The sequence below is a fragment of the Nannobrachium achirus genome, assembly GCF_963921795.1.
Source record: "Nannobrachium achirus genome assembly, chromosome: 20".
NCBI lineage: Eukaryota > Metazoa > Chordata > Actinopteri > Myctophiformes > Myctophidae > Nannobrachium > Nannobrachium achirus.
Genome location: NC_137827.1, coordinates 45,618,588 through 45,690,676, shown reverse-complemented (window position 1 = coordinate 45,690,676; position 72,089 = coordinate 45,618,588). Strand labels below are relative to the sequence as shown.

Sequence of the window (72,089 nt, the reverse complement as noted above, 5' to 3'; positions counted from 1 at the left end):
CTCCCCTGCAACACACAGTCCTGTGCACCAGACTCACGATCCAAACATCATTCAGCTGCTGCAGGTGGTTGGGCCGCAGGCCCGCGGTAGTACTGCAAAAATAAATAATAAAATAAAACAATAATTGTCAGGGTGCGTCATTCTGATCAACTACCCCTTTTAGAGGGCTGATCAAATTGGGCTGTTGAGGCACTTTGTTTGAGGTGAATTAAACACTTCTCCCCAGATAGTCAGAATTTGATATCCTATTTTATCATTTTCTATGTAACCAAAATACAACACAATTATTACCAGGAATAAACATTTATATAAAGAATTAACCAGAAGACAAAATACTCACTAAACTAACTAAAACATATTCAAGGAACTAAAACGGATATTAACAAAAATGTATTAAAGCAGTTACAATCTAGAACAAAGGTGTTGGAAACAATTGCCATGAATTAACCCACTCAATTTGAACCATGTTGAATCCATTTAAAACACACATCCTTGGTTCTTGTGACTGATATTGTTCTTCTAATGTGTGTGAGGGGCCGCGTTTTCTCAATTACTTTTTTCATTTTCGAGTTCCGGGCCCGGCCTGCATTAAACCCTCAAAGACCTGGGACGCGCCCCAGTCGGTTTAGATTTTAACTACTTTAACCATTATTTTATGCTTTAACTATTGAAAAATAGCAGATATACAAGCACACAGCGTGGCACTGTGTGCCGCTCTGCGAGCTTGTAGATCTGCTATTTTTGAAAAATCATGACATTTGTGTCTTTGAATTTCTTTGACCCGACTTCTAAATCCTTCCTCTAAATCCTCTTTGGATCAAATCATAACCTCAAAAAAGTCGATAACTTCACAATCAAAGTGGGTGACAAGGTCATAACACGAAAAAACGAAATCTCTTACTTAGGATCCTTGAAGCTAATCTTTCCAGTGAAAAGATGACTTCTAAAGTAATAAATAAAATCAATCAACGAACTTGTTTCCTACAGAGGATCGCCCCGATGGTCAATTTCAACACACTGAAGACCATAGCTGGTGCAATAATCCAGCCCCTCTTTGACTACGGAGTCCACGTATGGTATCGTGACGCCCCACAAGCCCTGAAAACAAAACTCCAAACAGCCCAAAATAAACGAATTAGGGTTCTGCTTAATCTTCCCTATCAGACTCACCTCACCGCTACTCACCAGTTAAGAGTGGGGTGGCTCAGAGTAGATGACAGAGTACAGCAACTTGCAATGGGCCTGGTGTACAAGATACACTACACCACTATGATACCCAAGTACCTGTCAAAATACTTTATAAACATTAAGGATGTCCATAATTATAACACCAGAGGCAGCGCCACAGATCACTTCCAACCCAGAGTAAAAACCAACAAAGGGTCAAACTCGTTTTTCTGCTATACCACCAAAATGTGGAAAGCCTTACCGAAGGCCATAAAGGAGTGTGGATCACTAGCATCCTTTAAAATTGCCCTGAAAAACCACTTACAGGCAGCAGCCGTTCGCAACTGGTAAAAAAAATGAACCTAGCCCAACCCTACCCTCCCCTGCCCCTTCTTTGTATATACTGTTTGTTTAGACTTACTGTTTTTTTTTTTTTTTTTTTCTTTACATATTTACTGCATAGTACTGTGTTCTATTTGTCTGTCATTCAATGTTATATGAGATACTTCAATGGTTTCCAGTGGAAATAAGCTTAGTCTTTTCATGGATCTCCTTTTAGTAGACCTTGTACCAGTGAACTGTACCGTCATGAAACTGTACCTTTTCCTATGCAAACTTCTAATAAAGTCTTCAATCAATCAATCAATCAATCAGCTGTTCTCAAACATTTTCATGTCAAGGACCCCCAAAATTACAGGTATTTGGCCGCGGACCCCCCATCTCAAAACATGTTATTCCTGGGACCACCCAGAAGCAAATATTTGAGTTAAAAATGTTCGCTTTTAAATATATTCAAATACTTGCAAAAACAAAAACAAAAAATAGCAGATCTACGCATTGATCAGTCTGCTCACATTCTCAATCTCACCCCCAGTCTGTCCGGCTACAGTTATTATCAATACCATTATGGCTGTTGACAGCAACAGCGGAGAAGGAGGATTCATCTACATTCATAAATGAAATGCAACATGCACCCAAGTGGAATAGTGCAGTCTATATGCAAAGGAGACAACTGGGCAATTTCAATCTGGACAAATGGGATGTTTTGGTCATGAACTAGTTGAATCTGAAGTGTAGGACAGCAGACGTCGACACAGGACAGATAGAAGGTCCACCACACTGATTCTAACCCTTTGATATGCAATGGAACACTAGGCCACTGATCCCCTTGATACACATGTTTTCTCTGGTGCCCCAATCTACAATGTGTTTATTTATCATAGAGACAGAGTAAACAAATGGACCCTTATGGTATGGATACAGTAGTTTACCACACACCTGTACAAGGAACATCACCAGATCTGACAGGACTTTGTTGGGCTTGACTGGTAGTAACTTGAAGATTTGAACATTGGGCTGGTAACGTTGTAGAAACTGTAAGACACAGATTTGGACAAACCTATGATACATTGACAAAAGTAAAACTTGTACAAATATCACTTAAGTTCAGATCGAAGTCACTTACATCTTTTTAGCTTGTGACCCCCCACCCCAAAAAATATGTTTGCTTGGTACCCAATTAGTGAAAACAGCAGATCTACAAGCTCACAACGTGTCACTTTGCACTGCGTTGGGAGCTTGCAGATCTTCAGTAGTTCTTAAAGGGACCGTACCTATATTCCCCAGGTTCAGTTCCCCACTTACCCCCACAAAAAAGGTTCTATGACTATGATCCCTGCTCAACAAAAAGAAAATCTATGTTCCCCACTCATCCAAAAATGCAGGAAACATTAATTTCAAATTATCAATAACAACTCTAAACATACACAACGGAGAAATTACAAATACTAGGGACAGCTGGGCACCATATTTTTGTTATGACTGGGCATCTGGGCGAGTGGGCATCTGGACACTAGGGACATCTGGGCATTTGGACGAGTGGGCACCTAGACGAGTGGGCACCTAAATTAGGATTGCCCACATATTCTTAGTGCTCAGATGTCCTAACATTTACTGCATTTGAGTTGGGAACATATAACTTTTTTTTGGAGCGGGGAACATAGAACCTTTTTGGGGGGGAATGGGGTGGGGAACATAGAACCCGGGGAACATAGAACTTTTTTGGGAGGGAGGTAGGGAACATAGAACCTGGGGAACATAGGGAGGACCCCCTCTGAATAAGGTTCTTCAGCTGGGACCTGGGGTAAATTATTTGGCAGTTTGTTGTCGTTTTGTTGGCCAGAGATGGATTTAAGAAGGGAGGCTGACATATTTGTTTTGGAGTGCTGCTTAAATAAGTACAGAAATTGCACAGGTACAAACAAAACAATGAGGTTGCAGGAATAACAAAATGAATGTAAAAGAGAAATCCTACACTGTCGTCATGAAAATAATCATTATTAGTGTCACATTACAAATCACATTTAACTGTGATTTGTATACATTCACATTTTGGCACAAGCCAGGCCAAACTGACGAGTTGTTTATATTTACATGCATTGGGAAATATTCCGCAGTTTTCAAAAATAAAATTGACATTTTGGCTTTTAATATCGTTTGTTTGTGTTTTAGATTTAAACAGTGGTGTAAAGGTAACTATAAGTAGGCCTATACATTTATTACAATTTTGATGTAGGCCATTTGTACTTTACTTGAGTAGTTCCAATATATTAATACTTTTGCAAGACTCCAGTCTCCAGTGTATGTCTCAGAGGCAAATATTGTTCCCTACTTTTACTCCACTACAACTTATTATTTGAAAACGTCTTACCTTTGAAAATAGCAGATCTATAAGCTCACAAATGTCTGCTCCGCTGCCTGTCGTTGATGCTAATGCTAGCGTTAGCAACAAGTAACAACTACACAACAAAATGTTCATCACTCGGTCCTGGTAAGAGATCGGCGTGCACAGAGTGAAGATCCAGCCACTTCTTCTGACACAGTGTTATGATTTACATCAATAACTGGACGACACACGCTTCAGCTTAGTTGTAGCAGCAGCTTCAGTTTGTCTTACTAGTCTTCAGCCAGGAATCCCAGCCCAGGATGAATGATCAGCCATGAGTAGTCGATGATCACAACACTGTGCAGTACGCTTAATCGAACACACTTGTACAATATTATGATATAGTACCAGTATAACACACAGGCAATAAATCACGATAAAAATTATTATTATTTGTCCAATGTGTCATTTGTATTACCAGAAAGAGTGTTTTTTTTATAATTCAAAACGAAACAAACAAACAAATAAATAAATAATACAATATATATAATATAATAACTCTTCAAAAGTCTGGACTGTTAACATTTCTGCGAGTCGTTTACGAAAAAAGCCAATCTACAAGCTCACAATGCGTCGCGATGTAACGCATTGTGAGCTTGTAGATCGGCTAATGTCAAGTTGTTTACGTCCGAAAATCGAAGCAGTTCCCAGTTGACCAATGAGCGGCTAGGAAGGCGGGAGCGCAGACCAGCGGACCAATGAGCGGGCAGGGAGAGCTCGCGAGACTGCTCTTTAAACTTCCGCAGCTGCGGACAAACTGTCAGATGCTTTGTGACACTTGATTGAAACAGACGCATTTTCGCTTCTCGCTCATTGAGCTGCTCATCATCACATTAGCACCTACAAACCACCAACCTTCGACGCAAACCAGAGGAAAACATCAGCCAACGACCAGAGGAACAGGATTCTTCGGTTTCCCGTTCTTTTTTTGTCCGACATATTTGACGTTTCAACCGTCTTTGTGATAACTATTTGTTGATTTCTTTCTCAGCGTTTGACCGTTTGTCTTCTCCCATCTCTCTCTCAGTTCTCTCTCTCTCTCACTCATTCTCGTTCTCTCTTCTTTCCCCTTACTACAGGATGGAGCAGTTCCAGTTCCTCTTCCAGCTGGCCACCGAGGCTGATCCATCTTCCTTGGGACGTGCCAGGCGTTACAGGAAGATGGTCAGCGTCGATGTGTCAAACCTGAGGAACAGGCCCCTCTCAGACGAGGACCAGATGGTCATCAAGGAGAGCCTGCCTGAGCTGTACCGTCGCATCGATCAGGTAAGCATGCTTTCCTCACTCACACTGGTCGACGAGCAGCTGCTCAGACCTCCAACCGACTTCACAGTGGTCGAACCTGTTGTCATTATCCCCGAGATAATGAAACTTGGACGATTGGAAAGTTGGCTTGTGCCACAGACACCTGCTGTGAAGCCGCCGGCGGTGATGTCCTCCATGGACTCGGTTCTCCACCAGGTCTTCCCTGGCTCCCTGGTGACTCCACGCCACCCTGACACCCTCACACCGCGGGCACCGCTGGCATCCTTCTACAGGCGAAACTCCAGCTGCCAGTATGACCTCGTAGAGCGGAACGGAGAGTGGCTGCACCGAGTCATCTCCCATGTGGGGACCACTTCTGGCCAGGTGCTCCGGCGCCAGTGGCGGGTCACTTTCTACAGGACAGATGGACAGATGATGCTGTCAGTGTTCTGTAGAATCCCCGAAGTGCAGGTTAGAAGGCGTCTTGTCTTCAAAGAGAAGAGGAAGTCAAAGAGGAAGACTGCTGCTGCTCATGGTAGCACCAGCAGCACCAGCAGCCTTTCTCAAACGCTCCCTTCTCGAAACCTCCAGACACGTCTAAGGCTGTAGTAGCGCAGACAGACGTGGGGCGTTGAAACGTCCATTCAGAGATGGAGGGAAAACCACTAGGGGCACCTGGAAAGGAGTTGGTACCCGAGGAAATACTGGCACTGGAACCACCTGAAAGGAAAGGGGGACGGGAGGCGCCAGGACTGGAGTAGATGCTGGCACTGGGGAGGCATCACTTGAGGCGGAGACGCAGTTGGCGAGTTGATTTGGTATAGATACTGTTTGGAAAAACAAATTTTTGCCCTATTTGTGGAGATAAGCCACCTACGGTCGCTTATCTCCCGATTAGGGAGTCTTACTAGTTATTCTTTATCTGTGTCAGTCTACATGGTGCACAATGGCACCTTTTATATTCAAATTCTAAATTCTTATACACTACAGGTTGGTTGGACGCCTGTTCAGCATAAAGTGTTCTTTGATGTTCCTCCATGCATTAGCCCTCCTAGAGAAACTGCTTACTGTCTCTGTTTGCATGCTTTTTTCTTACTTACTTTACAGGGGTTTGACTAGGGCTGTCACAATTATTACATAATCGTCTAATCGCCATTATTTAACATAATCACAATCATTTTGTCATAATCGTTTAGGCCTACATGTTGACAAATTTTCATATTTTCAAATAGATGCGACACGTTGTGAGCTTGTAGATCTGCTATTTCCACTAACAATGTTCTTTGTCAAGTATAAAGTTGTCAAATATGTAAGTAATGTATTTGTATATTTAGGCTGTGTCACTGTCATATCTGCCATGTGCAACTTCAAAGCCTACAAGCCAAAAAGGAATGTAATAGTCAACGACAGAAACATAATTAGATTGTTAATAACAATTATTTGAGTGACAATTAATCGTCATGTAAAATGTCATAATCGTGACAGCCCTAGTTTTGACTTTTACAATTAAGCAATTAGAAATAGTTGTTTAAGAAAAACTAAAAACAACTAAAAAACTACAAAAAAATATATACCTGTATATGTATTACTCATTGTATTGTCTTACTTATTGTATTACCCATTTCTACCCCCCAGGCTCCAGGTAGCGTCTTGCACCTGAGTGTTTTCAGTGTCTGTCTGTCCATCTGTCTATGGGGTGTGGTAGAGGTAAACCCCTCTTTCTCACACTGTAGCAGAAAGCTGGGTTCAATACCAGCACAGTGGTGCCCCCAGCTGGGCAAACACAATTCAATAAAATTTTCAATTAGAATTTTCAATTATAAATTTCAGTTCAAAATTTAAATTCAATTTCAATTGGCTACGGGTGGGAACTTAAGCTGGCGATGGATCAAGCGACCGTCCTTTTTGCTGCACGGCAGAAGCTACTTGCAAGTGTGTATGGGAGGATGCATACAGTAGTTTTACGTCCCCACCTGCGGGGCGTGGTGCCAGGCAGCAACAGGGACTGAAGGTCACTTGGGGACAATAATTGGGAATTGGCAATGAAGGACTAAATCGGTCCCCTCCCACGGATTGCCGCCTTGCCGTCGGCGGAGGGGCTTGCGTCATCCCACCTGGAGAGCTCTCCTGGCAGGTCCAACCATGCCAGGACAGCTCAAAGGGTAAAGGGGTCAGACTAAGGGCAATCCATAGTTAAAACAAACATACAGTATTACAGAAATCATCTCAAGAAACCAAAGCACTCCAGCAGATGTCCAAGGAGAAACCAGCCACAACAACACCTGATGTGCAAGTTGGAAGCCACTCCTGGGGAGGCTTTGAGCATGAACTGGAATCTCCTAGAGCCATAGGAAGCCAGCAGAGCCTGGTACAGTATGTAAGAACTATTATATAAAATGTTATGTGACTCGAGTCATTATCACAATGCTCCCTTAGTATTGTTGATGATGTGTTCAGAACACAGCTCTACTGTGAAGGAAACAGGTTTGTGAGCTATGGGGTCATGTCCCACCTTTTATAGATCAGCTCTCTCTTGTTTTTTTCTGACTGCATGTCTGCTGTTCTCTGTACATTTGACATGTCATACTGTATTGTATATCGTTGCTCATGGGCAGAAACCTCATATCTTAAAACTTTCGTAAAAGAATGCCCTACTTTGTCATTCTACAGTATCACACAAAAGTAAGAAAAATAGCTGATCTACAATCTCACAACTCGTTGCGGTGCGTTGTGAGCTTGGGACACCCTGGTACCCCTCACAAGGAACCCTGGGGGTCCCTGGACTACACTTTGAGAACCAGCGACCTATCAGTTTGTACTCTGCCCAAGAGCTTATAGGCAGTGATTCTCAAACTATTTCATGTCAAGGAAGGACCCACAAATTGATTGGATTTGTCCACAGAACCCCATCTAAAAATATGTACAAGATTTGTGGTGTTAAAGTGTTTCAAAAATATTCAACTTTTGACCTTATGTGTCATGTTTCCCCATGCACAGCCCATGCTGAAGCAATGCTGTCAGTCCTCAGCTCAGAGCAGCAGTGGACCTGGAGACTCCACTCCAAGCCAAGATGACAGCAGCCACCATTCTGATACCTGCACTGTGACTGAGTATCGTTTTGTATTCTTTGTTTTACATTAACTTCTTATTTTATATTCACTTAACTCTTTAAAGTTGTATTCAAATGCCCTTTTTTATAATGTTTTAATGTGTGTCTTAATGCTCCAATGTGTAATGCTCTAAGGCAGTGATTCTCAAATCTTTTCTTGTCAAGGACCCAAAGTAAATGTAATTATTTTATTATTAATGTTTAAAGTGGTTATAGTGATTTTGATGCTATATTATCAAACTTAGAGGGGAGACGGGGACACACTTTCATATTTTTGTGTAAATGTTTGTGTGCCTTTCCCCACAGCCCATCTGAAGCAGTGCTGTACCAGGGTTCAGAGGAGTGGAGGAACTGGTTCCATTTGTATGCTGTCAGAGATACAGACTCTCACTGAACTGAGAAGAGAAACAACCAATTGCCCACCCATTCTCCTCTATGGGGTGAATGGAGAATCCACGGTCCAGATCATGATCCAACTGCCTTCAGCTCCCCCTTCACCTGGGCTCCATACTTCATGGTAGCTATGCGGGACTTTTCTGTTCGATTTAACATCTGCTCTACCAACGCACCTGTCCCTGAGCTTAAAAGCAGGTGTGCAAAGGACTTTGGTTTAGCTATGTGGGACTGAAATGGACCTAAGAATGTAGGTATACGTGTACTGTAAATCTAACTCACAAATGGATCAAACAACATTGAGAATTACATATACTTTTTATTGTATTTTACAGATTTACATAGATTTGTAGCTGCCAAAAAATGACTGAGTGTGTGAAATAAATGAGTCACGTCGTTCTGCGTGCTCAAATAGAAGTTGAAATTCATTAATTCTTGCAATTCCTACAACTGCATGTTTATTTTTTTCCCACAATTGCCCTTATTTATTTTCTTCTTGAAACCAATTTGGGATTTTAATATGTTCATGTATTTATGTCATTTGTAAAGTAAAGTATGCAGTATAAATTGTAAGAAATGGAAAATGATACATCAATAACTCATCTTTCAATTATCCCATCACTTCACCTGGTGGGTGAAGTTTGCTTATTGTTGTATTATTCACACAAAATAGTTAAAACATACAGAATCCATTCAGAATTGCGATTTGACTTGAAATGGGATCAGCAGGGGTTGACACTAAGGTCTCAGAGGCACTTGCCCGTCGGGCAAGTACATGTCATGTTCTACTTGCCCAAAGGTCATGCCCACTTGCCCGAAAGTAAATCGATCTTTATAAAATGACACGTAAGATTTTAATTACCGCTCAATGTAACACTTATTTCTTTACTTTCTGGGCCTGTGCAATACAAAATGTCATACCTAAATACCTCCAAATACCAAATATCTACATAGCTATGATTGAATATGTCTATGGTTTCACACTTATTATTTTATATTTTCAAGTGTAGCAACAGAAAAAACAGCACAGTGAACGCTCTTATTTTAAATTCCACAGACCATAAAACAGAGCATGATGGCCACATTCAGGTGTTTAGACAGTCACAGAAATATCATGTTGTGTTTATAGACGGTTGCGTCCCCTCCCAAATGAGCACTTGCCCGGTCGGGCAACCTGAAAGCAAACTTCACCTGCCCGAAAGGTTTATTTACCTGCCGGGGGCAGGTGGGCAAGCCTTAGTGTCAATGCCTGGGATGCATTAGCCATCAAATACTTGGTGATTCGGATTCCAAAAGATCTAAAATATATGAAAAGAACTATGGTCCTGTTACTAAGTCAATTAAAGCTGATCTTGACAGATGGTCCCTACTGCCACTTGATATGTCAAACAGAATTGAAACCATAAAAGTGAATGTTCTACCCCGCTATTTGTATCTGTTCCAGTCGCTCCCTGTTACAATTCCCCTCAAAGATTTTAATGGATGGAACAAGATGATTTCTCGTTTATTTGGAATGGAAAGAGACCCCGTGTTAAATATAAGACCCTACAATTACCCAAAGACAAAGGTGGATTCTCCCTGCCATGCTTGGAGGATTATTTCATTGTGGCCCAATTAAGACCATTGATATCCTGGTGTAACCCAGAATATTCAGCAAAATGGAAGGAACTGGAATTCAGTCAATTTGAGATGCCCGCTCAATCCATAGTGGGTGATAAACCAAAATGGGCCCTTTACCAGAACAAAGTAAATTGGTGGACAAAGGTGGCACTGGGAACATGGTTTAAGGTCTGTAAAAAGTTACATGTTGATAAACATATACGCATACTGAAATGGGTATCATTTGACTTGGCGTAAAAGCCTATTGTACCTTACTCACCAGAGGTAACCTTGCCTCCTTTAGCCAAATGTCAGATGCCTAATACCTTGAAATACATTACTTTTTCAGATATCTCCAGTTCAGGAACTATTTCGATAAACGGAGAGACTAAAGATCTGGTCAATTTATTCATGAATGCATACAAAAATAGGGACAAACGAACACCTCATATCACAAACGTATGACATATTTGACAACCGTCTTTGTGATAACTATTTGTTGATTTCTCTCTCAGCGTTTGACCGTTTGTCTTTTTCTCCCATCTCTCTCTGTTCTCTCTCTCTCTCTCTCACTCATTCTCGTTCTCTCTTCTTTCCCCTTACTGCAGGATGGAGCAGTTCCAGTTCCTCTTCCAGCTGGCCACCGACTCAACAGCAGGGCAGTGAGTGAAGCTGTAGAAGAGGCCATTGTCTAATCTAAGATTAATTCAGGTGCTGCAGAAGGATACCTACAGTATGATGTTCATAATGCTCTGTACTTCTGTTCAGTGGAACTCTAAAGCCTTCTATATAAGGAAGCCTCACTGACCAAAACCCCCCACCCATCTTCTATAAGACCCAATCTACAACCAGTCATCCCTTCACTCTCTTCCTTCCTGTCATTTGCATGTAGTCAACAGATGGATTCTGAAACCCAAAGGGATTTTTAGTTGTTAGTTTTTACATGTCTGTCAACATGCTCACTGTTATTGGGTTGATAAATCAGTGACCATCTGTACAGTAACTCATCTCATACAACCAGCATGCTTTTAGAGCCCATTTCGTTTCCCTTTTCAGGTATTTGTGTGAGTGCAGATGTTGTCTTGGTTTCTGTCCTGAAGCTCTCTCTACCTCTTTCTGAAACCAAATGCACCTCAGAAGACAGAACCTCTAATCAGGATCACTGTAGCAGATATCAAACTACTCTACAGTTTACAGTTTAGGCATTTAGCAGACGCTTTTAATCCAAAGCGACTTACAATAAGCAGATAAAACATCACAATAATAAGCAAGATGATATGTCAGTACAGCAACAGTAACTCTATAATGCAGAGTAAATAAATAATTTCCTCTGAGGACTTTTAGGAATTAAAAGTGAAGCATTGCTAAGGTGCATAATACTGCAATAGGGCCGGTAGCACTTGTTTGAAAGACACAGGAAATGTGATATAATATGCATGGATCTTGTTGGGCACCGAAAAGTGCCAGGACAGACAGAGAGACTCACTGGTGTCACAAATAAATCAAGGTCAAAATCGAGAAGTGAGGAAGATTTTCACCAAACATGTCATTTGTGTGTTTGCGATTGTATGTGCATCTGTGATGTTTTTCATTGTTTGCAATGTGATGTACATAGACCCTCAGTGTCTGTGGTTGTCTTCTCCCCATTTTGCACATACAGTATACACAGATTGTAACAATGACTAATAGATCAAATGAAAACAGTGTCAACCTAAATATCACTGGCATTACTTCTGTTAACAAACACTGATACTGATCGTATAACTGTCTGTTCCCAGTGGCCTCTAGATGTCATGTTCTCAGAATACCATTTGTGTACTGTGATGCCCTCTTTAATATAACATACTGTGCCCTTTACTCAGATTACAATTGTAGTAAGTTACACAATGTAATGACACTAAAAGATTTGTTGGCGATCGATGATGATTTAATTATCTTATTCAAGACACAGAGAAGCAATGAGCAAAACATTGAAATTCACCTGTAATTCTCTCCCTCAGGGTTTCAATCAGTGGATATAAAATAGACTAACACATATAGACTATAAAGCAGTTTAACATAGCAGACTATTATAATTGCATGTGTATGTTTTCATGCTTCATCTACTCTCTACTCATCAGTGGATCTTCTCCATGTGTTCCTCTTGTCTCAGAGGGAACACTGTTGCTTGGTGACACTCTTGCTCAGCGGGCTGCTGAGAGCTGAGTGACTCAGGTGACAGCTGAAGCTGTGTCCTGAGTGCCAGCGTGTGGAGGGCAGGGTGAGATGGCTGCTGAGGGTGTAGGTGCCATCGGGCTGGCGCTGGGACGGGCCCGTCTGGACCTGGGTGCCCGTCACAGAGGCTCCGTCCTCGGACCAGGACAGGGTGGCACCGTCAGGGTGGTAGCCCTTGGCCAGGCACAGCAGGGTGGCACTAATGTCCCCAGAGAGAGGAGGCTGGACTGGAGCCATCAGGACCAGACTGGGGGGAGACGGAGGACGAGCTGAGAGGAGAGGACACATGACAACAACATGTTACTGAGAGGAGAGGACACATGACAACAACATGTCACTGAAAGGTTTACTGTAAAAACACAGTTTCTGACTGACAGACTGAAAACTACTGCAATCTTTAAAAGGAAATATCGAATTGTTGTATTGCATTTGAAATTACGTCCAATTTTACTTAGATTAGATTTTTCTATCTAATAGATTCATCAACATACGTCATAGGATTATAAAATCCACAAACTTTATTTTCATTTCATTCAGAGCTTCATGTTCTTTGATACACAGGCATTTTGAGCATGTATGGGTTCATTCATGCCTATGTTTTCCTCAGGTTATGGTTAGGCTTGGTGTTAGGAGTTAGGATTAGTTTTTATGCAACAAAGGGCAGGGGGAACACAATCCCTATACAGTATGTTAAAGCAAGACTAGAGTATTATTAACAAAACACCATTAACATAAGTGGATCAGAAAATAAAAGCTAAATCAATTTAAACTACTAAAAAGCAGCAAGAAATATTTTCTTTCCTGTTGTAGTTATTTCTCTGAAATGTTGTCTTTGTTGCAAGCTATATTTCCATTTAATATTAGTTTTTCTGCCTACCATTTATAATGATAAATGACTTAAATAAAGTGCTGTTAAGTGCTGACTTCACGTTGAGTTTAGAATCGTATTGACAAAACTATTGCAATTTTGTAAGAAAAAAAATGTATGTTGAATTTTTTTATTAATTCCAATAAAAACGTTTCCATATAGCGTAATACATTCATCAAAGGATTGTAAAATCCATATTTATATTTATGTGCATATTGTAAATTGTAAATAAAAAATAGTAACATAAAACTCTCAATCAAAATCGCCATAGAACCATTTTATCTTTGTACTTATCTGAAATATAAAATAAAAAGTTAAAAAAGCTGTATTTAATTGCTAACCCTAACCCTAACCTTTGTATGGTACATATTATTTGCAATAAAAGTAATAAAAGCTAAACTTACCAATAATGACTTCAGTCCCTCCACCAAAGCCAGTGTCTACACAGTGATTTGTCTCCGTACAAAAACCTCTGTGTAGTAATCTGCTGCTCAGGGTTTCTCTTCATGCTTCACTCACTACAAGTGACAACTTTATATCCATGAAAAGGTTGATAAAAATAGTACATATAGACTCTGAACCCATGTCTAATGTATGATCACTTTACCAGACATAACTCTTAACCATATTCTGCTCTTCCATTGCTTTTAGTTCATTCTAAACATGTTTGTAGGGTTTTTGTATGGGCTCCTCACTGAACTGTGACACTGTGGTCTGAGCGACAGCCTCCACAAGTAGCACAGTAGTACGTTGCCATATCTTCAGCCTGGACTCCATTGATGAGCAGATACTGTGTTTGGGCTGAAGAAGATCCAGAGGTAGAGAACCTACTGGGTACTCCACTTGCTCTGCTCCCAGTTGTATAAAGTAAAAACTGTGGAACACTAGCAGGTTTCTGTTGGTACCAGTACAAAGTATAGCCGTTGGCACGACTTTCAGTACAGGAGATCTTCACATTGTCTCCCAGGTTCACAGAGACAGTCTTGGACTGGGTCAAGACAATAACCGCTCCCAAACTTATGGGAAAGAAATACACTTTAATTTACTGTCTTTGAAAACCACCAGAAACCCTTGAACTTACTGTGTCACAAAAAAGATTTTTTTTAAAAAGAAAAGAAAATACAAGGTTGTAATTAAATTGAATTTCTATATGCCATTAATTCTTACCACTCAGGGTCAACAGCAGGGCAGTGAGTGGAGCTGTAGAAAAGGCCATTGTCTGGTCTAAAATCAGTTCATGTGCTGCAAAAAATTACCTACAGTATGATGTCTCTGTTCGCAATACTCTACACTTCAGTGGAACTCTAGCCCTCTATATAGCCTACTGTATAAGGAAGCCTTACAGACTGACCCCCCCCCCCCCACACACACACACACACACACACACACACACACACACACACACACACACACACACACACACACACACACTTCAACCAGTCATCCATTGTCTTCAAACAAGCAGCCAACCAGAAACACTCTCTTCCTCTGTCATTTGCATGCAGTCAACAGATGAATACTGACATCCCAAATGGTTTGTGAACAGCAGGTGAAATCACTTGTCTTAGAGCAGATTTTTGAGACCGATGAGATTTGGCTTTCTCTGTTGATACTGTATGCTCAATATTATTGGGCTGCTAAATCACTGATTGTCTTATGCTAATGATTTTAAGTGTGTGGAGTGTATAGGCATAGGCTGTATACAAATCCTCATCTTATACAACCAGCATGCTGTTAGAACCCATTTCACTTCCTGTTTCATGTCTTTTCTTTTTTACATGAAGTGCATGTGAGTGCAGATGTTGTCTTGGTTTCTGTCTTGTAGCTTTCTGCCTCTCCCTAAAACTAAACGTGCTTCAGAATCTCTCATCAGGATCACTGTAGCAGACAAAACATCAATTCGGAATGCAGTAAATACATTATTTATTAAATATGAAGCTATTACAGAAGTTCCGCTTTTTACAATCAGTATTTCGTGAAAATACTGTTGCTGCTCTACCTTGTATATGCTCATAATGGGGCTGGTACCGCTTAAATTAAGGAAATTAAGGAAATACAATATTCATAGATAAAGATATAGCTGTATAACATCCATTTAGTTCCTGTCTCTACTATGGATCTTTTGGGGCCCACCAAATCAGTCAGGGTATTGATATAAAAATACCTTTAAAATAAAAAGGAAATATATAATCTGTTCAAATCGTGGTTCAACGGATGTGTTAATATTGCTGGTTCTATTACCTTTGTTAATAAACCATTAATATTTAAATGACATGTAGCCTATACTGTCTATTCCCAGTTGCCTCTATGTCACATGTTCTCTGAATAACATGTGTGTGACATTTGTGTACGAAGTAAGATTTTGAAAGATTATTTAAAAGTATTTAATTGCCATTGTATTACAATATACTGTAACCTGACCAGCCAGATGGTAGCAGTAGTGCGTAGGCTACCGCCCTAGTAGCAGAGCGGTATGCAGCCAGGCAAACGCACTGCTGCTATCATCTGGCGCAGTCAGGTTTAATATACTGTGCTCTTTACCATGACATCATATAATCGGTATTAGTTAGTTTAATACACATTGTAATGAGTTAAAATAATAGTTATTTATTCAACACAGAGGAGTGATCAGCAAAACATTGAAATACAATTTAATTCACCTTTAATTCTCTCCCTGGGGTCTTCAATCAGTGGATAGAAAATAGACTATCACATACAGTATAAAGCAGTATAATATAGCAGACTATATAATTGTATGTGTATATTTTCATGCTCCATCTACTCTCTACTCATCAGTGGATCTTCTCCATGTGTTCCTCTTGTCTCAGAGGGAACACTGTTGCTTGGTGACACTCTTGCTCAGCGGGCTGCTGAGAGCTGAGTGACTCAGGTGACAGCTGAAGCTGTGTCCTGAGTGCCAGCGTGTGGAGGGCAGGGTGAGATGGCTGCTGAGGGTGTAGGTGCCATCAGGCTGGCGCTGGGACGGGCCCGTCTGGACCTGGGTGCCCGTCACAGAGGCTCCGTCCTCGGACCAGGACAGGGTGGCACCGTCAGGGTGGTAGCCCTTGGCCAGGCACAGCAGGGTGGCACTACTGTCCCCAGAGAGAGGAGGCTGGACTGGAGCCATCAGGACCAGACTGGGGGGAGACGGAGGACGAGCTGAGAGGAGAGGACACATGACAACAACATGTTACTTAACCACATGAACCTTTGTACCTCTATTCTGGGCATGTCATAATAGGCAAACGTTTCGAAAAAATAGGTGAACATTCGTCAAAACTAGCTGATCTACAAGCTCCCAACGTGTCACGTAGGGGAGGGTACCAAAGTATAGACCCCTGTGTGATAGCAGTATAGTCTCTTTTTTTTAGGAGTGACTAACAGACAGAAAACTCTAGAAATATTTACCTCAAAGTTGAATAAATTGAAGAAGCTACACAAATCTTTAAAAAGTAAATATAAATATATGTTTGTTGTATATTTGATATGAATAATAATTATTATTTTTGTTGTCATTACAGTATTGCTTTATTCAACATTGACAGATAGTGGAGAGAGATAAACAAGGAGAGAAAGATCGTGACATGCAGCAAAAGTCTCTGGCAGATGGAACCAATTTGTCACCATATCTATTAGATTCATCACCAGAGTAATCTAAACACATTAAGGTACAATAATATTGTACTTTCCACTCAGCTTCATTTGATGTTCTGTGATACATATACTTTTAAAGCTGGACTTGGATATGATTAATAAAACAATATAAACATTATTAATGAGTGGATCAGAAAAGAGCATTGAATTTATTCAAGTTATTCAACAAAGTTAATGCATTTAAATAGTTATTTGTTTTGTGGCTTATTTGGAAAACAAAATACAAATAAAAGACATACATTTACTTGCATATTCAATTATTTTTCTCTCCATATTATTACTATTATTAATTTGAGAAAAGCCCACACTTACCAATAGTGACTTCAGTCCCTTCACCAAAGCCAGTGTCTACCCAAGCTCACAGTGATTTGTCTCCGTACAAAAACCTCTGTGCTGTAAACTGCTGCTCAGCGTTTCTCTTCATGCTTCACTCACTACTTTATATCCATGACAACTTTGAAAAGGTTCATAAAGACTAAATATAGACTCTGAACCCATGTCTAATGTATGATCACTTCACCTGACACAACTCAAACAGGTTCTGCGCTTCCATTGCTTCTAGTTCATTCTAAACATGTTTGTAGGGTTTTTGTATGGGCTCCTCGCTGAACTGTAACACTGTGGTCTGAGCCACAGCCTGCACAAGCACAGTAGTACATTGCCATATCTTCAGCCTGGACTCCGTTGATGAGCAGAGGCTGTGTTTGGGCTGAAGAAGATCCAGATGTAGAGAACCTACTGGGTACTCCACTTGCTATGTTGCCAGTTGTATACATTAAAAACCTTGGAACACCACCAGGTTTCTGTTGGTACCAAGACAAAGTATAGGTGTTGCGGCTGCCACCACTTTGAGTACAGGAGATCTTCACATTGTCTCCCAGGTTCACAGAGACGGTCTTGGGCTGGGTCAGAACTAGAGCAGTTGCCTGAAAACCTGTGTGGACAGTGGACACTCTTATTTATTGACTTTGAAAACCATGAAAAACGCACGTATCGCTTCAGAAAAAAGGCAAATCTGAGATAATTATGTTGTAGTCTAATATGATATTAATTCTTACCACTCATGGTCAACAGCAGGGCATTGAGTGAAGCTGTAGAAAACCCCATTGTCTGGTTTTAAGATCAGTTCAGGTGCTGCAGAAAGATACCTATGATGTCTTTCTTCAGAATCTTCACAATGCTCTATACTTCAGTGGCACCCGATACACGTGTTATCTTTCTATTGAATGGCCTCCTTTTCAGAATTGTCATACCTTAGATATCAGCCAGTAGTCAACTACTGAACTACCAGGAGTTTCCAGTAGACCCTTATCACCCACTGATTTGGATGATACAATGTTAACATATGCAAGGCAAGCACAGCCCCTGTGCGGTCACGTGACCATGACAAAAATGGCTGACGTAATTCTTTTTTATTCAGATTTATTATACTTTATTATACTTTTAAGGACGTTACGGCACTTAAAATATATTTTTATCACTTCCAGACAGAAATGGACATCTTATATTTGAAGTGCATGGACTTTGTATGCACACAACGTTTTTACGTCATTATTTTATTATGATTTATTATACTTTTAAAGACGTTTCGGCTCTTAACGCATTTTGTTAGCATTTCCAGACAGAAATGGACGTCTTATACGTTGTTATATTAACAACACAACGTTTATAATTTCGCTAGCTGTCTAGTTTATATGGGTTGCTATGACAACATGGATCCGTATGTCTGTACGTCATATCCGTTTCCGTTCTGGCCTTACTCTCGCGTTGCCAGACGACTGATTCTTCAAGGGTTTGACCAGTGTTCACGCGAGAACAGAACACCGGATATATTATCCACAACAATATTGGCGTGGCGGCAGATGCAACTCTACTTGCAAACAAAAGTTTTGCAGATTTCTCAAAGCCAAAGGTAAGCCCAATATACATGTAGTTGCTATTTGTTTGGTCCGTGTAGTTGCTAACTGATAAGCTAAGCTCACAAGCTACGCTAAAAGCTAAAACAATGCATCGCACTAGTCATAAATCATAAACCTCGTAAGTACTCTACTAGGGATATGATATTAACGTGCAGACTTTTACATTAGCTTATCAGTCTTTAAATAAGTTTTCAATTAGTTAAATGTCTTTATAAGAAACGAAACGAAACCTAGTAAGTTGGCTATTTTCAACTTGTATGAATTGAGAGTAGAAGGACCTTAATGTAAACAAGCCATCATGCTTTTGTGGTTATTTCCTCTTAGTTGACCTTCAGTGAATTGTTCTGCCCTTACTTTTCCTATGCAAACTTCTAATGAAGTGTTTAACCAACCAACCAACCAATCAAAACATGAAAACGTAGTACTGTGTTCTATCCATCTGTCATTAAATGTTACCACAAGTGGTTTCCTGTTTAAATAAGCCAAGTGCTTTCTAGGACATCCTTTTAGTTGTTGGCCTTGTACCAGTGAACTGTACCGTCATGAAACTGTACCTTTTTCTATGCAAACTTTTAATAAAGTCTTCAATCAATTAATCAACATGAATTAAAGCAACACTACAGGGGACTCATGGGTCCTAGGTGCTATTACATTGATAACTTTTTGCAACCAGGGGTCATCAATATGTGCTCTTTACAAGAATTGGCACATTTTAGCCTTTGTTTTGACATAATAATAATGTTCTTATTAATCATAATGTCCTATTACTGACTGTCTCAGTCTCCAGGTCAATAAAGAGTTATTATGACCCTATATAATAATAATAATAATAAAACTTTATTTGTATAGCACCTTTCATGACATGAAATGCAGCTCAAAGTGCTTTACAGAGCATAAAATGAAGCACACGTGCTTAACAGAGAAAAAGTAAAATAGAAATAAAAATACATAAAAAAGAGATAAGTAAAATGATTACAATAAAGCAAGAAAAAATAAAAGCATAGAACATTGAAGAACAATTTCAGAGCCGTGCGGACGTCAATAGCAGCATAGGGATTAAAAAATTTAGCTAAAAGCAAGAGTAAAGAAATAGGTCTTGAGCTGTGCTTTAAAGCTATCCACCGAGGCTGCCTGTCTTAGGTGTAGTGGTAGTTTATTCCAAGCTGTCGGTCCATAGAAGCAGAAAGCTGCCTCACCATATTTTTTATATGTCATTGTTGGCACCTCAAGTAGGTCTGCACTAGAGGACCTGAGTGGGCGGGTTGGAACATATCTATGCAGGCAGTTATAGAGGTACGAAGGTGCCAGACCATTTAGAGCTTTATAAACAAGTAAAAGAATTTTAAAATCAATCCTAAAAACAACCGGGAGCCAGTGTAGCGACGCTAAAACTGGAGTAATATGTTCTCTTATCTTAGTTTTTGTTAAAACTCTGGCTGCTGCATTTTGAACAAGTTGTAATCTGTCAGTTGTTTTCTTTGGCAGACCAGAGAGAAGTGCGTTGCAGTAATCAAGCCGAGAGAAAACAAAAGCGTGGATCAGCGTTTTTGCATCGTTCAGCGACAGATAGGCTCTAATTCGCGCAATATTTCTAAGGTGAAAGAAGGCAATCTTCGTGACATGATTAATGTGTGTATTAAAATTTAATTCAGCATCAATGATCACCCCCAGGTTCTTAACAGAGGTGTTATTTTCTTTAGCCAGGTTACCAAGTCTATTTATTATTGATTCTCTCTGGGCAGTAGAACCTATTATGAGAACTTCTGTCTTGTCCTCATTTAGCTTGAGAAAGTTCTCACTCATCCAGCATTTTATGCTGGACACGCACGTCAGCAATGGGTCTAGAGCACAGGGGTCGTCCGTAGCCACCGAAAGGTACAACTGGGTGTCATCAGCATAGAAATGGAAATTCACACCGTGAGCGGAAATAAGTTCTCCCAGCGGCAGTATATAGAGGGAGAATAATAAAGGACCAAGAATCGAGCCCTGTGGAATACCAGAGCAGATGTTGTGTTTGTTTGACTCGAAGTCAGCTAGATTAACAGAGTAGCTTCTGCCTGTCAGATAAGAGCAAAACCAGGACAGAGCTGTACCTGACAGTCCTACCCAGTGTTCGAGACGTTGTATTAGAATTGTATGGTCAATTGTGTCAAAAGCCGCCGATTGGTCCAGCAGTAGGAGAACGGACACATCTTTGTTATCAGCAGCCACCCTAAGATCATTAATAACTTTTAAAAGTGCAGTTTCTGTGCTGTGTCCTTTCCTGAAGCCGGATTGGAATTTGTTGTGCACCTTATTGTTCTGCAGAAACACATCCAATTGATGAAAGATAATTTTTTCTAGGACCTTGCCCAGAAAAGGCAAATTAGAGATGGGTCGATAATTATCCAGCACGGACGGGTCAAGGTTGGGTTTTTTGAGTAAGGGTTTAACTACAGCCGTTTTCAGTGAGTCTGGAAAGACACCTGATTGTATAGAGCTGTTTACTATTTTTAGGATATCTTCAATAACACAGTCTACAACCTCTTTAAGAAACGGCGTGGGTATTGCATCCAGCGAGCAAGAAGACGATGTCATTTGCGATATGGTTTTACGAAGTTCCTCTTCATCAATTGCACAAAATGATACTAGGCTCCCCCTAGATTTATCGATGCTTTTACACATGGCACCATTAACCGCATTTGCATTTGTGACAGTATTATTCGTAATACCAGCTCGAATGTTAACAATTTTGTTGTCAAAGAAGGATGCAAACTCATTACACTTTGCTTTAGAGGCAGGGAGTGACTGCTTGTAGGACTGGGGGGGGTTTAAAAGGCGTTCAATGGTAGAGAATAAGACCCTAGCATTGTTCTTATTCTCATTAATAATTCCGGAAAAATAGGCCTGCCTAGCCAGACGCATGGTTTTATTATAGGTGGCTGTTGACGCCTTAAATATCTGTAGGTGGATTGTTAATTTATTTTTTCTCCAAGCTCGCTCTGCTCTGCGGCATTGTTTTTTGAGTGAACGTATATGATCGTTTATCCAGGGTGTTACTTTGGAATTATATTTCTTTTTAGTTTTCATAGGAGCCACTATATCCAGAGCTGACTCCAATTTAAGATTAAAACGTTGAACCATATCATTTACTGAGGGAATATCCGGAAGGCGGGGTGCACACGCAAGAAGGCTGGCAAACTCTTCTGCTGCCGAGGAACCGAAAAATCTCTTTTTTATAGTATATTCTCTATTGTTTTTTTCTAGATCAGAGACAGTCATATTAAAACACAGTAAATAGTGGTCTGATAAATCAGGCTTAGCGATAATCCTGTCCATAGAAATATTTAGCCCTTTAGAGATCACAAGATCAAGGGTGTGGCCTTGATTGTGGGTTGGCCCGGTAACATGCTGATCAAAATCAAGGGAATGCAGTAACTGTAAGAAACTCATAGCTGTAAGATCAGTAACAGTGTCCACATGCAAGTTAGTATCACCAGCAATAAGGGTTCTCTCATAGTCCGTGGAACAGATAGATAGAAGTTCAGATATTTCTGTAAGAAATAAGGCTTTGCTACATTTTGGTGGGCGATATATCGTAATCATTAGAACAGAGGATTGACTCTCAAATAAGTTAGCTTGATATTCAAAGGATGAAAAACTTCCAAAGGACAGGCACTTGAATTTAAAAATGTCAGAGAAAATGTATGCCAAGCCTCCGCCTCTTTTTCCTTCGCGCACTGATTGAATAAAGTGATAGTTTGGTGGGCAGGCGACACCAAGTGCAAAAGCTCCATCGTTGCCCAGCCATGTCTCTGTTAAAAAGATTATATCTAATTTCTCTTCACAGATTATATCATTTACAGAGGAGGACTTGTTTAAAAGTGACCTGATGTTAAAAAGTGCCAGGTTTATTTTATGACATTTTACTGTACTATAGCCCCTACAGGGAATGTAAGTTAAGTTAGCTAAATTAGCAGAGCCACTGCTTATCCTGGACTCTCTATTTGAAATTACAGTAGAAATGTTGTGAGCCTGCTTAATAAAAGCGCTTGAAGGAGCATCGGGTCCAGATACGTTAGTTGCTGGGTATAATGGACCCAGCTGACATCAACGGCTAAACGTATTGTCCAGCTGGGAGGCCTGGGTCTTCAGTCGTTGTGGTCGTGGAGGGATGGGTGGGGGCGAAAACACCCAGGCCACAGATTTCTGGGGCACGGCCGGGGCAATTTCAGGCGTTTTCAGGGATGGTGGTTGTGGTGCCGGGCGTTTGTCCTGTGGTGGTTGTGCCGCCGGGCCATTGACCGTGTGTCTGGCCGGGGTCATTTTTAACGCAGTGTTAATGAGTTCATTCATTCCATTCGTGAATTCTAGAAGAGGCATTGGAGATAGTGAGAAAGAGGAGGATTGGGGTGATGGGGCGGTTGTACCCGCCCCCTCCTCTTCCTCTGTCAACTCTCCGTTGTCAGTTGCCAGTTCACTTTGCTCACTGTTCGGGCCAGCCACGGCTGAAGCAGGGAATCCACAAAACTCTTCTTCATTACTGTCCTCTTCGAACATTTCCCTGAGTGACTCCAACTCTGCATTCATTCGTCTACTCCACTCTTCAGCGGAGATGTTGTCCATATTCAGTTCCTCGTCAGGGAGGGCAGGGACAACGGTAGCTCCTCCGTTCACCAAGGCCGTTCCCCCCTCGGCCGAGGGGGGCAGTTCAGTAACCATACTGTCATGCTCGTCAGGGAGGGCAGGGACCAAGGCCGTTCCCCCCTCGGCCGAGGGGGGCAGTTCAGTAACCATAACACTATCTCTTGTTATGGATTCTTCGTGGGTTGCAGATAAGAGTTGTTCATCACAATCTGTTGTTTTGGATTGCTGTGTTCTGGCCAAGGCCAGAGCATGGAGAACATTCTGCAAAAATATCTTTGCTCCTAGCTTATTTAGTTGCCGTTCATCAGCAAATAGGTGTCTTCTGTCGAAGAAAAAACTGAAGTTGTCAATAAAATGCACATTTTTGTCGGTGCATGCAGCTAAAAGCCATTTGCTCAGAGAGAACAGTCTGCTGAAATTCTCGTCTGTGCCTCTCATAGGCGGTAGGGGACCGCTGATCCAAAGCTCTATGTCACTGTTCAGGAAGCTCAATGTGTTGAATAGAGCCCTGAAATTCTCCTTTAAGATTTCTGACTGTTTTTCTTCTGTGTCATATGTGCCAGTATGTAGAATCAGGGTTTTCACCGTTTGGTGTTTGTTGACAAGATCCAGAATTCTGTCTTTCATGTCAGAGACTGTGTCTTTGGGAAAACACATAACTTTTGCCTTCTTCTTTCTTATGCTTTTGACACCTTTTAAAGCAGCATCGCCCACAATCAAAATGTCAGGATCAATCACTGAGGTGGTTCTTACCCTGCTGGGTGGGACGTTCTCTCTGTCAACAGGGGGACTTCGGGGGGCTTCTAGTAGCTGTTCTGTTAGCCAGCTTGGGGAGATGCTACCCCTGTCATCCTCGGCCAGTGGCGTGAATCTGTTTGCCAGCTGCACACTCGGTGTGTGTGGAGATTGGACTGCGTTTGACTTTTTAGCAGTGTTTTTCCCCTTGGCAGTTGCCCATTTATGAAGGGGGGTCGAAGCAGCGCTGTGCCGGGGTAATTCCGGCCATTCGTCGGTGATAAGAGGGCTTTGGGAGGGTGTCCTGCCCGTCGTCCGTTCTTTCATCTTTGGCTTTGCACCAAGGGAATTCCAGGCGAGTGGTTTATCCAGTCTTTGGGTTTGTTTTAATTGGAATAATTCCGTTTCCAGTACTGCAATCCTCTGAAGCAGTTTCTGATAAACCCTTGTAGAAATGGTTGGTCCGGCCATCTTGCTAGTTAGCTAGATGCTACGTATCCAGTCACCAAGTGGCAAAAAATAGTATATTGCAGTACAGCAAAACAATCCCGGAGTTTTATAAGTATCCAAGATCCATTTGTAGTTTCTCAGAGAAAAAATAAAACATCAGTATCAGCAGAAGAATGTAAGCACAAGCGAGCCTAAGCGGGAGCAAGCAGCGATACGTCCGCACTGTAGGAGAGCAAGCATTTATGTTATATGGCACATTAGGTTATATGGCACATTAGGAGTCTACTAGGACAGTGGTTCTCAAAGGTTTTATTATCAAGGGCCCCCATAACTCTGTGTGTACTAATGGGTCCATTTAGTTCATTTATACACCCAGGTCTATTTGGAACACCTTCAAGCAACCCACTTTGAAGTATACATTAGGTCCAGCACTGTTTCTTGTAATATTTGTATGTCCATGGCAAAAATAGAATTTACAAATGTCCTCCACAAGCTGGCATGGTGATGAACCCTGTTCGTGACACTTTTACTGGCACTGTTAGCTGTGTTACAATCCTGTCTATCGGGGAAGAGAAGGATTGCAATTTTTATGACTTTTTTTTTTGTTCCGTTCGTTTTGAAAATAAACTATATTGAACGGAAGTTTACAGGGAGTTGAATGGAAAAAATGAGTACAGCAGAAAATAACCCCAGACGCAAACCAAGAAATACATAAAACCAGCTAAACCTATCCCCCTAACTAACCTAAACTTAACTCAATGACATTCGATACCTAATCTAACTACCCTAATCTAAGCTATTCAAAAAGGTGTTGTTTAACAGGAAGCTGGCGCTGGTGGTTAGTAGGTTACTCGCAACATAAAGCCACAACAGTGTTGTGGTGAATGAAATCAGGTACAATTCCTTATCCCAATGCTTCTCTCAAGAATCAGTTACATTTAGTCATAATGTACCGGGTTCAACAAATAACAAGAGGGTTCAGGACTGAGGGACACCAAACGTTCAGTTCCCAAAGACTGGATCATATAATGAGAACTTTGAGAAGCATGAAACACACACACACTGACAAGCACCCAAGTGCGGACAGCTCTTAAGTACTAGTGTCCTGTTGCATGTAATCTGGTTGATCTCCTCCCATTCCCACTACAACAAGTAAGAGGATGCAACAATCTAAAGTTGACTGCCCTGACATGCCAATTTATTTTATCATTCAGGTTGAAGATGGCAGAGAGCGACGCACACTCGGGTGAAGAGCCACATGGAGGTAAGCCGGGGGGGGGGAATACAACTTAAGTTTACTGGATGGGGATGCACCTGTCCTGCGTGCACTGGGGCTACACAATACTGGACTAAATGTCTTTATTGTTATGCCTAATATCTCTAGCAATACACAAATGGGTGTGTAGTAATAGTCAAAACTAAAGCGTTACCAATAATATATATATATTATTATAATGATATATATATATTTTGTTTGTATGTTTTTTTACTTGCGTTTAGCTTCGTTGCTGACCAATTCAGTCTTGTTGGTGCGCGTGCCTAGACTGAACTGCCTAAACTGAGTCTGGTGGAATCCCTGGGTAAAGTATACATTTGCAAATCAAAAAATTACACAGTAGTAGTATGAAAAGTAAGTTCGCCTTGCTAATGAAAGCTGGTGAATGCTGTGTAGTTTTACCATATGGGTTGGTATTACCAAATGCAGAACTGAGCTTGATACCAACATTGCATTGGCTTAATTTCATTATATGGAGCTATGCACATTCTAACTAACTTCTCTTTTTCATTTTAGACGAAGGGAAACGAACCTTTATATCCCCTGCGGCCAAAGAGATCCTCAAGGACCTTTTTGGCAAAGGCATGACCTTTGTAGGTTCCCCCCTCATCAATGAGGCTTCAGCTGCGGTGGGGTTAAGTGTCAGTGTCATCGAGGTTTGTTGTTCTTAAGTTAACAAATGGCAAATGTTGCAGAATTGCTTACAAGCGTGCGTGTGCGTGTGTGTGTGTGTGTGTGTGTGTGTGTGTGTGTGCATGCATGATATTATTAGTTTTTAATCTGATTTGTAGCATCTAGATACTAAAATATTGAGTGAAAGAGGACATGAGGTTATTTGGTGTGAGGAGGCAGAGGACAAGATGAGATGGAGGCAGAGGATTTGCTGTGGTGACCCCTGAAGGGAACAACTGGAAGGAAAAAAGTTTATCCTAGGACCTAGGTCATAGTGCGTGACATCAGCAGATCCGTTGCCCCCTGGTCTGCCCAGCCACCTGTTATTTTGTCAGGTCCATGGTCATGGATCCCCATAAATATTAATTCCATCCTGCTGGTCATTGTATATGCAGTGTCCACTACATAGCCAGAGAGGACAGACCTCTAGTGTCTGCATTGGTCTCATCTTCTCACATATCCATGTCATCTTTTTCATCCCTAGCCAGGTATGTTGCTCTAATATTTATCTTCCCCTTGTTGACCTGGCTACTTTACTGTTTCTTTCAGAATTGGATTGGTAACCACAAGCGCTATCTGAAGCCCACCCAGTCCGCCAATCCACCCAAACCAAAATTAGTCCTAAGAGATTGGACTGGCTACAATTTATTTTGCCAAAGTATTTTAAAAAGGGATCATGGTAAGTGATATTGTGAATCAAAAGCATTTAGGTTCAATGGTTGATTGAATCTTTACACACAATTGCACCTGCCCCTCAGCTTGTTTAAGTGACGTTTTTAAGCTCAGAGTTTTTAGAATTTATGTTTAAAGTATAGACTATATAGACCTAAATGTGGCAAAAACTGTAATATTTACTCACAAGTACACCCCCTGGACATGATGCTAGTATGTCACAGGGACTTGGCCCCCAATCTAACCCTTGATGCTCAGTGCCAAGCAGGGAGGCATTGAGTAACATGTTTTAGTCTAGACTCAGGCGGAGTCTAGACCTCTCAATCTCAGGGCAGACACACTAACCACAAGGTCATTGAGCATTTTAAGTTTGAGTACAACATTTTTCAGGTGAAATGAAGGACATGGGTGCCTGGTCCCGGTTGACTGTAGACGAGAGGGAGAAATACAACAAAGAGGCAGCTGCTCTGAAGGCTAATAGAGACGCAGAAGGCCTCAGTGATGACATGAGGAACCAAAAGATCCACAGGCATTTCAGTCAAATCAAGAATGAGGTTTGTCAGAGCTACTGTATTTCCTCAAAGTGCCACTGGAGTTGTATTAAGGCAAGATTTGCTTTAGGGACTACATTTGAGTGTTAATGAAGTTTAAAAATTAAAACAAGCTTTGTAACTGTTTCAATTGTTGAGAATTAAAAAGGTGTAATGGCACCTCAAAGAGCTGGGTAAGTCTTATTTTAAAGTGATTTTGCAACTTGATTCCGGTCCTACAAAGTCCCTGAAGGTATAAGATATTATGTTTTAACTTGACTTCTAGGGCACTTTGATTATTTTTAGATTTGTGCATGCAACATTCCTTCAGAGATTGGCATATTGCCACAGTAATATATTACAGTAATATATTTTTGTTTTGTTCCATTTCTTTGCACAGATTGCCATGTTGGAGATGCTAGGCGTCGAAGTCCTAACCCTGGTTTATAACCGCTTCAACCCCGATCCAAAAAGAAAAATACTAAAGTATGCCAGCAGGAGAGCGATGCCAATAATTGCTGATGATGATGACTTGATGATTCACAGATTTGCAAGTCTCTGTGATGGTAATATCTTGAAAATAACGTGAAACTGTATTTACATGTACTGTCTGGTACTTTAGCTTAACAGTGGTTTTACATACAGTATCAACTTAATTGGGGTCATGTAATTGTGCACAGCTGTTATAAAATCTTTCAAGGCGTACTGCAAGCTCTCACATGTTTCATGTGTTAATTTCAGCTTTTCATTGGGTTACTGTGCAGTGCTTATACAGTCAATCAGGAAAATGTTACGTGTCTGCACAGAATTTTAACCAGGTGTAAAGCATCAAATGTATACTGCAGTGACAGCCTTTTGTATAAACTGAAATACATGTACTTGGCTTGTCCCAAGTTTTATTTGTTGTTATTGTCAATGGCAAGGAACTACACTATCAGCTGTTATACTAAATTGAAGTGGTGTCATAATCATAGTGTTGCTGCTGTGCAGCTGTAGTAGCAAACAATCTACATATATACTGGATAAGGATTATGTATAGGAAATCTAGTTTGTGTATGAATTAATTAATGTTATGTCAATATGTTTAGACAACGGTCCATCTTCAGCCACTACAGCCACTGCAGCCTCTACAACAGCTGAGGAAAAAGCAGTGTTGAGGAAGAAGGTACAAGATCTCTTCAACAAGAAATACAGTAAGTAAGCTCTTTCCTTTTTTTCTGTCTTTTTTTTTTTTGCATTATTAGGTACAGTAGATATAATTCAAATGTCAGAGCATATATTTTTCTAGTTTATTTATATTCTAGTTTTAGAATATACACTGCAATCCTACGTTCAAACTTAGCCTAGAACCCTAGGTTCAAACTTAGCCTAGTTCTAGTGGAGATTTTTCACCTCAAGACTTTCAGCTGTTGCAGCACACGTAAGGATAATGGTTATTGTTGGATATGACCAAAAACAAGCTTGTGGATTAATATGTCTCTGTCTATAACTACAATTTATCATAGTCTATTTTCAATACAACACAACGACCACATCCTTGCCAGCACACATGGCAAGATCATGTTATATGATGCAGTTCTCTTCCTTTTATCTCAACCAATCTCTCCCTCCCTCTTTTTCTCTTCTTACGTATCTTTACTTTAAAGACGAGGCGGGTGGCAGTGGAAAACTTCCCTATAAGACAGGGACGGTGCATGCTACAGGTCTCCCCCCAATTTGTCCGGAACTACGTAAGAGTAACTTTTATGGGAGAGATCAGCTGAAGGCCATCCTGGAGAATGCACAGCAGATTTCCTTTCAAATAAGTAGGTAGTTTCTATATGAATTGTGTAAACACATGATATGCAAGGTATAATTACCACTGTGCAGGTTGTTGATGAAAAACAACCCCCAGCTGGATGATTAAATACAGAGACTTAAGTACCATAAGTAATGACAAAACTGAGTAATTCCTTGCTTATGTTAATGAAAGTATTCCATATGTGTTGCAGTGGCCATCTTACCGATCAAATAGAAACAATCTTCGGTTACTGCATTGTCTATTTCTCAAAATGTTTTCAAAAACATTGCTCTTGAGAGCAACATTTAGTAATGACATTGTGTTTTTGTTTACATGGCTGACATGTTGGATAATAACATTCATGCAGTGCATCAGGTACTCGACCCTTTGATTAGATAGAGGTCTGTTATAGAGTGGAGCGGTCTGTTATCATGAAATAACACACTGCTGATTTCAGTGACTGACAAATCAGAATCGAGCATTCAACCAAGCAGTGTAATACAATTAAAAGTGTGTGTGTGTGTGTGTGTGTGTGTGTGTGTGTGTGTGTGTGTGTGTGTGTGTGTGTGTGTGTGTGTGTGTGTGTGTGTGTGTGTGTGTGTGTGTGTGTGTGTGTGTGTGTGTGTGTGTGTGTGTGTGTGTGTGTGTGTGTGTGTGTGTGTGTGTGTGTGGCGCGCACACACACACACACACACACACACACACACACACACACACACACACACACACACACAAACTGTGTAATTAATTAAATTCAATGTTGTTTTCTCTTCAACCAGGAACACCGTTAGATCCAGTAGATCCAGAAGGCCAATCCCTTCCACAGGTGCCTGTAAATCCAGGGGGCCTGCCACTTCAATCACCCCAATCCCTTCCACAAGGTATGGCACAAATGACAATATTAACTACATGAAATAAGTCTGCTCCCTGATCCACACAGAATCTATTATACCATCATAATATGTAATTGAAGTGAGTATCATTATACTGCAGTGTTTGTTCTTTCACCAACAGTGGCGAGAAAGAAAAGGACTGGGGACGAAAGGAGGAAGAAGGCAAAGGTTCCTGCTGTGGACACTGCCCTATGTACACCAGAAGGTAAGACACCTTTTTGTCAATAATGACTTTGAGACAGCAGCACAGCTTATAATAATAATAACCTGTAAGACGCCTCAGTGAGACAAGCCATGGTGCCATGTCTTGGACATCTGGCCAAAGGGATTTGGTGCTCTGGCATCACAGATCTCCATATATGGCAATAAAAGGGATTTAGTTCCCATGACATAACAGTGATGTCAGAGCATGAGAGTCAATCAACAAAAAAGATGGCATTCAGTCTGTCTGCGTTACCCAGCCAGACAGCAGACAGACTGTCCCTTTTATGCCCTTATATGGAGATCCCTGTGATGCCAGGGAAACAAATCCCTTTTATCATCACTGTGACTCTGTCCCTTTTATGCCCATATATCGACATCCCTGATGTCCACATCACTGTGACATCACTGTGCCTCCAGATGGCCAAGACAGTGATGTGTCAGGGAAACCATAGTGTCAGGCATTACCCGTCCTGACGTCTACGGACAAGGTGTGACAGTTCTGACAGTAAACTGCGACCTACGGTCGCAATATTTACAATAATGATTATTATGATGATGATAATAATAGTATACTGTATTTGGATAGCACTTGTATTAACAAAGTAACAATAATAAAATGATGGAATATCAATTAATGAATTGTGTCAGAACTGAGACACAAGGCAATTACACACTCTGAAGCATTTGCTTGTTGTCTCAGGGGGATTAATACCTGATCTCCTTTGGTCACAAATCTAGATTCAGGAGGAACCAGTAGACTCAAACCAGATGACCCCAGGGTACACATTGGTACCATTATACTGTTTGTTCTTTCACCAACAGTGGCGAGAAAGAAAAGGACTGGGGACAAAAGGAGGAAGAAGGCAAAGGTTCCTGCTGTGGACACAGCCCTATGTACACCAGAAGGTAAGACACCTTTTTGTCAATAATGACTTTCTTATTTTAGATATTATTAACTATGTTAACACCAGTCTTTTCTTTCATTTTTTTTAACCTATACACCACCCTGTGAAAATTAAAGTAACAAGTAAATCTAGTCAGTATGCAGAACATTGCCAATGACATTTATTTTTTGTTCATCCTGTTTTTTCTGTTGTCTTTGTAAATGAAGACAGGATAGATGAGGACGCAGATGACTCTAATCGGCAGACCCCTACAGAAATTTTGGAGGCCATGTGTAAGTGTTTGGTGTAATAATACCTTTGTTTTCCTTGCCATTAAAGGCTCTGTTGACAAGTTAAGTTAATTAGCAACAGGTAAATCTGGCCTTTTAGTGCTGCAGGGAGCAGAGAGCCAGCGTGAATGTTCTGTGTGTCTCTGTGGCCCCCACACACGTGCACATGCCTGTGAGTTTTTGGGGGGCACTGCACTCATAGTAGATTTGATATACAATCCATGACAGTGTGTGGAAGATAGTTCAATCTTTCCTCTAGTCTAGTAATAACGTGCTAGCTTAACTACATTGCTTTGTAGAAAAATGTCTAGGTAAACATGGAATTCATAGCTATTGCATGTGAACTTTATCTGTAATTAGTTTTTTCTGTAATTCGTTTTTATTATATTTTAGGTGCACCTGCTTGGTGCCGACAGCCCCCAGGTGATGGTGACGTTGACATGACTGAGACCAGTGATGTTGGAGGTAAATGTTTTGCACTATATTGCTATAACCTTTTACTTCAATGGGTCCCCCATGCAGTCTAGCCAACACTATCTCTGGATGCCTGAATTGCTGCCCTCCACCCCCTCCTGTTTGGCATGAGGCTATATCCACGAGAAAACAGCAAAATTAAACAGATATGCCTTCCGTTCAGACGACAACAGCATTTTCGGGGATTGTAAACGCAAAAGGCAAAACCTCTTCCCAGTAGTGATGCATGTTGCACAGCCTGTAGCCGGCACGGAACTTAACCCGCCTGCCCCGGGAATGAATTATAATCATCACCACAATAGTTCATCTTTATATACGGCTTCGAATCGTATCTGGTGATAGCCTGCCCTATAATTTAACTGACACAAAGTAGGCTACACTCATTACAGAGACCGAGACATTAGACACACTGAGAATTGTTTGCGCACTGCTCTGTTCTCTGTGTAAGCATCTGCAAGGCGCAATACAGGTTCACGGCCCCAACAGGAGCGGAATTAAGCGGAGGAAAAACCTTGCTCCAACTCTGGTGCATTTTAAAACTTGTTTTCTCATGCTCAACAGTTTTATTCTTGTTATTACTCTTATCAATTAAGAATAAAAAACAATAGCTGGTGAATTATTCTCCCTTTATTATTGCACATGAGAGTGGTGATAACTGCTGCCAATTGAGTCTGAAATCTTGACCAACCGGGTCTGTGGGCAACGCGCATCACTACTTCCCACAGTGAAAATCTGTGACGATCCTCCTTGCGTTTCCATCTAAACGGCGAGTTACTGGGAAACCGCAAAATGTGTGAGGTCATGGCTAATGCTGCAAAGCTGACAGCAGTGGAGCCTGTAGCTGCCATGGTGATTATGTAAACACATGCTGTGACAGGAAGGAGAGCAGACAGATAGCGCCATAGTAAGCGTGCTACATTGTCTTAGTCATTGTTGCGTCTCCATCTGACCACAGGATTATATATGAGAATCCAACAACCTTTTGCCGTTCTTTCTAGAGACTGTTGTTGAGTAAATGAGGCCTAAGGTGTGTTCTCTCTGCTGTGGCCCAAACTGATGAAGATTTAGCGCATGCTTTGTATTGCGCTTTACATTTAATGAGGTTATATACTGTACTCCAATGTGAGGGTCCATGTATCTGCCCTATACAGCATTACTGTGAGGGTCCATGTATCTGCCCTATACAGCAGTACTGACTCCAATGTAGCTACTAACAGCAACAGTAGTCCTGTGGATCACCCATAAACAAATGAATATATTTAAATCACAACAATCCTCTCTATTACAACTTTTAACTGTAACGTTTATTTTTCTTAGGTGCAAGAGCCAGGCATCGAGAGCACATTGACATGGCTGAGACCAAGGAGGACATTAAAGGTACACTTTTTCAGTTTAGATTTATTGCTATATTTATTGTATTCGAGTTCAATGGATCACCCATAATACCAATGTGAGAAATGAATATTTAGCCCCTTGCCCCCACAACGAGTGGATATGTGTGGCTGGCTAGGACGTAGGTAAACATCGTAAAAGCAATGATCATGAAATTTGTCCTGACTCTTTGAAAACGGAGACACACGCGCTACTCTATCAGGAGATTCCAAACGGGTAGAATCGCAGGATTTTGAATTAAAACTATTTCGGAGTTGGGTGCTCATCGTGTCATAATGTGAGCTTGTAGATGAGCTATTTGACGGAGCTCGCATAGCAGCTAGCCAGCCACGTTCGTTCAGAGTGTGTGTGGGGGTGTGGGGAGGGAGGTAGGGAGGGAGGGACTTGAGAGAGAGAACAAGAGAGACGGAACACTCTAGCCCAGGGGTCCTCAACAGGGGGTCAGGGACCCTAGAGGGTCCTCAGAGTTACTACAGGGGGTCCTCCAAATCTGTGTGTCCATATTCTGAGAACTTAAGCCAAAAATAGCAGATCTACAAGCTCACACCGCCTCACAGTGCGAGGTGTTGTGAGCTTGTAGATCGGCTGGAAACGTCAGGTTTATGAAGTATTGAGGGTTCAAGTGGTTAAACACAAATTGACATGAATCCAAAATACACAAAGATGATTGTGCTGTCAGACGATGAAACTATATGGAATCTATGAGAAGGTTGTGGGGGCTCTCTCCCTCAACTAAGGGGTCCTTGGCCTGAAAACGTTGGAAGACTGCTCTAGCCCCATTCAAGTAGGCTAAAGACACAGATCTCGTATTACAGTATGTTACTCAAACTGCGCAACCAGGCAACTCTGTAGCAAACTTAACCTGCCCAACCATTTTATTTACCTGCCCCGTGCAGTCTGGCAACTTTCATGTCAATCTCTCCTATGTAGTTATTTTCTAAAGCTATTGTTAAAGATAGTTCACCCCCAAAATTACTTATTTTCTATCGATTACTCAACCCAAAGAGACTTGATTTCATGTATTTTATTCCTTTTTTTTTTTTTTATCTTTTTTCCCGCATTCCCAAGACAAAGTGTGGTGACCTAAAGGACACTTTTGGCCCTATTTTCGTCTATGCTCAGGTTCAAATGGCCGATCGGCTATTTGAAGTATTTTAAATGAATATTTGGACGAAAATGGGGCCCAACGTGTCTCCATAGAGAACTGCTGTTGGATGAGTAATCCATATAAAATCCTTTTTTAAATCCTTTTCTACATAGCCACATTGCTAATGGGTGTGTGTGTGTGTGTGTGTGTGTGTGTGTGTGTGTGTGTGTGTGTGTGTGTGTGTGTGTGTGTGTGTGTGTGTGTGTGTGTGTGTGTGTGTGTGTGTGTGTGTGTGTGTGTGTGTGTGTGTGTGTGTGTGTGTGTGTGTGTGTCGCGCAACAGTTGAATACATAAAACACAATTGCATTGAACTCAGTGTTGTTAAATTGATTTGATTTGAGTAACTAATTGTTCTTTTTCCTTTCACAGATTACCTGTGCGTTGTCTGTGGGCACCATTTCTTGGATGAGGACAAGAACAGGTTCAAGAAATGGAAAATCTGGAAGGAGTGCACTGCATGTGATAGGTGGTCACATGAAAATTGTGGTTTCAAAAATGAAAAGTGTCAACATTGTCAGTAATAGGCCATGCATCCATTTCCACTTATATTTTTCCTGTAAACAAGGATGGATTAAGATTTATTTCGACAAGGGGTCGACAAAATAATCCATGGCAAGTTTTAGATTTTCTTTTTACTAACCATTGTATTGTTCTTATTTTGATCATAATACCCAATTACAGAATGTCTCCAGCTGTTCTTCATGTGTATGACTCTGATTTACTACTTACTTACATTGTTATAGACCTGTTAAGAGCTTTTATAGACCTGTTAAGAGCTTTGTGTTCCTGATATTATTTTCTGTTTGTTCTGTATGTTTTTGGCCAAAGAAATTATAATAATGTCCACAAGCCAACATGACCCCCGAAGATATATTGTCTGCCAGTGCACTTTTCTTGGTATGTTGTATTGTTGCACAATAAACAAAGTCCTTAAGAATGTTAACATTGTTTGAGGTTTCGATTATTTGAACTTTGTCAGAATTTTGTATCTTGAGACATGAATCAGATGTGTAGATAATAGGAGTGTAACGATATAGTAACTGTATCGAAATATCGTTTTTAACTTAAAAAATCGAAGTATATCGAAATGAAAACAGCTAAAATCGAATCGTATCGTTTTATTTTGTATCGTATCGAATCGGCAGTGCAAAGAATCGGTTGTATCGATACTACCTACTTGTGCATTGTATTTAGCATTTTTAAGAAGAAACAATTAAAAGGAGGGGTTTAATTACTTTTCCTTTCCATATAGCTACACTGGTCTATTGATACATGTGTGTAATCTCTGGGTTCATGTCAAGGTGCAGGTTTGTCCATATAAAATGTCCAGGTATTTGGCAGATAATCACTGTGTTTACTTATTTATATCCATAATAGTACATGTTTCCCTTAAAAACCTGCACTATCCACACCTTTCACACATTTTTAATTTATTTGCTAAATAGTTACTATATCGATTTTAAATCATTGAATCGAATCGTATCGCATCGCCATGAATGAGCCAATATCGTCCATGTATCGTATCGTCAACCATGTATCGTGATATGTATCGAATCGCTATTAAAACGTATTGTTACACCCCTAGTAGATAACTATTGAAGACAGATTCAGATGGAGTACAATACCTGGTGACACCTGGACATCAACATATTTGTTGATGTATGTATAGTTTTCATCTCAACAGCGAACATATGAATCATTATCTAAATGTACAGCCTATCAACAGTGAAAAAAGTATTTCCATTTCCAGTGCCAGTCTTATCAGTGAATAAAGTGTACAGTCTGAACCTATGAATCAGTATACAATAAAACGGTATACTGTATATGTGCACTTTGTGCAGCCTATCTTGTAGTGTAGGCTACAGTGTGAACTTGATAAGAATGTATCTTGATTCTTATCAGGTTCAGACTGCAACCTACACTACAAGATAGACTGCACATAGTACTAACTACAGTATATTCATTCAACTGTTTTATTGTATACTGATCTCATCTGTTCTATTTCTGCCATGGTATACAGAAATATAACAGGTGATACACTACACTACCTAGGGAGTTTCACCCAAGAAACTGAATAAAGTGGTAAAGTAGCCACACTGAATTGCAACACAGGTTTGTTCTCAAAGTAAGTAAGCCATGAGGCCCATAGCCTAGAGGGCAGGAGCCTATATCATGATAAGTGAGGCAGCTTGATGTACCAGTACACCCCCTGGACATGACTCCAATCCTTTATTCTGAGTGCCAAGAAAGGAGTCTTTGGTTTGACCCGACCGGGGTTGAACCCCGACCTCCCTGTCTCACCCTAACCACAAGTGCTCCTTGGACTGCTCCTTTTTATTTTGCTAATTTATATTCATGTTCAAGGTTCAGGTTCAAGTTTATGGTCATATATATCGATACAAAGAATAAATACAATTAAATACGCTAAGAGCACTCTCAGCAGGGACTACCCATAAATCTGAAGGTTCATTAGTCCTACATTGGATAGGGTTAGGGTTAGAATTCACCAGGTTTTATTCACCAGTTTCAGAATAATGGGCTGTAGGACCAATGCCATGGACCCCCCTCAGCCTCAAAGACAAAGACATGGTTGCAGCGACTGACAAGGGTGTAAACCAACACAACTATGTAGACTACACAAGACCAGTCCCAACAAACAACTGTTAGGACTATATCTAACTATTAAACAACCTAATGTCTGTCTGTCTGTCAGTCCGACGAGGAGGGCTGGAGAGGAGGAGGAGGGGAAGAGGAGAGGAGAGGAGAGGAGAGGAGAGGAGAGGAGAGGAGAGGGTCAAATAAGGACCTAGTATACCTATATTTCAGAGTCCCTGTGCCCCTCCCAAGGCACCCGATACACGTGTTATCTTTCTATTGAATGGCCTCCTTTTCAGAATTGTCATACCTTAGATATCGGCCAGTAGTCAACTACTGAACTACCAGGAGTTTCCAGTAGACCCTTATCACCCACTGATTTGGATGATACAATGTTAACATATGCAAGGCAAGCACAGCCCCTGTGCGGTCACGTGACCATGACAAAAATGGCTGACGTAATTCTTTTTTATTCAGATTTATTATACTTTATTATACTTTTAAGGACGTTACGGCACTTAAAATAATTTTGTATCACCTCCAGACAGAAATGGACATCTTATATTTGAAGTGCATGGACTTTGTATGCACACAACGTTTTTACGTCATTATTTTATTATGATTTATTATACTTTTAAAGACGTTTCGGCTCTTAAAGCATTTTGTTAGCATTTCCAGACAGAAATGGACATCTTATACGTTGTTGTTTACACGTTATATTAACAACACAACGTTTATTATTTCGCTAGCTTGTCTAGTTTATATGGGTTGCTATGACAACATGGATCCGTACCAGACGTCATATCCGTTTCCGTTCTGGCCCTGCTCTCGCGTTGCCAGAAGACTACTCTATGGTCTGACCAGTGTCCTGTCCTCGCGAGAACACCGGATACATCAACAAGTTGATCGAGCACAAACGTGTCGTCTTGCAAACAAAGTTTACTTTAGTTTTATCCATTTATCATAACTTCTCAAAGCCAAAGGTAAGCCCTCATGTATGCATGTATTTAAAATGAACGTTATACACCACGAAATGATAGAACCAGGCCATGGTGTTATTGTTAATCTGCTGTAGTCTTTAACTGCTAAACTAAAGCAAAGCTAAGCTAACATAGCTCAGCACAGCACAATGCATTGTGAGAGAGCTTAATGTTAAAATGGGCAATTTTCAGCCTTCTTAATCTGGCATGCCGCATGTGCAATGTTTTATTTTATACATAACAAGCTTCTTGGACGTTCTTTTAGACCACGGTCCACTTAGCCTGCATCAAGGCTGCTGCTACCACCACAGTGGTACTGGTTCTCAACCTTTTCAGGCTGCGTCCCACAAAATAATCATATTTTAACTGGAGAGCCCCAGACGAGCATTAAGAGTTGAGGTATTACATTTTGTTAGCCCTGAAACATGACGGTCGTAGGATTGACATGGTTCTGGGCAAACATTCACCTCATTACAACTCTGACTGGGAGTCTGGGAGATAGATGGAATATTATCTGAGTTTAATGATAGTTATAACAATGTCCTGCCAATCCAAATATGTCAGAATGCTGATGTGGTGTCATTAAAACTAATGTTGACATTGCATACTGACTATCTAGAAAATAAAAACATGGCACTTCATTGACCCCTGCTATATACACTTAAAATCTATGTTGGTTGAGAACCACTGATCTAAAGGGCAAGCTACAGCTACACCAACCTCAACAGGCTTAAGGGCACAAGTTCAAGCCAAGGTCTGCCCTTTGGAAATAATAATGGCAGTCCTACAAGCTCATAACGCTTTGATAAATGTCAGTGAGACTCAGAGAAAATGTAGCAGGCAACTTTTAAAAAATATATTGTACATTTAACTATCATTTATAATAGACCATCAGGAAACACATCATTTGAGTTGTTGTGAGCTTGTAGATCTGGCATTTTTGGCAAATGTCCCATCTAGAATAGGGACGCTAGGGTTCAAGTGAAAGAAATAAAAGTAATAATTGCTGTCCTGTATGAAGCTTGAGGATCTGTTCTTTTAGTTTTCAACTTTATTCATATCAAGGTCCATTATTAATTGGAGCATTTGAGCCATGAAACACCATTTAGCTTCTCAGACCCAAAACTAAAACGACATTTTGTTGGTGTTGGAAAAGATTTTTAATTCCATGGTGTATTGATGTGGAAACATTCTACAATAGTGTAGACTTCTTGTGAATTAAGTAATGCTGATGTTTAAAGGGCCATTTCACCTCTGGGACAACCCGATCTTATTTTATTGTTGTTACTTGTTTGGGACACGATCAACATTTTGTGTTTTTATATTTGGTTTTACACTTTCAAGAGTTGACAATTTTCCATCTTTAGCTGGGGACCACCTGGAATCCCTTCAAGGACCACTGGTGGTCCCTGGAACACTGGTTGAAAACCACCAGTATACTACATAGTACAAAATAGACTTCATTCAGTTGGCTTAAAGTCAAATTAGATCCCACTGTGTTCCAATGTGTCAGTAGAAAAAACAATGTCTCAGTATTTGGTCAGTATTATTTAAGAACGCTATACAGTACATATTGGCCTCTGATTTTGCACTCTGAATTAATGCATTTGTTTGTAGTAATAAGTGATGGGATTTGTTATTTGTTTCTTGTTATAATAGGTGAACATGGTCAGATTTCAGATCTCCAGACCGTTCATAAAAGTTCAACAGATTCCAATCAGGGGAAGAAGGTCAAGGACATACAGGAGCTACACAAGAACAGGCCATGAAGCTACCAGACACTCCCAGGAGCTACCAGAGGCAGATACACCCAGACCCAGCTTCTTTTCACCAACAGAAAATGCGAGTGACGGCGGCCAATGCTCAGCCAACACCAGTCATAAAGAGAGCATTGCTACTGTGGAGGCATGGCAACGTGTGCGGCAAATACTCCTAGGTAACTTTTTTTTATTAGCACACGACTGCTAACTATTTAAGTATTACTATGTGTATTATGATGAGATAGCGCTGAGATACTTTGTTGCACTGACTGTTTGGACACTTTATTTGTTTGGTACTTTAGTTTGCCTTTGTTCTGTAATACTGATGCTTACCTTACCTGTAACTCTGTATCCTTAACTGCTGTGTTGCCTCTGGGAAACTGATTTCCCCCTTGCTTGGGAAAATAAAGGTATCTATCTATCCATCTTAGGTGTGAGTGCAGAGCTCCTTTGCCCACCAGAAGAGGCAGCCTGCCTAGTTTGCAGTGTTTCCCTCACTGTTGAAAGTCAGCTGTGGCGATGCAGCGACTGTGGGAGTGAAGCTTACTTCTGTTCGGTCTGTGTGAAGAAAGTCCATCAGAGCACTGCTGTGGTGCATGTGCTAGAAAGATGGGAGGTTTGTATCACTCAGAAATGAGAATAAATGTTATTGTCACATAACAGGCTTTCAGGTGTAAAGAATTGGGTGAAATGACTGTGCTGACTGTGTTGACAGGACAGACAGGCAGGCACTCTTGACTGTACTAGTGATTCTACTGTTTGGTCAAGGCACCTGTTAAGCAGGGAGAGTAAAGGTTGTTGCACACTGCTGTGCTTTTTCGGACGAATATAGGAGCGAATGTCGGATCACATAAATAAAGAAATCAACCTCACGTTATGTCAATCACTTTTGCACACTGCTGCACATTTCGTATTTATTTTGGGACCACTGGGTCCCTTCCTTGCTCCCAGTTAAACTGCACTGTCAGGTGAAAAGAAGCAGCTAATGACTTGTGTATTGGAGGATGCACTCTGTCTACACTCTGGACAACTGTAGGAGTCAGTAGTGATAAGGGACTACTTGGGTAATTATTGAATTGACATAACTAACGGTATGAGCCTGACATACTTCTGTGTAAATGTTGTCAAAGATAAAATGAGAAGGGCCTCGTTTTGCCCTCAGTCCTATCATCATGATATCTTTATCAGGCATTTTTATTTATTTTGAAAATAGACGATCTACAAGCCGAAATGTGTCGCTGTAGACTGACTATTGTCGCCTATGTTTCTCAAAATTAATATAAATGCATAACATAAGGCATAAGACTTCTCTTCTGTGACTATAAATATTATTCTTACTTGTTGTGATTTATTTTTCATTAAGGCTGGAGAATTCCAACCAAAGATCCCGGATGACTTTAGTTGGATGTGGTCTAGGAAGGATGGCCACCAATGCCAAAGTACATATGACCGTCTACTTAACGTTTTTGACTCTCAAGGTGTGTATATATGTCATAAAGTAGTCATATCCCCCCTGTATAAGGAGGACAATAATGAAAAACTGATATGTAGGCAACAACACATCACACCTGTTCTTCTGTATGTCATATTCTAGGAAGATGTCATGACGTCACGATCCAGTTCTGTGCGTGCGAAACAGAAGTTGCGACGCTCATCCGTTTCAGCCTTTGGCCGGCAACCCCAAAGAGGCCCCAAAGTGCCATTTCACTGAAGCTGATGGACATGATCACCAGGTTGCAACTCGAGTGTGGTGCCTCTCTGAAGGCTATATGTGCAGCCATACAGTCTTCGTCTCTGTCTTCCAAGGTTTGCTTGATAGTAGCCTTTATCTATACGATTATTCTTTTACAATCTCAAGCTTCTTATTTGAAAAATACATTTTAATAGTGACAGCCCTGTTGTGAATACGAATGTTTGCATTACAGTGCCAGGACCTCTACCGCCGCCTTGCGAAAGAGTCATACGAGGAATACAGGCACATGAGATTCCAGTTATCAACACTGCGCCATCTGGGGCCTGATATCACTGATGGGACACAGTGTCCTGTTTGTCCACAAGTATGTTTTGTTAAATTAAGAATGTTTGTTTATCGTTGTATTTGGCTTTTATTAATGGGTTACAGAACCCTTGTAAATGGTGCATTTATATAGCGCTTTTATCCAAAGCGCTTTACATAGATTGTGCATTACATTCACACACCAGTGAAGGAGTAAACCATGCAAGGCACCAACCTACTCACTGGGAGCAATTATGGATTCAGAGTCTTGCCCAAGGACCCTTCGACATTAACTCAGGGGGAGCCCGGATTCGAACTAGGAACCCTTTGGGAACCCTTCGTGCTCTAATAACGGTTTCTCTACCCCTGAGCTATGCCGCCCCTTGAGCGCTTTAATGTTCTCAGTCAACATAACACATGAAACAAACTAACAGGTGCAACTAGAACAAATACAGATAACAGTCTGGATTTTGTCATGACAATTAATTTGAATTTCCTCTATTTGAAATAACTTCTGTGCTGTTGAGTTATATACTAGACAATGAGATCAAGTTATACAATGCCGGTAATTGTTTTATTCAAACATCCCATGTAGTAATTAATTTGAAATTCATCACTAACACATACCTATTGTCATAATTTAACCCCAATTTATTGTAGAAAAATGGAACTCTGGTTCTAGCTGCAGATGGGCTGTTTGGTCTTCCTCGAAAGAAGTCATCTGGAAGAAGTTTTGAGGGACCCAAACACTTCAACAGATTCTTTTCTCCACAAGATGATGTTGACAAATTTGTGAGCAAAGAGCAGGAGCAGGATACATCTGAGGAGGTAGAGTATGACTTAGATAATTTGCTGCCTCTTTAAAGTGATTTATTCTCAATTCAAGGCTATCCATGATATTTTGTGATAATAATTCTTGTACTTTGCACACTTTACAGGGTTGTGCCAACTTTCAAGCTGGTAGTGCCCTGAGGTCCAAAGTCAAAACCGCCAAATTGGATGAAACTGGGGTGTTTGGTATCGCTTGTAAACATGAACACCCACGGCGGTTTCTGAGTCTTAAGAGAGGCGAGAGGTACAGCAAATCTCCTTGATGTGTCCAAATCAAAGTGCATTAAAATATCAACATTCAGCTCACATTTTGATTTTTTTCTCTAGCCTTTCGAACGCTGTCTTCCTCATAAAAGAGCTGCAAGAAGATCTGGGGAAGAACAAAAAACTTGTCTTCATGTATGACATTGGATGCAAGTTGAAGCCTCATTTAGAGGTAATCCATTCTGCATGTTTGTTTGATCTTTGCTTTGTAATAGCTCAACATAGTGAAAACCTCTACAGTACATTTTGTGTATGGCTTCAGTAATGCAGTATTCTTTTTTTTTTTCACTTGTTCTTCTTTCAGAAGCATTACCCTGATCTTCTGACAAAAACAACATATGTTGTTCCTGCATTCCATGTGTATGGGCATGGTGTTGTCTGTCAGGTGATTTTATTTATTTCCTTATCAAAGTCTATTGCAATTTTTCACAGATAAAATAACTTGAATATTTATTTCTGGCATTGGCTCTGTTTTCCAGGTTTCCCACAGCTGTAGAAATGTGGAGGGTGCAGGTTTAAGCGATGGGGAGCAGTTAGAACGCCTCTGGTCATTCCTACGGCGCTTTGGCAAAATCACCAAGGAAATGACGCCGTCCCACCGAGTTGACCTGTTAACTGATGCCCTGCTGCACTACAGCTCAAAGACCAGAAAGAGCCAAGGTGACGAAGGATTGTGTATGCATTTCACTCTTTCTATCTCCCTCTGGTCTTAGATACAGTATGCACATACTTAAATTGTTGTACATTAAACATTTTGGCATAATTTTTAAAAGGATTCTGTGCCATTTCTGAAAATTGTGCCACAGGTCCGATACAGTAAACTTTACAACCGGTCTGAATTGAATTAATAGAGTGGCTACAACAGCAAAAGAGAGCGAGCGCAAGATCTCTCAACCTCATTTCTGTACTTGACATGAGAATAATCAGAAACCTGGTCAGACTGTAACTGTTGCACATGTATTACACATGTGACAACCGTGCTTGTTTGGCTTTTATGATGCATCTGGTGAACAGAACCACCTAGTATTTTCTTTACCATAAACCTGTCATCATACATACTGTTCATTCTAATATTCGCTTCATCCGCTAAGTGTGTTCAGTTGTTGTGAAAACAAATGGGTAAATGATGTCCTTTTTCTCATTTTAAAGCAAAAGCCCTGCGTCTCAAAGCTGAAAAAAACAATTCAGTTGAAGACGAAGCGAAAAGGGAAATGGCTGAACTCATGAAACAGACAGGTACAATCCTATTCTTTTCCAAGATTGGCATTGTCATGGGTATGGGATTTGGGAGTGCTCGTTTGTCATTTAAGAACTAATGGGTTTAATCTGGCTGCTCCAATAAACACTTAGACGTGATGTGTTTGTGGGAGGAAAGCAGGCGGGGAGGGTGTTCTGTTGCTGCACTAGTGATACCTACAGGTTGGCCCAGGTGCCTGTGCAGTGGAACTGAGAACAATAGATAGTACTTCCGCAAGCAAAATTATCTCCAGGTGAAACTCCTTGCTGTCTGGTGAAAGGTAGTGGTGATATTGCATGTATCGGAGGAGACACTTGATTGTTGTGCTTCCCCCAGGAGCAGGTGTAGGAGTTTCTGTAGCAATAGAAGCATACCAAGTCAAATGCATTAAGTGTTGAATAAGAACGTGTGTGTGTGTGTGTGTGTGTGTGTGTGTGTGTGTGTGTGTGTGTGTGTGTGTGTGTGTGTGTGTGTGTGTGTGTGTGTGTGTGTGTGTGTGTGTGTGTGTGTGTGTGTGTGTGTGTGTGTGTGTGTGTGTGAGATTATTAATATTTTATTTTTTGATTGAAAGGCCTCACAGAGCTGGATGTACAGCAGTGGGCAGAGCAGTACAAAACTGGGTCACAGAAGTCTATTGAATGGACCTGGGAAGAAGATTACGTGCAAAAATTAGTGGAGCACCAAGAACTGTGAGTTTGTGCTGCAAATCATGTTTCATTGATGTCATACATGTTCCATATTGAAGTCCTTCCTTCGTGATGGCTCGAACTGTTCTGATGTGGTCATAACTGTGACAATATTACAAATATAGCTATGTGTAGTCTAGTACCATAAATGGCCTAAAAATTACCATGGACTTGAAATGGCTGACGTACAGCTGAACAGGTCTTGACATTTCTTTGAATTATTTTTTACAGAGAAAGCTTGAACAGCGTGTCTAGATGTAATCCTGACCTCTCCACACGTTTGGCAAAGTGTGTGTGTGTGCGTGTGCGTGCGTGCGTGCGCGTGCGTGCGTTTTAATGGTTCCTAGTAACTTTGGAACCATTGGAAAGCCAATGTTCATTTATGCATGTTGCGGCAAACCAGCTTCCCAAGCAGTGTATATAGGGCACCTGGGGCTGTGTATCTCCCCATAGGATTCGACTCTCAGACTGCCATGCCATTAAGAGACCTTTTCCCTAATTTGACATATAATCTTTATTTCAGAAAGTAAGTCCTGTGCACACAAATAACATAACAAATACAATAACATAAGAAATGCACCAATGGAGGTGCAATAGTATTATAATAGTGCAATCCCACCTAATCAGCAGCAGGCTGCAGAGCCAGTGCTTGGGCATCCTGGACGTGACTTGGAAAAGGCTCTTCATATGTTTTGTTTACGCCATGCTGTTTGACACTTCCAGGTGCTAGGCCTACATAAAGTTGAACATGAGTTGCCTTAACATTGCCTTACAAGTGGGCACACCAACAGAAGAGAACAACAGACTGGAACTATGCTACCTAGGAACAAAGAAGTAACCTATGGCATTGTTGTATGCCACTTTTGCATATAGATGAGTCGTATACAGGGGGGTAACATAATGCTAACAGTGCAGATTTTAACAGATCACATGGAAAATCTTTCAACCATGATGCTGCTTTTTCTATGGGAATTATATATAATAACTAGTCCTTAACCGTTCAAACATATGGGCTCCGAATTATGAGCAGAGTTTGGGTTATGAGCTGTGCACAGTATATGAGGGATTGAATGAAGTCTCAGAATTAATGTTGGAGAACCCAGACGTATCGGTGCGGTCAGTCATCGCAAAATGTTGGCACTGTTTAGTATCAGTATGTCAGGTATATCAGACAGACATTCGGTTGTTTATTGGTAGGATGTCATGTCCTTTGCCATTCTGTGTGCTCTCTTAACTGTTGTTGCATTACATGGGCAAAGAATGACTAAGCCAATGACTGATCTGAGAAACAGATTTGACCAGAGCCCCTCTGTTCTCAAGGCCCTTTTCCTGGAGAGGGGAACAACATAAGATCTCTTGAGGTTTGGATCTGAACAGACATGTGTTATAGTGGGATCCAGTCAGGAAATATGTAGGGTTAGATGTAGTGTTTGTGAGGTTAGGTTTAGGCATAGTGAAGTTAAAGTGAAGTTAAATGTTCACGTTTAGACAGAATCGAACCGAAGTGCCTGCAAAAAAGGGAGGCCCATGGAGACGGGCCTCACTCTCAGAGGTCCCCAGTTATCCCATATACCCCTTGTACTATGGGTATATTTGTATAACTTGTTCAACCTCTTAACTTGGGATACAGTTACTTTCTTTTCTTGTTTTATACTGCCTGGTTGATTAGAGTTGGATACTGAGTTTTTCACTCTGTTACCGTACACATCACTTTCAGGTTGGAGAAGAAACTGCTGTCTGTTGAGCAGAAACATCGTCTTCGTGAAAGATGGAGTCTGACGGCTGAACCCTGTTTGCCACTACTTGGCATCATTGAAGAAAAACAACGACAGCACTCACTGCAGGCAATCTACAACCTTGTGTTGGAGCGCAAGTTTCTTTGTGGCCTTGTGAGGAAATACGCAGGTGAGAAAATATATCAATTGTTTTTTAGTTTTTTTTTATATATTTTTTTTTAATGAAACGATTATAAACATGTATGAATACTTTGTTTTGCAGATGGACAAAAGATTGCCATCCGACTCTCAAAGAAGATCACCACGCTCGGTCACAAAATCAAACGGAAGCTTAACGACTTCAACACCTGCACAAGAGCAGCCAACCAGCCAGTCCAGTACCATGAAGTACTGCAGCTCGACAACCCCATCTGGTCAACCATGGTCAACTCCACCAACGATGTGGAAATGTCAGTTAAGCAGAGACTGTTTGTTTTGATGAACACTGCGAAAAGGGCTGCTGAAGAGAAGACTTACCTGGCAGAGGACTGCCTGTCGGGAAAGAGCTTCTACGAGAAGCAAATCCAAGAGCTGGACAAATGCCTCCTACCAGACACCTTGCAGTCAGTGTCATCTCGACAGGACAGAGGGGCAAATGCCGCTTTGCTCAGCAAGAGAAGGGAGTTTTCAGGCCATCTCACGGAATTTGACACTCTTCTCAGTACATTGGATCAGGATGTCCTGGTCCTGGATAAGGTTGTGTACAGCTCTGACTCTGACATTAGTTCAGACTCTGACACAGACTCTGACGCAGACTCTGACGAGGAGGAGGAGGCGGCGCATACTTCGACTCAGTAACATGTTTAGTATCATGGTAGGTCAGGCCTAGGGGTTGAGACTAAGGTCTGAGAGGCACTAGCCTGTCGGGCAAGTACAGCTCATGTTCTACTTGCCCAAAGGTCATGCCCACTTGCCCTGCGTAGGGATGGAAATCGGAATCGGCCAATATAAAAAATTGGCAGGTATGATCTTAAAGCGGCCGAATCGGTGACCAGCAGGTCACTGACATAAATACCGGTTTTATGCCAATTGTGTCTATGGCACTGCACAGCATGATGCTCTGGTCCTGTGACTAAAGTAAACATTAGCAATTAGCAAAAAAGCATGCGTCAAGGGATGGGTATCGTCTGCGATACTTTTAATGGTATAGATTGCATGACGTCGATACTATCGGGTATCGGTTCACGTAAAAACGAACGATACCTCGTTTCGACACTCTGGAACACACCCCTGGCCGGTCGCATCTGTAACAGTTGGGCTACAGAGTTTAATGACTGCTTTAGTAGGCTACACTCGTTACTGTGGAAAATAGCCGACAATAGCCTATAATGTTTATTATTATGATGATTATCCAACGTCTATACTCTCCACTCAGCCACACTGTGATCATCATCATCACCTCTGCTGCGGTAGACTAAAAAGTATCGAATATGGTATCAAAAAGGGTATCGTATCGATTCCCAGGTATCGAAAAAGGTATCGTAACGATTCAAAGGTGAACGATACCCATCCCTACGTCACCTGCTTTCCTCCTGCCTATAGTCCAGACGGTCATATTAGACTGGATATTGTCTGTGATTTTTGATATTGTACTATTGTGATTGATTTGGCATTAGTGTTCTTCTAGCTTATTGGTATTCAAATTGAAGTATGTCTTGGCCTGAAAAAAGGGTATTGGAGCAACCCTATTTTCTAGTTCTTAGCTAAAGAAATCAGTATCGGAAGAATCGGTTTAGGCAGGTCAGACCTTCATAAAACCGGTGGATCGGTATCGGCCAAGAATTTTGCAATCGGTCCATCTCTACTTGCCCGATTTAATCATCCCTTATAAAATGATTTTAATTACCACTCAATTTAACACTTATTTCTTTACTTTCTGGGGCTGTGCGATAAAAATGTCATACCTCAATACCTCCAAATCCAATAGAGGGTATGCGCATGCATAAAGTGAATGGCATATCAAGTGGCAAAATCAGTGGCAATGTGAGTTTATTGCCATTTTAACATAATTTAATGCAATCAGACAGGGCTTTTCTGATTGAATGTATGGGCTGTTAAAGCCAGAAAGTATGTTTTTGGCGTTCCCGCATGACTTCGGGTATGATGATGATGTCACGTGCATACCCTCTATACCAACAGTGCATGCATAGCTATGATTGAATATGTCTATGGTTTCATACGTTATTTTATATTTTTAAGTGGCAACAGTAAAAACAAAACATTTAATGTAAACGGTGCTCTTATTTTACATTCCACAGAGACATTCCTAAGGGCATGCTGGCCACGTTCAGGTGTTTAGACAGATATCTGGTGTTGTGTTTATAGACTGTGTCCCCTCTCAAATGAGCACTTGCCCGGTCGGGCAACCTGAAAGCCAACTTCACCTGATTTACCGTGGGCTAGCCTCAATGTCAATGCCTGCTCATGTTATGTTAATCATGTTTGCACACATGTTTTGTTATTTTTTGGACCAGGTTTGATTTTCAGATTTTTGCAACTGTCGCTAATGGGGTCTTTTTGGGGGGGCTTCTTTTTTCTATTATAAATTCAATTGATTATCCATTGAGTTTTCACCTGATTGACTGTATTTTGTTTGCTAAGAGCTGGAGAGGGGTTAAACCAATACTCAAAATATAGATCTCAGAAAATAATCACATACAGCACGTTATGAGTACCATTGAGTGTACTGTATGTACTTTTGCACTAACCTAAAAGCCTGTGTGCTAGTCCTTATTGCCACACGACACGTCCAAGTAAGAATGAAGCTTAACCCATCTAAACCTGGTGCTACCTATAAATTGTTAAGGTATCTGCAGCGTTTTTTTGTGTTTGTTTCAAGCATTTTAAGGCTTTCTGAAACCTTTAGGTTTTACAAACTTTGTATATGACTTCATGTGAGGTTTAACAGCGGTTTAAATTGTAGGTATGCTTTTCCCCACTGGTACGCTAAGATTCTTTTGCACATGCAATGTGCACATGTACGTTTTCATGTAAATGTAATAAAAATACTGTGCAATGTACAATGTTGACAATTTGCATTTCATCTCTAAAAGCTGTTAACATGAATGTGTTTGACTTGATACTTTATATTTCTATCCCATTACATTACTTTAGACTCCCTTCTATCAAGCACCTGGATCAGGATGTCTGTTGTAACTTATAATGTAATAAATGAGTGCATACTGCATAGCATTGTTTGGTTTAATGTATCAATGTTACCTTAGGTCATCCATGGCCCCCACCTTCACTTAATGCGGGCTGTAGGTAAATATCGGAATACTGAACATTATTGATCTCAGCTGTTACAATTCCAAACATGCAAACACACCCGCTTTATTTACTTTAATCTATATTAGTAGTTGAATGACAAGTATAGTAGTATTAAACTATTAAGTCTTTGTTCATAAAGTTAACATAAGTATAACTAAATGCATTTTAAATTAAATCAATGTTACATTTCAGGATTCCAATCCGAGTGTGGAAATACAGTTTACAGTTTAGGCATTTAGCAGGTGCTTTTTATCCAAAGTGATTTACTATAAGCAGAAAGATATAGTGGTCATATCCATCATAAAGGTTGGCCAACCCTGCACAATGTAGGCTAATGTCAAGGGGTTGACACTAAGGCCTCAGAGGCACTTAAAGGTTAGTACAGGTCATGTTCTACTACCCAAAGGTTTATATACCTGCCAGGGGCAGGTGGGCAACCATTAGTGTCAATGCTTGATAACTATTACAATGTAATAACAGTTCATTGTAGAGAAAAGTGTCAGTAACATGTTTAGTATCATGGTTACTGGTTAGTATTATGTAATAACAGTTCATTGTAGAGAAAAGTGTCAGTAGCATGTTTAGTATCATGGTTACTGGTTAGTATTATGTAATAACAGTTCATTGTAGAGAAAAGTGTCAGTAACATGTTTAGTATCATGGTTACTGGTTAGTATTATGTAATAACAGTTCATTGTAGAGAAAAGTGTCAGTAGCATGTTTAGTATCATGGTTACTGGTTAGTATTATGTAATAACAGTTCATTGTAGAGAAAAGTGTCAGTAACATGTTTAGTATCATGGTTACTGGTTAGTATTATGTAATAACAGTTCATTGTAGAGAAAAGTGTCTGTAACATGTTTAGTATCATGGTTACTGGTTAGTATTATGTCAGTCATGACGGTATCATGGTCAGTAATACACAGTAGGTGCTGTTTATTACATTATGACTTGCTGTTTTCCCCACTGTCACGCCACAGTATATCTTCATAGGTGATGTGGACACTTCCCCTCGCTGTGCCTTAGGTTGGCTCCCACAGACCCACAGTGTCAGTTTGCTTGCCATCAGTTCTGAATAGCCTGCCAGCCTCATCCTTCTCTGACCTGGTCTATGATTTGTGGGAGGCCCTGTAGAGGTCCACATTTCTGATGTGATCATCCTTGTGTAGGTGTCATCCAATTAAGGCATTTTCCTGCCATGATGTGGTGTCCATGTCTGGACCCCATACAGAAGTACTGTATACTGTAGGTACATACAGAGGTCAGCTCTCATGTCAGATATCTACACTCCCAAACCATATGTATTCCAGGCAAGTGCCCTCTGGACCTATATGATGCCAATACTTCTGCCACCACTGCAATTTGAGGGTCCTGAGGCAGTGCCATTGCCTGGGGACCCATAGAATCAGAATCCCTGCATAGAATGATGTTAGCACTACAATATACTTTGACTTTGGTTATCTAGGGTTATCCTATCAGCCTTGGGCACCTTATCCACATTTTAAAGATGGACAGTTTAGCTATTGTTAAAATCAAATAGATACAATATATGTCTTTAGGTGTTGTACTACTGAGACCCAAAATAATGTTTGACAATTCTACTCTAAATGTGACATTAAGATGAGACATAAGAGTAGAAACATGGTTCCAAAAGTTACCCAGACACTAGCCTCGGAAACCCAGACTAGACACTGACATGAAACAAACATGTGTTCTGTATCTTCTTTTACCAAACAAACAGCACATAGAGGATTGGGAACAAGCTTCCATTTATACAAGTTGGGAGAATTCCATGTAATATTTTGAAATTGAACTCTGCCAATTTTCTATCTGGAGATAGTTTTATAGTTTGTAGCCGCCATACGTTACTCCACATAATGTTTGCTTGGTCAACTACAGCTTCCCAATATGCCTGCATATATGATTATTACGTTAGTTTTTCTTTTAACAGCAGCCTATAATGAATTGCATTTTTTTATAGCGCTTTTCCAAGTGCTCAAAGCGCTTTACAATGGTTCATTCATTCATACATTGGGAAGTGAAGCGGCGAACATTCGACGCCAGCGTCCTCACTTCCCACATTCACACACCAATGGTGGCAAGCTTGCACCAACCAACTCATTGGAGGCAATGTGGGGTTCAGTGTCTTGCCCAAGGACACTTCGACATGTTGACAGGAGGAGCTGGGATTTGAACCTCCGACCCAGTGGCGAAACTAGCCCCCGGTGTGCCCCGATGCGAGATTTTCACCAAGTGCCCCTCAACAACAACAACAACAACAACACCCCCCCCCCCCCCCCCCCCCCCCCCGCACGGCCAATTAATTTGCGCAAATGCGGGATTACAAAAGAAGACATCTACACGCTCCCCAACTAAGGTTTTCATGACAAAATGTAGCCCAACCAAGTTTAGTGTCTCACTGTCTCCATTTCTCTCTGGAAGAACTCATGAACTCCTCTTCCCCAGCTTTGAAATTGAGACACTCTCCAACACAACTACTCTTGACATTAGTCTACTCTACACACAACAAACATCACCACGCCGTTTTTCCAAAACAGCATTATAAATATCATCCATTAAGAAAACTAGGCCTACATTAATGACAGCACAGAAACTAGGCCTACATTAATGACAGCACAGTTTAACTGACAGCGATGCATCACTGCAAAACCAGCATTATTTATATTAATTACTTAACTCACCTGCTAAAGTAAGGAGGATGACAACAACAAGAGCAGTTGGGCACGTTTTGTTCCATATTCCACAGTGTCTTGGTTTCAGAGAGCATGGCAAATATTAACTGTTGCCTCAAAGTCTTGTTGAAACTTTATATTCCATATTCCATAATGCCTGACGTGTTGTTTTTACTCAGAAGTCAGAACGTCTCCTCAGCCTGTGTTCCGTCAGCAGCACTAAGGTGCCCTATAGAGCTTACAGGAAGCTGCTTCCTGTCATACCAGCGGGCATTTCAAAACAAGAGTCATTGTATTGGATATTGTAATGTGATCATTCAACACATGTTTTATTTTGAAATGGTAGCAGCCTACTACAGGAAATATAAGCAGCAGACAGTGTCACACTGGAAGGAACAGCGGTGTCGGGGCCAGGCTCCGTCTGTACATTGTTATTAGATATTATTTTTTTCTCCTCCGACCTGCGTGTGCCCCTGAACGCCATGGGCCCCAATGCGCATGCGTTGGCTGCATCGCGCTAGTTACGCCACTGCTCCGACCCACGGATCATTGGCCAATGATTGGCCAATGATTGGCCAATGATCCGTGGGTCGTTGAGAACCACTGCTGTAAACAACATAGTGAATTAACCAGCAAGCTAGCTGTTAATCTGAAGATCGCCTCGTTCCCAGCTTTTACTCATTGAGTAAATGCTATGGTGAGTCAGTTTAACTCTAATCTTCAATTCTACTGCTGAGCTACAGCCGTCCAGTCCCCTGATGATGATGCATCCATAATGCACCTCACCCAGCCAGCATGAAGTGCAACACATTCTTCACATTCATTTTAATAGGAGTGACCCTCCTATTAAAATATCCCACCTTAAAATCCTACTAATCTGGCAGGTCAAGCATTCTGTTCCACAGGTTTATCATATTAATCTTCCACCTAACTTCACACAGTATCCATCCCATGTCACCATTAAAGCAGATATAGGAGCAAATTTGTAAACTCCCAGAAAATATCTAATATCCCTCTCATGCACACTTACACCTTTGTTAAGTTACCTGAATCCCAAACTCCAAAGGAGTATTCCAAGATAAGACAAACACATGAAACATTTTTTTTCCATCAATAAATACTCATCTCATTCTCATTCTCATTTCCACTTATTATCCCTACTCACAGATTTTTGCCAAGTAAAAACGTCACTTTTTGCGTATGGCTGCACTGGAAAGCCAACAGAAATGTATTTTACACCTCTCCTGCTTAGCGGAGAGTGTGGTGTGGAAAAGGAGGTCTCCCCGCACGTGTGCATGTGTCCAAAGTGGCGACACAAAGAGCCGTCTGCTCTCCAGCGCCAACTAGAGTCTGAAAATGTCACTTTTTTGAGCGGGTGGCTGCACTGGAAAGCCAACAGAAATTGAGGGGACGCCTCCCCCGCTTAGCGGAGAGTGTGGTGTGATAGGAGGTTTCCCCGCACGCGTGCATGTCTCCAAAGTGGCGACACAAAGAGCCGTCTACTCTCCAGCGCCAACTAGAGTCTGAAAATTTCCGAAATGTCACTTTTTTGAGCGGGTGGCTGCACTGGAAAGCCAACAGAAATTGAGGGGACGCCTCCCCCGCTTAGCGGAGAGTTTGGTGTGATAGGAGGTTTCCCCGCACGCGTGCATGTCTCCAAAGTGGCGACACAAAGAGCCGTCTACTCTCCAGCGCCAACTAGAGTCTGAAAATGTCTGAAAATGTCACTTTTTTGAGCGGGTGGCTGCACTGGAAAGCCAACAGAAATTGATAGGACGCCTCCACCGCTTAGCGGAGAGTGTGGTGTGATAGAGGAGGTTTCCCCGCACGCGTGCATGTCTCCAAAGTGGCGACACAAAGAGCTGTCTACTCTCCAGCGCCAACTAGAGTCTGAAAATGTCCGAAAATGTCACTTTTTTGAACGAGTGGCTGCACTGGAAAGCCAACAGAAATTGAGGGGACACCTCCCCGCACGTGTGCATGTCTCCAAAGTGACGACACAAAGAGCCGTCTGCTGTCCAGAGTCAAATTTGTTTATACATTTGAAAACTTGAAATGGGACATTCTGCACTTTGGGATTCTATCTGTACTATTGATCTGCAGTAGTACATTTTAATACCAATACTTTATACTTTTACACAAGCATATTTTGAATTCTGGAACTTTTACTTGCAAAAGTTTTAGATTGCAGTTTTATGGTGACCCCCCACCCCAAGGTTATTCATAGTAAATAGGCCAGGTGTTGTGTACAGCCAATTGGTAGGAGTTGAATTGAATTGGATGGAATTGTGTTAAGTGGCCTTTAGCTTGCCTTCCACAAATTTCAATCTGAAAGAACCTGGAAAATTGTGTATGAACAGCCAATTGATAGTACAGTAGAACGAATTGAATTGGAATGGCATTGTGTAAAGTGGCCTTTAATAGCTTGCATTCCACGAATTTCAATCTGAAAGAACCTTTTCAAGATTCAAGATTCAAGAAGTTTATTGTCACAAAGATGTACAAGTACATGCACTGTGAAAAACTTAGGTTGGGGGTGCTCCATAATACACAGAATAAAAATAAAATTACATAATAGCCTAAAAAACAATAACACTCATTTAAAAGTTAAAAACAGTTTAAAAGAACCAGAGTCAGGATACAAGGCTGTAACGCCACAGAAAGAGTTCACTGCATAGATGTATTTAGTAGTCTAACAGCATGGGGTAGGAAACTGTTCCTTAGTCTACTAGTGCTACTAAGCTGGGTAACTGACAGCCAGTGATGCGCTGGGCTGTGCGCACCACCCTCCTGAGAGCCTTGTGGTCCCGGTCGGTGCAGCTCCCATACCAGCTGGTGAAGCTGCACGTCAGCAGGCTCTCAATTGTCCCTCGGTAAAAGGCCTGGAAATGTGTTGGGACAATTAGAAAAGTACACTAGTATAGAGACATACATCATATACTCATCTTTTAAATACATTTGTGTCTTTTAAATATACATTATTTACTGTACTTTTATTTTGAAGGCTGTAGCCTGGCTTATTTCTGCCTGCTCCCAGACCGGAAACATTCTTTCTGCTCACTTCACGGACCTGGCAGGCAAACTACAAACCGACACTGTCTGAATTGATCACAACAACAAGCAAATGGATCGAGAAGATAGCTAATAGCAGCTTGAGTCCATGTAGCGATAGGATTCCCCCCGATCAAAAAAGAAACCAACAACATCGTTGTTCTTATAAATAAAAACGAAATAACTTGGAAGGGAGTTTTTCTCCACCCCCAGCCCCCACCAGATCGCTTTGTTTTGCTGCCGCGATGCTGGAGACCCCACCTGGATACCCCTTCGAGGACATCCAGTATGAGGACATTGAAGTGGAAGAGCCGAAGAGGTGAGGGGGGCTTTAATACTTATATTAAATACTTATTAAATACATAGGCAAACGACAGCTGGCATGCATGTGCAGCAGGGGGCACAAGTTATTTGTATATCACCATTTTCTCAAACTTTAACATTTCAAGGTCTCCCTCCCCCCTTAATTCTGACAGTGTACAAATGAACCCGGGGTTCATTTGGTTCCATTTGTACACTGTCAAGAGTTACAGACTTGTATGGGTCAATTTAGACCCCTGGCCTAATGGAACCCACAGAGCCTGGAATCCACTTTGAGAACCACTGCTCTATGCCAGTGGCAAACCTTTTCATGTCGAGGCCCCCCAAATTAACACTTATTAGCCTGCGGACCTCCATTTGAATAGAGATGCCAAGGACCCCCATAAGAGAAGATTTGTACGGCTCTAGCAGAGATTCCCAAACATTTTAGTGTCAAGGATCCCCAGTTTATTGGTATTTACAGATCCTTCTCATAAAATTAGAATATTGTGTTAAAGTTAATTTTCTTCTGTAATATAATTGTTTTTTCTAAACTTTCATATAGTTTAGATGTATTGTGCATGCAGTGAAATATTCAAAAGCTTTTTTTGTTAAAATGTGTATTTTTATGGCATACAGCTCATGAAAATCAAAAATCCATATCTCAAAATATTAGAATATTCCACACGACCACTCAAAAGAAGTTTTTATAATACAGAAATGTCAAACTTCTGAAAGGTTATGTTAATTTATGCACTCAGTACTTGATATGGAATACTTTTGAACAAATGTCTTCATCGATGGGACGTGGCATGAAGGTGATCAGCCTGTGGTACTGCTGAGGTAGCCGCAAATTGCAACACTAGATTTTATTTTAATCGGATGAATCTAGGGTTGCAATACCTCCCATAGGCAGCCAATGCATCAAAACGTTATTTTGCTATCTGATTGTATTAAACGACGTCAAACTCACCAATATTGCGGCTCTATGGAAAGCTTGGAATTTACTCTTGCTATCTGCAAAGTGTTTGTTTCAGAAGAATCCACCGTATAATTGTTATGATTTATTTTCTGTCAAGAAATCCGAGCAGACATGGTTTATTTTCTAAGTGTTGAACTTCGGAAGCGCTTGTCTTCTATAACGCCATGTCCCGCTGCCTCCTGCATAATTTGACATTTAGAACCAGGTGGTCACAGGACCGTTGAGGGATTTTCAAAACTCCAGGACTTAGAAAAAAGTATCACCTGAACCAAATCTCTTGGATAGAAAGTAACTCATAACATGTCTACTGTGGATTTTTCTGAAACAAACACTTTGCAGATAGAAAGAGTAAATTCCAAGCTTTCCATAAAGCCACAATATTGGTGAGTTTGAAGTCGTTTAATACAATCAGATAGAAAAAAACTGTTTTGATGCATTGGCTGCCTATGGGAGGTATTGCAACCCTAGATTCATCCGATTAAAATAAAATCTAGTGTTGCAATTTGCGGCTACTGCTGAGGTGTTATAGAAGCCCAGGTTTGCTTTGATAGAGGCCTTAAACTCATCTGTGTGGTTGAGTCTGGTGTCTCTCATCTTCCTCTTGACAACACAACACAGATTCTCTGTGAGGTTCAGGTCAGGCCAGTTTGCTGGTCAGTTAAGCCCAGTAATACCATGGTCAGACAGTACACCAGTTACTAGTAGTTTTGGCTCTGTGGACAGGTGCTTCTGGCTAAAGGAAATCATCTTTTACATAAAGCTTGTCAACCCAGGGAAGCACAAAGTGCTCTAAAATCCCCGGGTAGATGGCTGTGTTGACTCTGAACTTGAGAAAACACAGTGGACCAACACCAGCAATACAATGCAATGCTGGTTTTGCCTGCACTGTGTTTTATCAAGTTCAGGGTCAACATGGCCATCTATCCGAAGGTTTTGGAGCACTTTGTGCTTCCGTGGGTTGACAAGCTTTATGGAGATCATGATTTCCTTTAGCCAGAATTACTTGGCACCTGCCCACAGAGCCAAAACTACTAGTAACTGGTGTACTGACCATGTTATTACTGGGCTTAACTGACCAGCAAACTGGCCTGACCTGAACCCCACAGAGAATCTGTGTTGTGTTGTCAAGAGGAAGATGAGAGGCACCAGACTCAACCACACAGATGAGTTTAAGGCCTCTATCAAAGCAAACCTGGGCTTCTATAACACCTCAGCAGTACCACAGGCTGACCACCTTCATGCCACGCCCCATCGATGAAGACATTTGTTCAAAAGTATTCCATATCAACTTAAGTACTGAGTGCATAAATTAACATAACCTTTCAGAAGTTTGACATTTCTGTATTATAAAACTTCTTTTGAGTGGTCGTGTGGAATATTCTAATATGTTGAGATATGGATTTTTGATTTTCATTTTTTACAAAAAAAGCTTTTGAATATTTCACTGCATGCACAATACATCTAAAATATATGAAAGTTTAGAAAAAACAATTATATTACAGAAGAAAATGAACTTTAACACAATATTGTAATTTTATGAGAAGGATCTGTATATCTCTGAGACCCCAATTTATATTGTAAAACCAATGTTAATTTAACTCTGATTGTACAAAAGTACACTCTCTGGGTGGCTTGCACCAAGAGGGATTAAATAAATCTTAGTTTAGGGTTAATCAAGGGTTTGTTGATCTAGGTTTTATTTTAAATCTAGGTGCGTTGCACCACTTAACTTTTTCTCTGCCATTTTAAACATAGCTGTAGTAAGCAGCTGCCAAATTGTCCTTACCTTTTAGCGTGGGCACGCGCACGCATCGTGCACAATCTGTGCGCGACTCATCTAGTAGACGTGTAGACTCGGTGACAAGCTTTCGAATACAAAAAACCCCATTGAAAAAGACATATCCGTTGCCACGCTGTATCTCTGCTTATCAGCCAGTGTTTACATGAAAAAGCATTGAAAAAAGCCAACTGTGCGCTATGGTAACACGTGGACACGTTCGCGCACAAAACGCACGATATGTGCGGGGATCATAATCCAGGCGTGTAGAGACTGGATCAAAGTTTCCAAACGCAAAAATCCGATTGAAAAACGAGTGTTCCATCGCCGAGTAGCTTTCTCCTCTGTTACACAGTAAACCAATGGAAGCGGGACTATGGCCCAGGCTCAGACTGGATACGGAAAGCTGGATCCGGTCCAGACCGGAAATGACCGGATACAGTTAGGGGGGCGGGCCTAAAGAGCCAGAATCAGCGAAAATCTGCGCTAATACTTTTAATCCTTTCATAATGATTAAAGCTAATTAAACGTTACGGGCTCTACGGGCATGGCAGCGCGGTACAGCGGGAAATCTACGGTCTCTACGGGGATCGCGAGGTATGAGTTAAATTTAAGCATTTCTTAACAAATCTGTGATTAAACCCCTTAAAGGAGTAGTTCACCCCCAAAATGACTTTTTTTTCTATTGATTACTCATGCCATGGAGAGTAGAGTTCAATAATATTTTTTGGTTTTTGTCACATTCCTAAGACAAAAATTTGATTTGAGTAAATTTACCCCCATTGATTCCGGATGGTGACCCGTTTCGAAACGGGTCACCATCCGAAATGAATGGGGGTAAATTTATTGTTATCACATTTATGTCTTAGGAATGTGACAAAAAACTAAAAATATTATTGAACTCTACTCTCCATGGCATGAGTAATCAATAGGAAAAAAAAATTTTGGGGGTGAACTACTCCTTTAACCTGTGATTAAAACCATAAACTGTGATTAATTCATGGTTTAAATGTCCTCCATCTTGGAAATCGATGTAAACAAACTTGAATATGCTATTGGGCTATTCTCTTGAGCCTAATATCATTAGCGTTACTTTTTTATTCACTTCTAGGAGAATGTGGGCAGGCCCACCCGATCTACTATGAATCCCTGCATTCCATGGGGAGAAACTGCAAAAAAAAAAACTCATTCCCTGGAATGGAACTGTGCAGTTTTTGCAGCTCCGCTCACCCAGACTACAGGAATTCAGGAGACGATCACTTGGGTTAAGATATACTTTATTGACCAGAATGAAGGCAGAAAGCAAGCATCACACAGCATGGCATATTGAGCACCCTACTATAGAGACAGCATAGAATCTAAGCCTATATCTAAGCGCATAGTATTGGCAGCCTACCTTAGCTCTACTATAAGACAGCATAGAATCTATAGCCTAAGTTAGCATGGTTTGGCATGGGGTTCTGCCTCGGGCCATGGCTCGCTGAACCCACGATCCTCATGTTACCATGAGCATCGAGGGCATAATTTAGTTACAGCGAGCCCTGGCCCGATACCCCCCGAGGGGGATCAAAGGCAGAACCTGAAGGTGGCGCTGGGGTGGTGGCGGGGCAGTGCTATGCAACAAGACTGAGTCCCACCATCTGACTTCCCTAAGAACTATGGGTAAGGGGGGGGGCAGGACCTAGTGACCCACCCCCCTCCGCGCGCGCGCTCCCTTGGGACCGCCCCCTGAACTAGCTTTGATCCTTACGAATCGTCGCACTATTTCAGGAGACGATCACTTGGGTTAAGATATACTTTATTGACCAGAATGAAGGCAGAAAGCAAGCATCACACAGCATGGCATATTGAGCACCCTACTATAGAGACAGCATAGAATCTAAGCCTATATCTAAGCGCATAGTATTGGCAGCCTACCTTAGCTCTACTATAAGACAGCATAGAATCTATAGCCTAAGTTAGCATGGTTTGGCATGGGGTTCTGCCTCGGGCCATGGCTCGCTGAACCCACGATCCTCATGTTACCATGAGCATCGAGGGCATAATTTAGTTACAGCGAGCCCTGGCCCGATACCCCCCAAAACTACAAACCCCCAAAGCACGCCAAAATCTCAGAATCCCATGCCAGTGCTAGCCAACTGCGAGGAAGGCAGCTCTGCTGTGACTCTAGCGATTAAGTTATCATTACTGCGGGGCAAACTATGAACTGCCTTTCCTGCTAACGCAAAAATATAATAATTAAGCATATTAGCATCTGGCAGAGCGAATATTACTAAGGCAAAATACTAAGCAATGATATTGGCAGCTTGCCAAAAACGCTATAAGTACTGCTAAAGCAATTTAATAATTAAGAATGTTAGCAGCTGGCAGACCGAACCAACGGTGAGGAAGGTGGTACTGCTGACTATAACGATATACTGCAATCTGACTGAAGCCATACTAAAACACCCTAGAGAAAAGCAGGAGCAGCAACATGGACGTATATATATATAGACAGCAGAACCAGAAGCAGCGATGAAACCTTTAATTCATATAACTACAGCGCCATACAGCTTCACATCCTACCTAACTAACACCCCAGCAACCACCTAGCTTTTGCAAGATTGAAATATTAAAGCGTAATATTTATCGTGGCCCGCAACCTATCAGGGGCGCGTGCCCCGAGTAACGCAACAGAAGCAGCAAATAAAACACGCAACCTATCAGGGGCGGGTGCCCCGAGTAACGCAGCAGAAGCAGCAAAATGAACCCTATGGAACAACCCTGCTAATAGTGCCTGCAGCACTATTAGCATCAGCAGCAGAAGCGTTAACTGAAACGCGTCCAACTCCAGCTTGGAACCATTACGCTTCGGTCAGTCCTGTGTTGTGTGTGCTTGATAGCTTGGCGTGCAGGATCTTGAGTTAGCTGAGGGCACCAGAAGTGCTGGTGGTGTGGCTGCTCCGATCCGGAGAGAATGCAGAGTGAAGAGGGGCGGGCCGCAAATCTGGCAGCTCTCTCCGGGGGTCGTGAGACGAGGACGTCGGGCAGACAGCCCGGTGTTCAGCATGGACATGAAAGGACAGAAAGGAGAGTTAGTTCTGCGACTGACACTGGTGTACCTTCCCTGCTTAAACTGCGAGCTGCAATCTTCAGAGGCCATGTGCTAGTCGCATCTTAAGCCTGGCCTTGGTGACCGCATGTGCTTGCCGCAGAAATAACCATCTTAGCTTTAGCTGACCATAACAATGAAACCACGCCTAAGGTCGCTGACTTTTAGGATCACAGAGAAGATTTTCGCAGCCCACGGAGCGCTCTGCTGCAGAGTCTGCTGCTGCACATATGAGAATCTCCACGAGATACCCGTCTTGACCTTTAAAGGCAAGCTATGCAAGCCTAGAGAGCGGCTAAATCCCAACATTCAGTACAAGTAAGTCGCTGCTATTCAACTATGGATGCCTATTATTAGCAAGCTTAGAGAGCGGCTGAACGCTCACAGAATCGAACAAGCAAATGCGTTGCTATTTACCTGCTAGAGTGTGGCTCCTCAGGGCATCTGGGAAAGCTGCAGCTGGCGAGAGGAATGGAGTTCCCACCGCTGGTGCTGGAACTGCAGCTTCCCATGTTCCCTTGCGACCTGGCGGTGGCGACGACCGTCGCAGCCTGACAGCGCCTCCGGAAGATGGGCCGGCACCACAGGCTTCCAGCACGACGCAGCGCTGGATCATGCTCATGGTAGCAGCAGTAATAGCATTAACTGATGCTGTAGCGGGCGGGCGGGCAGCCGGACGGGAGGGCCGACAGGCAGGTGGGAAGGCAGGCGGGCGGCGGCGGGCCACTTCCGTCTGCTGAATATGGCGCGTGCAGGCGGGCAGGCATGCGGGCGGGAGGGCGGGCAGGCGGGCAGGCATGCGGGCGGGCAGGCTGGCAGCTCATGGTAGCGGCAGAAGTAGCGGAAGCTGTAGTAGCAATGCCCTCTCCAGTGCTAACCGACTCCTGACTGGTCTCATGGAATTATGCAGTAGTGGACGAAACTATAAAGATAAACATGTTAGCAGAAAACACTCAGCCGCTGCAGCGCGACGCTGCAATGATGGCATGCTGTAGCAGCCGCTATGCAGCGGCTCCGGCAAGAAGCTGAAAGGACAAACCTGATGTTAGCAGCAACATGTAGCAGCCGTGGCCCGAAGCTATAAAGAAAAACGCGATTTAGTGGAACATGTAGCAGCTTTAGCCATGCTATTCTGATGCCGTGGCGGGGGCATGCCGCAGCTCCGGCCTGGAGCTGTAATGATAAATCTGTTAGCAGAAAACCTCAGCAGCTGCAGCGCCATGCTGCTATGGCGACCTGCTGTAGTAGCAGCTATGCAGCAGCTCCAGCATGAGCTGAAAGGATAGAAATTATGTTAGCATTTAGACATGTAGCAGCCGCAGCAAGAAGCTAAAAAGTAAAACACGATTAGTGGAACATGTAGCCGCTTTAGCATAAAGCTGCCATGATAACCTGATGACGTAGCAGTGGGCCTGCAGCCACTCCGGCTTGGCGCTGAAATAACAAACAGAATGTTAGCAACCAACAAGTATTCGCTTTGGCGTGAGCTGCAGCAACAGACATGTAGCACTTTAGCCTGAGCTGAAAAGAAAGCATGGCGTTAGCAGCCTTTATCCTGGAGCTGCAATGGTGAACATGATGCAACAGTCCTGTGGCCGCTTTAATGTGATTGTAAAGATAAACAACTCGTCATTTTTCACTAGCAGTAGCCTTAGCTGTAATTATTAGCTCGAGTGCCGCAGCTACGGAAACACCGCAAGGACATACAGTGCGATACGCAGAGACCCAGAACTATAACCTTAGATTGAACCAATACGGCAGCTCGATAGAGGATAGTATCCAATGACTTCAACGCTGCCACACTCGACGCCGCCCTGATGCCAACAGACACGCGGCAGTTTCTGGCCCGAGCTGCAAACATAAACAGATGTTAGCGTTTTCACCAGAGTAGCATCGGCAACCATCATCAGCTGCTATGCCAGCAGGCAGCCGCAGCTTGGGCAAAGCTAGCATTAACCGAGACCAGGCAAGATCCTCATGAACAGCAAACGAAGCCTGTATGCTAAGCTTGTACAGTGCGCACAAGCGAAGCATAGACATTGATAATACATGCGCATCCCTGCCCTATGAACTGCGCGTGCACACAAAATAATATAATAACGAAAAAGAATCGTAACGGACCAGATGACCTGGAGGTTAAATGCTAGAGAGAGCCACATTACCCATGTGCCCTTCGCTTCGTGACGTTACCCTCTGCTAGCCTGTATGCTAGGTAGCTGCTGACCACGGACACACGCAACCCCCATGGAATAGGCAGCTTGAAGAGTCATTACGGAACGTTAGCAAACCTCTTTAGCTACATGAGTTCTGAGTTGCAAGCTAGCCGACCATCAACAGACAGCTCGTGGCTGGAATGAACGATGGCTCCTACCGTAGCAGAAGAGAATATTTAGCTGGAGCTACCGAGCATATAGAGAAGACTACGATTCCCTGCATGCACTAGCGAGTTCAACTGGTGACGTCAGGACAGACAGGCACGACTTGCGTTAGCGGAAGCAAAACATTGTTGCACGTAAACTGTGGCACCTATGAGCTTGCGGGTTTCCTCCTCTCAGGAGCCCACGCAGACAGACATCCTTTATAGGCTTCTCAAAGAGGCGATTACTGTATTTAATAATTCATCCCGCGAGGGCTTCTACGCCACGGTAACTGGCAGCAGCCCTACTGTGGTCCAAGAAGCGACAGAAACCATTTATTTACCAGCTAACAGCATCCTTACCGAAATAGCCGGCTAGCAATAGCCACCTAGCTCCTAGCTGACTGTACATTAAACCTGTTGTTCCGCGCTAGCTGATACGGCCCGCGCCGTTGCAAAGCACTGACATATCGACAAACCCAACAGCTGAAATTACTTTAACTCATGGTAGCCCAGTATAGGCCCACCAGGGCACGAAATAAGTTAGCATTTAGCCCGTAGCCACAGCCAACTTCTATGATACTGAGTTTACCTTTAGCAACTTTAGCAAGCCTGTAGCACCTTTGAAATAGCTTTAGCAACAAACAACTGAAAGTACAGAAATCAGCTAGGCACCAGCAACGATAGCAAGCAATCTGAACCTTGAAACAGCAGTTTAGAATTCAGCGATTACCAGAACAACAATCTCAAACTTCCCATACAACCTGGCCAATAACACAGCTTCTTAGTTTGGCAGCTAAGAATATGAATTGAGCGATAGTAAAATAGCAGAAACAGCCAGAAATACTCAGCCCAGTTAGGCACCCTCTCCAAGCGGTGGGCAACAGCACAGCTACCTGCAAGCAACAAGTGTGGCACTTGTGTGTGTACTGCAGCGTGGTAGCAGCAGCAGTGCTATGCAACAAGACTGAGTCCCACCATCTGACTTCCCTAAGAACTATGGGTAAGGGGGGGGGCAGGACCTAGTGACCCACCCCCCTCCGCGCGCGCGCTCCCTTGGGACCGCCCCCTGAACTAGCTTTGATCCTTACGAATCGTCGCACTATTTACTCTATTTGGCCCAGGGAATGGCAACACTTTTCTATTGGCTGTTCTCAGGGGCACCCCGCCCACCTCGTTCAGACCCAGATTGCAGCGCTCACCCAGACTACAGGAATTACTCTATTTGGCCCAGGGATTGGCAACGCTTTTCCATTGGCTGTCCTCAGGGGCACCCCGCCCACCTCGTTCAGACCCAGATTACAGTCCTATTATGAAGCATTCTATGGTCACACATACTGTATATGCAATGAATAATGCTTGCACTATAATTACTATAACTGGAGACCCCCCGAAATAATCATGGAATTTAAGAATTAAGGCATTACATTGAGTTTCACTCAGTGGAACCAAGTTAAACTATAGGCTACATGTTGTGAAAACAGCAGATCTACAAGCTTACAATGGCATTGGTGCCATTTTTGAGACACCATTTTATTATTCTGCTCCAGGATTCTGGCTACAACATATCTCGGAACCAAGGTCTGATGTTGCATCGTATTTGACTTATAACGCGAAATAGCTAACCCTAGGGTTAGCTATTTTGCGTTATAAGTCGAAAACCATCATGTGTCAAGGGTCGATCTTTTAGTATGTTGTATAGCTCACCGAGACGAACAAGTGGAGGTGTGTTTTATTTCTGTGCGACATTCCTAGGGTTAAACTAGGGTTAGCCTCCCTTGAATTACTAATAAATCAGGATAGGATATTAGGGTTACTGAATGTCGACCTGAGGCTTAAAATTACATGCAGACTTGAGAAAAAAAAATATCGGAGCACCTACCAACTCGTAACACCCAAAACACACCAGGAAGTGGCCGGTTTGAGGCACTTCCTGTTGGTGCATCGAAATAAAACCTGCATATTCGGACTCGGCACATGTGATTTAGGGGGGGGTAGCCAGAATCCTGGAGCAGAATAATAAAATGGTGTTTCAAAAATGGCACCAATGCCATTGTAAGCTTGTAGATCTGCTGTTTTCACAACATGTAGCCTATAGTTTAACTTGGTTCCACTGAGTGAAACTCAATGTAATGCCTTAATTCTTAAATTCCATGATTATTTCGGGGGGTCTCCAGTTATAGTAATTATAGTGCAAGCATTATTCATTGCATATACAGTATGTGTGACCATAGAATGCTTCATAATCGGACTGTAATCTGGGTCTGAACGAGGTGGGCGGGGTGCCCCCGAGGACAGCCAATAGAAAAGCGTTGCCAATCCCTGGGCCAAATAGAGTAATTCCTGTAGTCTAGGTGAGAGCTGCAATCTGGGTCTGAACGAGGTGGGCGGGCTGCCCCTGAGAACAGCCAATAGAACAGCGTTGCCATTCCCTGGGCCAAATAGAGTAATTTCTGTAGTCTGGGTGAGCGCTGCAATCTGGGTCTGAATGAGGTGGGCGGGGTGCCCCTGAGAACAGCCAATAGAAAAGTGTTGCCATTCCCTGGGCCAAATAGAGTAATTCCTGTAGTCTGGGAGAGCGGAGCTGCAAAAACTGCACAGTTCCACTCCAGGGAATGAGGTTTTTTTTGAGCAGTTTCTCCCCATGGAATGCAGGGATTCATAGTAGATCGGGTGGCAGGCCTATGTTAAGAAGAGCGCCTGCAGCCAAAACAAAACAAAAAATATAACGCTCTGTCATACGACGATGGCGCTCGGATGCTACACAGTGCGGTGCGGTGCGGTGCGGCGATGCGATGCGCGGCTAGAAAGGAAGCAAGAAAAGACCACAGTTTTGATCACATTCACATTTGAGTCCATTATGAAGCGATTTTGAAAATTAAAACGTCTCCATGTTACCGCAGTCACGCCATCTGCACTTCAGGAAAAGCTGGTCGCGCTATCCTCACTTCAAAATATGTTGCGCTTCTACACGGCTGTTTACGGTTTGACCAGTTGATGGTGCGTTCAAGGCGAGCTGGTAAATTATACATTCTAGACTTTCTAGACCAATATAAAATATGGAAATACATACTATTCAATTAACAGATGCTTTAAATTAGACCCCCCCCCCCCCTCCATTTCAGAAAAAAAAATGAAATGAAAATATAAATGATATTGTATTTATTTTATTAATGGATAAGTTTACATCTTGAGTGGGACTTGGAATCACAATGTCTGGGTTTTGTGGGGCCGATGTCTGGGTTTTGTGGGGCCTTCGCCGCTCCACTCGCATCCGACCGAGGGGCCTCCGCCTCGGACTCCAGAGTGGCGGACCCCCCACCCGGGGACCACCTCCAGGGACCCCTGGCGATATAACGGCGCCCCTGGGGATATAGAGACTGAGAACCGGGCGGCGAGGGGCCGACGCCGCTCCTTCTCGCATCCGACCGAGGGGCCTTGGACGAGGGACCAACCGGGGACCCCCTGGAGCTCCGGGGACCCCCGCGGACCCCCTCGCGCCGCTCCGATTTTTGGACCTCCAATGTTAACTACGATCGGACACATTTCTTTTTGAGAAATTCTGGACTTTGACCTTGTGGACCCCCTCCAGGGGTCCCAGGGAACCCAGAAAAATTGACAGCGCCGCCTGGTGGCGGCCCCTGGCACTACAGCGCAAAAAAACGTCCATGACTCGGGCTAGGAGCGACTGGGAGAGACGGGACCGGTACCCACACGTCCGCCTCGGGGCCCCGGAGCCGGCCGTGCATAGAGCGCCCCCTGGCGAAGGAACGCCGCCGCTGCAGCCCACCTAAAAGGCCATAACTCGTCTCCCCAGCCCCCGGTAGAGACGGGGCCGGTTCTGGGGGGGTCCCTGCCGGCTCGCCCACCCCGGGGACCCCCGCAGACCCCCGCGCCGCCGCCGAAAAAATACCCAAAAGTAGCCGATCTACGAGGCGTCGCTCCACTCCGCGGGCCGTAACTCGCCCGAGGAGGGGTCCCCAGACCTCTGCTTCTCAGAGGGGGTCCCCGGGGGTCCCGGGCTGCCCTCCGAGCACCAGGGCCCCGCAGCGCCCCCCGGGGCCCCCAACAAAACAGCATGTGGTAGCAGATAACCAAGCTTGGATTCTGTAACTCTAAATAAAGTAAAAAATTAACTATATCCCCTTGTTCATGTTGTAAATAAGTACCTCTGAAAATATTCCCAACATCTTTTACTGTACCAATCATTTCTAATAAATTCTACAAATATTACCATAAACCATTTGCTATACAGCAAAAAGTATAAAATCAGATAAAAATTACGAAGATTTGTTACCATAAAACAACTATATCACCTTGTTCATGGTGTACCTAAGTACCTCTGAAAATATTACCGACCTGTTTTACTGTGCCAATAATTTATAATAAATTCTACAAATATTACCATAATCCATCCGCTATAGAGCAAAAAGTATAAAATCAGATAAAAATTAAGAAGATTTGTTACCATAAAACAACTATATCCCCTTGTTCATGATGTATCTAAGTACCTCTAAAAATATTCCCGACCTGTTTTACTGTGCCAATAATTTATAATAAATTCTACAAATATTACCATAATCCATCCGCTATAGAGCAAAAAGTATAAAATCAGATAAAAATCAAGAAGATTTGTTACCATAAAACAACTATATCCCCTTGTTCATGATGTATCTAAGTACCTCTAAAAATATTCCCGACCTGTTTTACTGTGCCAATAATTTATAATAAATTCTACAAATATTACCATAATCCATCCGCTATAGAGCAAAAAGTATAAAATCAGATAAAAATTAAGAAGATTTGTTACCATAAAACAACTATATCACCTTGTTCATGATGTACCTAAGTACCTCTAAAAATATTCCCAAACTGTTTTACTGTGACAATAATTTATAATAAATTCTAAAAATATTACCATAATCCATCCGCTATAGAGCAAAAAGTATAAAATCAGATAAAAATTAAGAAGATTTGTTACCATAAAACAACTATATCACCTTGTTCATGATGTCCCTAAATACCTCTGAAAATATTCCCAAACTGTTTTACTGTGCCAATAATTTATAATAAATTCTACAAATATTACCATAATCCATCCGCTATAGAGCAAAAAGTATAAAATCAGATAAAAATCAAGAAGATTTGTTACCATAAAACAACTACATCCCCTTGTTCATGATGTACCTAAGTACCTCTAAAAATATTCCCGACCTGTTTTACTGTGCCAATAATTTATAATAAATTCTACAAATATTACCATAATCCATCCGCTATCCAGCGAAAAGTGTAAAATCAGATAAAAATCAAGAAGATTTGTTACCATAAAACAACTATATCCCCTTGTTCATGATGTACCTAAGTACCTCTAAAAATATTCCCGACCTGTTTTACTGTGCCAATAATTTATAATAAATTCTACAAATATTACCATAATCCATCCGCTATAGAGCAAAAAGTATAAAATCAGATAAAAATCAAGATTTGTTACCATAAAACAACTATATCCCCTTGTTCATGATGTACCTAAGTACCTCTAAAAATATTCCCGACCTGTTTTACTTGCCAATAATTTATAATAAATTCTACAAATATTACCATAATCCATCCGCTATAGAGCAAAAAGTATAAAATCAGATAAAAATCAAGAAGATTTGTTACCATAAAACAACTATATGCCCTTGTTCATGATGTACCTAAGTACCTCTAAAAATATTCCCGACCTGTTTTACTGTGCCAATAATTTATAATAAATTCTACAAATATTACCATAATCCATCCGCTATCCAGCGAAAAGTGTAAAATCAGATAAAAATCAAGAAGATTTGTTACCATAAAACAACTATATCCCCTTGTTCATGATGTACCTAAGTACCTCTAAAAATATTCCCGACCTGTTTTACTGTGCCAATAATTTATAATAAATTCTACAAATATTACCATAATCCATCCGCTATAGAGCAAAAAGTATAAAATCAGATAAAAATTAAGAAGATTTGTTACCATAAAACAACTATATTACCTTGTTCATGATGTACCTAAGTACCTCTGAAAATATTCCCAAACTGTTTTACTGTGCCAATAATTTATAATAAATTCTACAAATATTACCATAATCCATCCGCTTTAGAGCAAAAAGTATAAAATCAGATAAAAATTAAGAAGATTTGTTACCATAAAACAACTATATCACCTTGTTCATGATGTACTTAAATACCTCTGAAAATATTCCCAAACTGTTTTACTGTGCCAATAATTTATAATAAATTCTACAAATATTACCATAATCCATCCGCTATACAGCGAAAAGTATGAAATCAGATAAAAATCAAGAAGATTTGCTACCATAAAACAATTATATCCGCTTGTTCATGATGTACCTAAGTACCTCTAAAAATATTCCCGACCTGTTTTACTGTGCCAATAATTTATAATAAATTCTACAAATATTACCATAAACCATTCGCTATACAGCAAAAAGTATAAAATCAGATAAAAATTAAGAAGATTTGTTACCATAAAACAACTATATCACCTTGTTCATGATGTACCTAAGTACCTCTAAAAATATTCCCGACCTGTTTTACTGTGCCAATAATTTATAATATATTCTACAATTATTACCGTAAGCCATTACATAACAAAATACTACTAAATCCTCTGGTTCATTAAGTACATGAGTACCAATGAAAACATTCCCAACCTGTTTGACTGTGTCAACAATTTATAAATAGATTCAACAAATATTATAGTGACCCATTCGCTATTAAGCAAAAGGGAAAACATCTGAGAAAAAATAAAAGCTCTTATCAAAAAGGAGATGGACATAAGTACCTCTACATAATATTCACAAGCTGTTTAACAGTAGAAATTCTGCTGAATAAAATTTAGAACATTACAGTAACCTATTCGTTATAGTTTAGAACAAAAAAAGTCATAGACAGTGTCATACTAAGGCAGAAAAAAACACAAATTAGGCAGAGCAAGGATTAGAATAAAACATTTTATCTATGCCACACTTTGCACACACACTCCTTGGATGCCAAAGCACAACCCCCACCCCTCATTTCTCACATGTCCCTCTTCTGGCGCCACCATGAGGCCCATTCTTGCAAGACACATTTTTTCACACTGCTCCTACCGATTTTGCCCTAAAATCACACAAACCGGTACACAGTGGCCCTCATTTATCAATGGAGTGTAAAAAATGGTCTATTTTTTTCACCAAATTTTGCGTAGGGCAACGTGTGCACGGCATTTATCAATGCTTCCTAAACAGACACACCTGGCGTACATTTGATCCCAGCGTTGATAAATGCGCAGGCTGAAATTTAAATAACACGCCCTTAATTATTCTCGAAACGCCCCCATTTTACGACCAGAACAACCCGAATACGACCTAACAACCAAAGAAAAGCCATGTCCGCGTCCCACACAGACCACGCACACATGCACGCACGCACGCACACACCTACACACGCAACTAGGCTACTTGGAACAGCAGCATTTTGGTTTACACAGCAGTCT

At 41.6% G+C, this 72,089-nt stretch overlaps 1 protein-coding gene, 1 long non-coding RNA gene and 2 gene segments (V, D, J or C); 2 read left to right on the top strand and 2 right to left on the bottom strand.

Moving 5' to 3' along the window:
• Positions 1-12,386: 12,386 nt before the first annotated feature.
• On the bottom strand, positions 12,387-14,536 carry LOC308306196 (Ig lambda chain C region-like). The segment is given in 2 exons: positions 14,488-14,536; positions 12,387-12,721 (listed from the first exon to the last, which is right to left on the bottom strand).
• Positions 14,537-16,004: 1,468 nt separating this feature from the next.
• On the bottom strand, positions 16,005-53,199 carry LOC308305381 (immunoglobulin kappa constant-like). The segment is given in 2 exons: positions 53,015-53,199; positions 16,005-16,479 (listed from the first exon to the last, which is right to left on the bottom strand).
• Positions 42,920-43,516, top strand: LOC308305702. Its single transcript, XR_013963132.1, has 3 exons — positions 42,920-43,077; positions 43,188-43,324; positions 43,408-43,516. It is a non-coding gene; the product is annotated as an uncharacterized lncRNA (long non-coding RNA).
• Positions 46,355-47,840, top strand: LOC308306195 (uncharacterized protein; the record flags this gene model as incomplete). The annotated part of the gene is made up of 3 exons (XM_080751096.1): positions 46,355-46,383; positions 46,985-47,172; positions 47,266-47,840. 3 exons carry the CDS (start codon positions 46,355-46,357, stop codon positions 47,838-47,840), a joined length of 792 nt encoding a protein of 263 aa, XP_080607222.1.
• Positions 53,200-72,089: the final 18,890 nt, after the last annotated feature.